The sequence below is a fragment of the Globicephala melas genome, chromosome 3, assembly GCF_963455315.2.
Source record: "Globicephala melas chromosome 3, mGloMel1.2, whole genome shotgun sequence".
Lineage (NCBI taxonomy): Eukaryota > Metazoa > Chordata > Mammalia > Artiodactyla > Delphinidae > Globicephala > Globicephala melas.
In genome coordinates, this window is record NC_083316.1 from 28,863,011 (window position 1) to 28,935,099 (window position 72,089).

Genomic DNA, 72,089 nt, shown 5'->3' on the forward strand with positions numbered 1-72,089 from the left:
CATTGTATATATGTGCCACATCTTCTTTATACATTCGTCTGTCGATAGGTATTTAGGTTGCTTCCATTACCTGGCTATTGTAAATAGTGCTGCAATGAACATTGGGGTGCATGTGTCTTTTTGAATTATGGTTTTCTCTGGGTATACGCCCAGTAGTGGGATTGCTGGATCATATGGTAATTCTATTTTTAGTTTTTTAAGGAACCCCCATACTGTTCTCCATAGTGGCTGTATCAATTTAAATTCCCACCAACAGTGCGAGAGGGTTCCCTTTTCTCCACACCCTCTACAGCACTTGTTGTTTGTAGATTTTCTTATGGTACACATTCTAACTGGTGTGAGGTGATACCTCATTGTAGTTTTGATTTGCATTTCTCTAATAATTAGTGATATTGAGGAGCTTATCATGTGCTTCTTGGCCATCTGTATGTCTTCTTTGGAGAAATGTCTGTTCAGGTCTTCTGCCCATTTTTGGATTGGGTTGTTCGTTTTTTAATATTGAGCTGCATGAGCTGTTTATATATTTTGGAGACTAATCCTTTGTCCATTGATTCATTTGCAAATATTTTCTCCCATTCTGAGGGTTGTCTTTTCATCTTGTTTATGGTTTCCTTCACTGTGCAAATGCTTTGAAGTTTCATTAGGTCCCATTTGTTTATTTTTGTTTTTATTTCCATTACTCTAGGAGGTGGAGTTTTATAGTGTCTAAAAGAGTTTTATAGTGTCTGGTCTTACATTTAGGTCTTGAATCCATTTTGAGTTTATTTTTGTGTATGGTATTAAGGAGTGTTCTAATTTCATTCTTTTACATGTAGCTGTCCAGTTTTCCCAGCACCACTTATTGAAGAGACTGTCTTTTCTCCATTGTATATCCTTGCCTCCTTTGCCATAGATTTGTTGACCATAAGTGCGTGGGTTTAAGTCTGGGCTTTCTATCTTGTTCCATTGATCTATGTTTCTGTTTTTGTGCCAGTACCATATTGCCTCGATTACTATAGCTTTGTAGTATAGTCTGAAGTCAGGGAGTCTGCTTCCTCCAGCTCTGTTTTTTTCCCTCAATACTGCTTTGGCTATTCAGGGTCTTTTATGTCTCCATACAAATTTTAAGATTTTTTTGTTCTAGTTCTGTAAAAAATGCCATTGGTAATTTGATAGGGATTGCATTGAATCTGGAGATTGCTTTGGGTAGTATAGTCATTTTCACAGTATTGATTCTTCTAATCCAAGAACATGGTATATCTCTCCATCTATTGGTTTCATCTTTAATTTATTTCATCAGTGTCTTATAGTTTTCTACATACAGGTCTTTTGTCTCCCTAGGTAGGTTTATTCCTAGGTATTTTATTCTTTTTGTTGCAATGGTAAATGGGAGTGTTTCCTTAATTTCTCTTTCAGATTTTTCATCATTAATGTATAGGAATGCAAGAGATTTCTGTGCATTAATTTTGTATCCTGCAACTTTACCAGATGCATTGATTAGCTTTAGTAGTTTTCTGGTGGCCTCTTTAGGATTCTCTATGTATAGTATCATATCATCTGCAAACAGTGACAGTTTTACTTCTTCTTTTCCGATGTGTATTCCTTTTATTTATTTTTCTTCTCTGATTGCTGTGGCTAGGACTTCCAAAATTATGTTGAATAATAGTGGTGGGAGTGGACATCCTTGTCTTATTCCTGATCTTAGAGGAAATGGTTTCAGTTTTTCACCACTGAGAATGATATTTGCTGTGGGTTTTTCATATAATGCCTTTATTATGTTGAGGTAGGTTCCCTCTATGCCCACTTTCTGGAGAGTTTTTATCTTAAATCGGTGTTGAATTTTTTCAAAAGTTTTTTCAGCATCTATTGAGATTATCATATGGTTTTTATTCTTTAATTTGTTAATATGGTTTATCGCATTGTTTGATTTGCATATATTGAAGAATCCTTGCATCCCTGGGATAAATCCCACTTGATCATGGTGTATGATCCTTTTAATGTGTTGTTGGATTCTGTTTGCTAGTATTTTGTTGAGGATTTTTGCATCTATATTCATGAGTGATATTGGTTTGTAATTTTCTTTTTTTGTAGTATCTATTGTGTCATTTAAAGCTTCTGTTTACTTATTTATTTTTATTTTGGATAGTCTGTCTATTGATGTAAGTGAGGTGTTAAAGTCCCCCACTATTATTGTGTTATTGTCGATTTCCTCTTTTATAGCTGTTAGTAGTTGCCTTATGTATTGAGGTGCTCCTTTGTTGGGTGCATATATATTTATAATTGTTATATCTTCTTCTTGGATTGATCACTTGATCATTATGTACTGTCTTTCCTTGTCTCTTGTAACATTCTTTATTTTAAAGTCTATTTTATCTGATATGAGTATTGCTACTCCAGCTTTCTTTTGATTTCCATTTGCATGGAATATCTTTTTCCATTCCCTCACTTTCAGTCTGCATGTGTCCCTAGGTCTGAAGTGGGTCTCTTATAGACAGCATATATATGGGTCTTGTTTTTGTATCCATTCAGCAAACCTGTGTCTTTTGGTTGGAGCATTTAATCCATTCATGTTTAAGGTAATTATCGATATGTATGTTCCTATGACAATTTTCTTAATTGTTTTGGGTTTGTTTTTGTAGGTCCTTTTCTTCTCTTGTGTTTCCCACTTAGAGAAGTTCCTTTGGCATTTGTTGTAGAGCTGGTTTGGTGGTGCTGAATTCTCTTAGCTTTTGCTTGTCTGTAAAGCTTTTGATTTCTCCATCGAATCTGAATGAAATCTTTGCCAGGTAGAGTAATCTTTGTTGTAGGTTCTTCCTTTTCATCACTTTAAGTATATCATGCCACTCCCTTCTGGCTTGTAGAGTTTCTGCTGAGAAATCAGCTGTTAATCTCATGGGAGTTCCCTTGTATGTTATTTGTCATTTTTCCCTTGCTGCTTTCAATAATTTTTCTTTGTCTTTAATTTTTGCCAGTTTGATTACTATGTGTCTCAGCATGTTTCTCCTTAGGTTTATCCTGTATGGGACACTCTGTGCTTCCCGGATTTGGGTGGGTACTTACCTTCCCATGTTAGGGAAGTTTTCGACTATAATCTCTTCAAATATTTTCTCAGGTCCTTTCTCTCTCTCTTCTCCTTCTGAGACCCCTATAATGTGAATGTTGTTGTGTTTCATGTTGTCCCAGAAGTCTCTTAGGCTGTTTTCATTCTTTTCATTCTTTTTTCTTTATTCTGTTCTGCAGCAGTGAATTCCACTATTCTGTCTTCCAGGTCACTTATCCGTTCTTCTGCCTCAGTTATTCTGCTATTGATTCCTTCTAGTGTAGTTTTCATTTCAGGTATTGTATTGTTCATCTCTGTTTGTTTGTTCTTTAATTCTTCTAGGTCTTTGTTAAACATTTCTTGCATCTTCTGGATCTTTGCCTCCATTCTTTTTCCAAGGTCCTGGATCATCTACACTATCATTATTCTGAATTCTTTTTCTGGAAGGTTTCCTACCTCCACTTCATTTAGTTGTTTTTCTGGGATTTTATCTTTTTCCTTCATCTGGTACATAGCCCTCTGCCTTTTCATCTTATCTATCTTTCTGTGAATGTGGTTTTTGTTCCACAGGCTGCAGTATTGTCATTCCCATTTTGTCTTACTTTTAAACTCTGTGCTATTTAGATATTTCTCATAATCAGCCTATGAATTTTAGAAACATAAATGACAACTTTTGTATTTTGAAAGAAGAGTTTACTTATATACACTTATAGTTACAGTAGAAACCCTTAGTGTTACCTCTATTCTACTTCTCTTTGTTTCTCGTTTGTTTGTTTCCCTGTGTTTAGTGTGGCAATATGGATGGAAAATAACTAGTATTTCATTCCCTTGTGGTTGCCCTTAATTTTGCCTAGTATCTAGGCTGGAAATGTGTCTGAATAACACACTCCTCCAGTTCGCAACCAATAAATGTCCCAGCTCTCTTGCCCCTTGGGTTCCGTAACTCTTGGGCATTCAAGTTGCAGCATTTGTCAAAATTTCCCTGTGGGATTAAACTTCACTCTTATAGTAACTGGCTTGATGACTCACCTTGCACTGGTTACTTTCCTTTTCTCATTCCTCTACACGTTTCTCAGCATCCCAAATAAAATACTTGCTCTCAAATCCACGCCTCAGGGTTTACTTCTGGGGGCATTCCATCTAAACACAGATTTTGAATATTTATACTTAACTCTATATTTTTAATGTCTTTCAGTGTTCACTGGTAGACTATAAATAAAACAATTTTTCACATTCTTGATACCTTGATTTTGATTAATTTCTTAGCCAGCTAGAGCACATTTTAAATAGTTACCCTTGCCACCCAACCCCAAAGAATGTATGAATGGCATACTTTTTCGTTACTTGAGGGTGTTTGAATGGATTTCTCTTGCCTTGGTAGACAACAATTTAACCAGGGATAGGTACCCCCACATTTCCCCACAAATATCCATTAACCATGTTCTGGAATGATCTTCCATCTTTTAGTGTTGATGGTTATCTAAGTTCAGGATGATTTTTATTCTTTTGCAGCAGTTTTAAACAAAATTATTTTTGTATCTAGCTAAATATAGGATTTTTCTTTACTCTTAAAAACATTTCCAGTATACACTTAAATATGAATCTACTCCCATTCATGTTATATAGAACTGTGTGTGGCCATTGTTTTTCTTCTTTAATCTTAAAAATATTTTTTACAAGGATGGTTAAGTTCATGGAACCTTCTGCTCTGCGCCTCAATGCTTTCCCACCCCATCCCCCGCCCCCTGCGACGTTCTGCAGTTCTTTGGTGGGGGTGGAGGGTATCTTTACCTCTATTTTAATAAGAATTTGGGAGGAGGTCTTTCAGGACTGACTGATCTGCCACAGGGCTGGCTTCCTGGTGTGTGACCTCGAGGTCCCACTGGGCCCTGCTCTGAGAAGGGACTGACATAGGGGTCAAGGCTGGGCATGGAAATTCTTAACAATTTTATCTTTGAATTTGCGTTTGTTAAGTAAAGGCAGATGGGTCAATGGCGCATGCGCCAGAGGTCCTGCCTCTTACAGCTTTCCCAGCACATCACGTGATTTCCGGCCGACCACTTCCACGCCCCTCCCAGAGATCACTGTTGCCCCTGCCCCGGTGGAATCCTGGGCTCCAGGTTGGGGGTGGGGCAGGAGCTTTGCGTGTTGTGTCACAGTATGGGCCCTGGGCGCCCGTGGGGGTCTGTAATCAGCCCACGATAGTCCTGTGCCTGAGAAAGCCAGTTGACAGCAGATAAAAAAGCACCATACAGGTGTAGACAGAGAACTGCAGGAGAAAGGCAAATACCTCTTGTCCTGCTTTTCTGAATGAGGAGACCCATTTTCATTTTGCCTGGGTCCTGCAAATTATGCCCCCGGCTGGGTAGGGCCATCGCAGAAACTGTCCTCCTCAATACTAACTTGATTCCTACAGAGAATGGTCCCTGAATCATACCCACTAACTGCACTGTCTTGCGATGCCTCACTCTGTATCATAGTTTGCTCTACATTTGACCGGTCTGCTTCTTCTAGTACCCTCTTCCATTGTCCTTCACATGAGATTGTGTGAATTAAGTACATTTCTTCCTTTTCTGTTCTTTCTTCCATCCTCTCTCAAATGTCCATACGCAAAAAGCACTCATTAATCAAAGAGGAAAGGGAGAAATAAAGGGATGAGTGAAGGCACAAAGAAGCAGGCAGCGTCTTTGTCACTGGTATTGTTTTGGGCATGTTATTTATTGGTTTTCAGTGTTTATGGTAGCTTTTTCCAGTAAGGCCAGGAAACTTTTATTTGGTATGTCTTCAAAAAGTGTCTTGGATAAGAAATTTACTTGCTAGACAGTGGACTATTTCTGCAAAAAAGGATTCATCTATTCAGATTTTGATTAAAGCCTTTATGACAGTGTTCACAGACTTTTTGATAAACACTTTAAGGCAATTGGTTGCTAGTCACTTCTGTCGCTTTAAATTGGTGATCATCATAGTCCATAACTATGCAAAGTGTTTTGTATTCCCAAACCAGAAGTGTTTGTTCTTTTCTTGATGAAAGATTCTGTTTGTATAGTGTCTCTAGAATTTTTTAGTTTTGCTGTAAAGATATGCAGCCATATTTAATAGACACATAGCCTTACTGCATATTGATATTTGGGAAATGGTCAGGTAATTCTTCCAATGTAAACCTGGGTACACAAATTCAAGCACTGGCAGGGTAACGTTTCTAAGATTGTTTTCAATTTTATTCCCAAATCATGTGAATTCCTCCGTGGCTAAATAATCTAAAACTTATTTTTCTATTATAAAGTAAAAAGCAACTTGGTTCATTTAGCTGAGTGGATGTACTCATGATCTGTTAGCACTATGACCCAGCTTTCATTTGATGCCATTTTTATCTGCAGCTTCAAATGGGCCAGCCATTTTAAATTAAGCTACTCTCACTCCTTCCATAATTGCTGAAGCAGTATAACACACTATTATCAGAGAAGCTCTCGTACTAAGTGGATTTTAATGTATTTGTGTATTTTCTATGGAAGAGGGCAGAGAGATGACCAGGGAAGTGATCTAAGTACCTACATTTATTCGGACTGAATTTGATAGTACTTTTGTGGCTTATTTCAATCTTTTCTCCGCTGGAATTTTCCAGTGCCACAGAACTACCACATATATAGCATAGTGGCTGTCACTGGAGAGAATCTCTTTGTGGTTTGAAGGATCTCGTTAAGACAGATTTAAAATGTATTTATATTTATTAAACATTCCTTTAAGCATTACAATTTATTATATTTAAAAATAATTACCCAATCACCCAGTAATATCATCAGCAATTTGTACCTCAGTCAACACAGCAAAAGCAGTAGCTCAAAGATGGGGAAATACAAACACCAGCCAAGGAACCTGAATTAGCCTACAATTCATGGTCTTAGGCTGCAAACTATTAGTTGCAATATTATTCTTCTAGGAAAAATTCCAAGAAAGTTTTGAATGAAAACATGATTAAATGCCTTTGTATTCGGATCCATAGCTGAATGTTGTTACATTTTATTTAACTACATTTTAAAAGTCACAACCTCTTTGGGTGCTTACCTCTATGCTTTACTCATCCTTGCATCCCTAATGACTAGCAGAATGTTTGGAACTAACGTATATTTGAATAATGTAACATGATTTAAAAAGTACTTTGAGATAAATTAGCTTCATCCTCACAAAGCCATATACGTAGATTCCTGTGATATTATACAATCATCATTTTACAGATGAGGAAACTGAACATCAGAGAAGTTATTTGCCCAAGGCCACACATAGTAAGAGGGTGATGAGACTTGACCAATTCAAATCTTCTCATTTCTAGCCACCAGCTTTTCTTTTTTTTCTTTCTCTTTTAGCAGTGAGGGGAGATAAAAAGCAATTCCCAACTGAAATTAAAATCAATTTGAATCAAGTGATCAAAGACAACTTTTCTTTTACATACTATGAACAAATTTGGGACTAATGCCAAATAAAAGATTTGGTTGAAGACTACCCAGTAATTTATGATTAACACAGTAATTTTCCCTGAAATAAGCTTTAAAGTTAAAACAGACTTTACTGAGGTATAACAAATATACAAAAAATATACAAATCATATACATACAGCTCAATAAAATTTGGCAAAATATTCACATTTGTGTGACCAGCACCTGCCTCAAGAAATAAAACATTGCCAGCATCCCAGAAGGTTCTTCATGCCCTTCCAGTCATGCCCATTGGGCTTTTCTACTGCTTCTCAGTAGGAACACTTTCTACCACATGCTCCATGGAATAGTGAAGGCTCACGTCTCCAGATGGGATGGTTACTCTCTTTGGATTGGTGAACAACAGATCATGAGAACTAATTCCATGTGGTCTGACCATAATCTCAGAGCCATTTTTTTATTCCTCTTTTTCTTCACCCTCCATACTCAATCAGTTACCAAATCCAATTAACTCTCCTTTCTAAATATCTTTGACAATTATACCCTTCTTATCACGATCATTGGTCCATCCTAACTCAGCCTTTGTTATATTTCCCTGGGATGAGGTTAATAGTCTCCTTACCCATCTCTGCCTCTAGAGTCTTGCCCATTCTTGTCTTTCATTCAGTATCTACTACTTGTCAAATAGGACACTAGGTAACAGAGAATCACAGGTGAATAAGAAACATCTCTGACCCTTTATAAGGTTTTACTGTCTAGCAGAGAAGACAGTGAACACAGAAATAGATCATTTTAACCCAATGTTGTAAGTGCAATGACAGAAATACACATAATGTGCCATCAGAAGGCAGAGGGTATCTTAAAATTGCTACCAGGGTTTTCTTTCCAAATCACAGATTTGATCTTAAAATCCTTCCATGGTTACCACTTGTTTACAGCAGAGGTTGTAATCACAAATGCCGGTGGAAGTCCAGTAGGTATAAATCTTTCTGAAGTGGGCAGGTATTGTACAATAGTGAGTGGTGGAGAGTTAGGAAATTGTGGTGGGCTGGTGAGAACAGGCTAGACTATGGCAACAGAAGCTACTCAGCTCTAACCATTTATGGTCAAGTGAGGTCGAATGTAGTCAAATCATCTGTTTTGAATTTTTCATTGTTGCTATTTTTTTCCCAAGTGAAGCTGGAAGTCTAGAATTTTATGTTAGTTCTCCAAATTTTTAAAAAGTTTTAAATTTTGTAATTCAAATTATGAACAAAACACAATAAAACAACAACATAAAAACCCCTAATACACACAAAAATACTATGAGAGCCAACTAAAACACCTCAGCAGCCCTCTAGTTTGTGACCTTTGGCCTATGAGAAAGTCAAAACTTTTTAGGAAGACATCCAAGACTGTGCATAATCTGGACCCAATCTACTTTTCCATTTCAACTTGTAGGTCACCCCACACAAAACACAGTGTGGTTTCTGGAACACACCTGCCATGCTCATGTCAAATGTCTTTGGTCTCTGTCTACAATGCCCTTCTGCCTTCCCTTATCAACCTGGTGAAATTCCACTCCCCTTCCAATCTACATGTCAAGGGAGTATGTAAGGCTCCCTTGCATACTCAAGCTGTAACTCACTTCTTCCTTCTTTTCTCTTCTGTAACATTTAATTCCCACTACCAGTAGAATACTTGTATCTGGTTCAAAATTCCACCAGTTCTGAGTTTTTTCCCCTGGTTTTAAATTCTCTCTTTATTTCTTCACCCAAAGGATCTTATTTTCCTTCCCTTACAGCTTAGTTATATATATATTTAAAGGTCTGTGATATTTTATGCAGTATTCAAAGTTGAGTGGCATGAAGTTTAGCTGTGTCACCTCAAGTCCGCTCTGTGGCTAGAATCTATTTTTTCCCACGTATTGATATTCTAGAACACCCTGTTAATGGTTGTATTAGATTCCTATTGCTGCCATAACGAATTATGTCAAAATTCATGGCCTAATACGAATTTATTATTTTTCAGATTAGAAGTCTCTCATTGGTCTTAATGGACTACATAAAGGTGTCAGTAAGGCGGCATTCCCTTCTGGAGGCTCTAGGGGTGCCTGTTCACAGCTGCCAGAGGCCACCCGAATTCTGGAGTCATGGTTTGCTTTCTCTGTGTTTGGAGCCAGCAACAGTGGGTTGAGCAGTTCTCACCTGGCAAAATTCTAACTTCCTTTTTTGGCATCCCTCTTCTGCCTTAAGGACCCCTGTGATTACATTGAGCCCATACGAATAATCCAGGATAATCTCTCTATTTTAAGGTCAGTTGATTAGCACCTCTAATTCCATCTGCATCTTTAATTCCTCTTTGCCATATAACTTAATGTATTCATAGATTTTGAGGATTATGACATGGACAACTTTGAGGGGCCATTATTATGCCCACCACATCATCTTCTAATGGCAATTTATTCTAACATCATGGAAAGTATATTGAACAAAGAAAACTCCTATCTTTATAAAACTCAAATCAATAAGGTAGTGAAAAATAGTTTCTTTTCCCAACTGACCTTTGCTGGACGTTACAGACTAGGTGTATGTAGAAAAGACCATCAGTCCATGCAGGTATCTATGAGATCAAATATATGTTGGTTCAAAAGAACAACTGACATGATCATAACTAATTTTAAAACTTTATTCATTTACAACTTTTAATGGTGACTAAAGACATTTATTCTGCAAACCTATGAATAGAAAAGCTCAATCAAAAACCAAAGACATTTCTGTTGAATACATGCTTGTAGTATTAATCTACAATGAAATTTGACATATAAGCCATTTTTTTTATGTTTTAAGGAAATGTCACTAACCTTATTGATGATTAGATTTTTCACATGGTCTATCCTTATGTCAATAATGCCCTTTGCCAAAGTCTCCAGACTGTTACATACCTATGTTATAATAACTTGTTTGTGTCTGAATGGAGTTTCTATATCCTTTTCCAGCATCTCTGAGGCTATCCTCAATCATCAGTAGTGGACAGCACATACTCCTTTCCATGCTGTATATTTTATGGCTTCAGTGGACAAGGTAGTTTTAGCCATTAATGAAAAAAATTGGGGCAAAAGTTACACGAAGACTAGCCAAATCATAACACTAAGACAATAACTTTGGCTCCAGTGGCTGCCATTGTCCAAAACAAAAGGCAAAGGTTAGGTCAGCTACTTTGAGCCAATGGAGATGGAAAGCGTCATACTAAAGTTTCTATCTTGCACGTACATTTTTCTTTCTTCTTATAGAAGGAACCAAAATAAGTTACATGGGTCCTGCAGAAATCAGGTGATGTCTGGGCCATAAGGCAATCAGCTGTCGTTGGCTGCTATAATTGAAAAGAAGGATGCAGAATGTTAGGGAACAATCTTCTAACTGATGGTGCATTTTAAAGGTCCATCCTGACCTCATTGGAACATGCCATTTTGATGCCAGCCTAATGAAAACAAATAAAATGCTGCAATTCTTCTCCATGTGGGCAGCTGTAGACCTAATAAACACCTGGGTTTAGAAGAAATCAGAAAGCTTGTATCAGAAGCTTTGCTTGACCTTGGTTATTGAGGTCATGTGTGGCTTTGGCATCATCATTTAAATGTTCCAAACAAATGAGAATATGGGCAGACTCAGAAGTCTCATGCAGAGTTTAAACTGATCCTACTCACAAGATTTATGTTTTTGTTTTTTTAAGTTAAAACCCACAAACTCTTTAATAGAGCTCATCTTTTGAAAGCAACTACAGAATGTCTTATTTGACATGAGCTCCAGAGAGAGGAAAAGAAAGAAAGGAAAAAGGAATCAAAATCAAATCAAAGTATTATTAAGAAAAAACTCTCAAATTGTTGCAATAAGCAGGTGATTTCAGTACATATTAACCAAGTGTAAATATTGTGTTAAAGTCATATCAGCTCTTACTTACTGGCTGTCCAAGGCAGCCCTGAGGCCAATGTGGTAGAGGCTTCCCAAGCGTGAGTTTGCATGTTTGTGTTTGCATCTCTTTTTTGCCCATGAAGTTTATAGAGTTAGGAATAAGTGGCACTGAATAGACTGTGATATGTTCTCTTAACTTTTAAGAACACTGTTCATTTCTGTTTTGACACTTTTCTCAGCCTTTCCTAGAAAAATAAGAGCGTTCTCCCTCCCGCATCCCACATCCTTCCCCTCTCCCTACTCTCTCCCTCTCATTTGCTACACTTTCCCCTATAACTTTCCTCCTTCCACATTCCCTGTCAACATGAAAATCTAATTTCCCAATTGCTCCATTCATACCCTTTTACACATGTACTGCTTCCATGAGTTCTTTTTTTCTTAAACAAGAACACAAGTGACTTTCAAAAAATTAGAGGACTTGAAGGGTCCTTCAGAGACCATTTGGTGAAGTCTATGCTTGTGCCTGAGGCCATGCTACGCACATCCTACTGCGGTCAGATGAAGAGCTATTCTGTTTTGAACAACCTGCAGAGAAGGAAATTTTATCTTACACTTATTGATGCTAGCTGCTTATCAAATCCATGTTCCTTTGTTCTTTTTGGGCAAGAATATATTTCTCACTTTCCCTTGCAGTTAGGTATATCCCTGTGACTGACCTTTAGCCGGGGAACATGGGTAGAAATCAGTACCACTCACAGGCCTAGACCATGTAAACTTGTCATAAGGGCACCTCCATACTCCTCCTCTTCCTTCTGGTGAGAGTAGAGATGAGCCCCGGGATGATCCTGGAATCAGCCTGTTGGTGGTGACAGAGTTTCCATCATCCTGCATCTCTGAGTGATTGTGTGGAAGACTCTCAACCAACCTTTGTTCATCCCCCACTAGTAAACATGAGTAAGAAATGCATTTCTAAGTGTCCATCAACAGATGAATGGATAAAGAAGATATGGTATATATATACGGTGGACTATTACTCAGCCATAAAAAAGAACAAAATTTTGCCACTTGCAGCAACATGGATGGACTTGGAGGGCATGATACTAAGTGAAATAAGTCAGACAGAGAAAGACAAATACTGTTTGATATCACTTATATGTGGAATCTAAAAAATACAACAAACTAGTGAATAAAACAAAAAGAAACAGACTCACAGATACAGAGAAGAAGCTAGTAGTTGCCAGTGGAGGGGGGGAGGGGCAATATAGGGGTCGGGGAGTGGGAGGCACAGACTATTGAGTGTAAGATAGGCTCAGGGATGTATTGTACAACATGGGGATATAGAGCCAATATTTTGTAATAACTGTAAATGGAAAGTAACCTTTAAAACTGTAAAATAATTTTAAAGTTTTTAAAAAATACATATCTATTGTTTTCAGGCCATTATACATTTCTGGCTTTATTTGCCACAGGAACTAGCATTATCCTAAATAATACAATAGTATCTTAAAAGTAAAACTGTCATCCTGTGAAGCATGTGTATAATTTCATTCCACTGACCCAAGCTTATGAAACCAATGCTGTCTCTTTGATGTCCTGGATACTTCTGCTGATAGTTTAAAAGGCTTTGTGACCCTCTTTCTTACTGTCCTAACTTCACTTTTATGTTACGTATGTGTTTTAACGTCTGTACAGAATCCACTCTTTTCTTATTGAATTCCCTATCATTATTTCAAAGCCACCACCACTATTTCCTTTTAAGAGTTTTTCAGTGGCATTTGAATTTATTATACATAATTAAATTATCTGTTTTCTCATTTGTATGTTAGGGTTGGGTAGAAGTGTGAAGAGTAACTTTTTTTCATGTGGAATCACAAGTGTATATGCTAAGTGACTTGAGATAGAAAAAATTGCCCACTTTCTTACTTGGCCAAGATATTACAGCCAACATTTGATTATATACAATATCTTGTTTTAAAAATTACAATGTTATATATCTTTTTTCCAGTTGCAGAGTACTTCTAGGCTGCCTTCTTCCACTCTCTGTGAGCAAGGGTGCCTTAAGAATATGTCATTAGTTTTATTTTTTTATCATAAAAGTAAGATATTAAAAGGCTTGATATAAAGATTCAAACAACATAGAACTCAGTAAAGCATAAATGAAATTTTACTTTCTCTCCTGAGGCTGAGATGATGTGAAGTCCAACACCTCTTGTTCAAATAATATGAACTGCTAGAAAACGTGTAACAGAGATATTGAAATAAGACATGGTGAACAGTGATAATGCTGGACGGAAAACAAAGCGTCAACATTCTTCAAGGTCTACTTTAAAGAAAATCTGATTATTGGCCTGAGATTGGAGGTTTGCCCTCGGGTGTGAGAGACACCAAATAGCTTGGGAGGCTATTGCACAAGAGACATATAAGAGGAAAACTAGGAAGGAGAAGGGGTCTTTATCTGGGGGAAAGAGTATTTGTGAACAGACACAAGACTGGAGTATGGATGACTCTGGTATCTGCAGGAAGGGGACTTGAAACCTGGCTTCGTGGTTGCAGAGCAGTAAGGAAGCACCATGTGAAGGCCAGGAAGAACAGTGATAAAGACTGCAGGATTGCCTCCTGACCTGTGGTTGCCAAGGGGGGAGGGGGTGGGGGAGGGATGGATTGGGGGTTTGGGATTAGCAGATGTAAACTATTATATGTAGGATGGATAAAAACAAGGTCTTACTGTATAGCACAGGGAATTATATTCAATATCATGTAATAAGCCAAAATGGAAAAGGATATGAAAAAGAATATGTATATATATATGTGTGTATAACTGAATCACTTTGCTGTGCAGCAGGAATTAACACAACACTGTAAATCAACTGTACTTCAATTAAATAAAAAAAAGGACTGCCTCCTGAAGTTCCTGATTAAAGAGGAGGGAGATATATCCCACTTGAGTCTGCAGGCCCAGAATTAGGGTGCACAAGTACATAAATATGATGGCCACATGCTTATTGGGGTCTCTCCATCATGGGGCAAAGAGACGCATGTATCAGAGGAACGCGGGTGCAAGGCAATCAATCAGCTGGGGATCCACTGGAAAATGGAACCCAGTCTCAGAGTCCAGCAGTACCCTGGGGGCGGCTATTTGGGATTGTATCTTGTCACTAGGGCCTGTTGGACCTCACTCTCCTAAGATCTGGACCAAGGCCTGGGTCAGTAGTGATGATCGACAGAAATGGGACAGTATGTTCATGACCACAAGTGTGGGAGTTCCCATAAAAGACACACTGTAGCGCAGAAGAGTAAGTCAGCTTGCAGTGGGACAGCCCTCTTCCAATAGCAACAGCAGAATGTTAACCAGAGGAGAGTCGGGGTGAGCCATGATCCTTCTTCCCTCCCCCTTCCCCTGTCCTACCACACCGCCACACATACACACTACAGTGCAGTGGAGCCACACCTTCAGCCTCAAAGGGAAGGGGTAAATGTTCAACAGCTGGTTCTCTGGGAGGCGGTGGGTGGGTGGGGACTGTGATTTGGAGCGTTTGATGATTGCCATAGTGTAAATACTCTGATCATGGCCAATTTCAAGCTCCAACAGATGTCAGTGCACTCGGAGCTGGGAAGAGATGTGCACGATAGACTATTGTGAGCCAGTGAGAGCTTCGAGTGTAATGTGAGATTAAAATTCTACAGTGGAAAATATTCAGAATTAGCCCAAATGAGATTGTTTTATTAATTGAAAAGTGATGGCATCAGATCAAGGAGTTGCCAAAGTTCTTGATAGACACCCGGTGGGAAAGAGGACTCGCTAGGACACAGTTGGTGACAGTTACTGAACAAATAAAAACAGTTTCATGTTTATAACTGAAGGAGCAGGGATTTTTAATTAAGCCAGTCTTAGAATTCTTGTATACATAGCCAAGCAGTAAACGAAGAGGGAGAATTCCTCAAACAAACAGGGATCTCAAAGGAAGCATAGCTAGTGGGAGCTAAATCTAAAATAATTGACTAGTGGTTGGAACACAGCCTTAATGGCTGCTGCTAGAGTTCAGTCCCTTGTGGGTGGCATTAGAGGAAGGGTCCAGACACAAATCCTTTGCATGTGGGAGTTATCAAGTCTGAAATCAGCCATTTCTGACTCTCTGAATGGCTGCTCTGAGGGCAATAGAAAAATGCCTCTCACCCCAGCCCTGGGGAGAGGTCAAGAAATCTGCCATCAGCTGGGAGGCTTTGGAACAAAAAGAGCAACCCATGAAAAATAATTGGTAAGCTTAGGCTTTTCACATAAAGTTAATATAAAACTAGTGCGCCCCTGGAAGCTAGGTGAGGTAAAGCAAAAGCAAAAAACACAAACAAGCAAAAAAACCCCAGAGTGATTATAGAGAGAAATGTCCACCAAATGCAAGCCACCCTTGGGGTTGATCTCATAGACGTAACAAACCATTCAAGGAAATAAGTTGCTCTGAAGAATAAATAGCAAATGAAAACAATGGGAGCATTTGCACCTCAAGAACTAAAAACTTTAAACCTTCTAAAAGAGGCTTCGAATAAGAAAAATTGAAATGTTTTGATAAGATGAAAGGAGGAATAGAATAGACAAGAAGAAAATATAGGAAAGGAAAGGTTTTATAAAGAATTAAATAGAAATTCCGGAAACAAAATTATAGTCACCAAAATTTTAAAAAAAGCTCAATGAGCATGTTAAATAGTAGATTAGACACAGACCATTATGCAATTGCATAGATTTGAGAAAATTATTCAGAATGCACCATAAAAAGTAATAAATGGAAAATATGAAAAGTCCAGGAGCCAAGCAGTCTAGAAGGAGAAGATCTAATAAGCAGAAGTTCTGGAGGGCAAACATGGAAAGAGGAGAGGCTGGCTGATGAACAGAGAATGAACAAATAATTTCCAGGGGTAGGTGGAGTTGTGCCTAAATGCTTGATGCCCTCCTCTTCTCTTTTCACTTCTCTCTCTCCTTTGGTGGCTGCATTAATTCCCATGGCTAGAAATACTGTCTATACGGTGGTGGCTCAAATAGTTTTTTCCTCGATCCAGACCTCACTTTTGAATTCCAGACTCATACATCCACTAGATTACATACATTTATATATTTTCATATGCATCTAAAAACGAGCTTGATGAAACCTGAAAGTTTTGTCTTCTCTAAATCAATGTTTTCCACATCAGTAAATTACCAGCTCCATTCACCCAGATGCTATAGCGAGGTACGTAGGGATCATTTTCTAATCCTTCCTCTCTCTTTTTCCCCAGATCCAACCCTTAACCAAGTCCTGTTGGTTGAACTATCAAAAAATCTCTGATACCTTGGTCATTGCTTCTCACCTGAACATTTGCAATAGTTTCCTGATTAATCTCCCCATTTTTACTTTGGTGCCCTCCAACCGATGAACCAATATAGCAGCCAAGGACGATCTTTTAAAAACACAAATTAGATCATATCATTCTGAAGTTTAAAATTCTCCAGTTGCCTCTAGCTCTTTGAAAAATCCGAACTTCTTTACATGGTCGTGGCAGACAGAATAATGTAACCCTCCATCCCCCCGCCATTACAAAGATGTCCAAATTCCAATCCCTGGACCTGTGACTATGAGAGGCTACAAGGCAAAGGGAAATTGAAGTTGCAAATGGAATTAAGGTTGCAAATCACCTGACCTTAAAATGGGGATATTAGCCTGGATTATTCAAGTGTACCCAATCTAATCACAAGCATCCTTAAAAGTGGAAGAGGGAAGCAAGAGAGAGTGAGTCATAATGATGAGAAGTGAGAAAGTCTCAACAAGCCAACCATTGCTGGCTTTGCAGGTGGAAGGGGGTCATGAACTAAAGGATGCAGGCAGAACAGACATTCTCTAGAGACTTTAGGAAGGAACACAGCCCTGCCAATACTTTGATTTTAGCTCATTCAGTGAGGACCCATATTGGAGCTCTGACCTCCAGAACTGTGAGATAGTAACTTTGTGTAGCTTAAGCCACTAAGTGTATGGTAATTTGTACCCACAGCAATAGGAAATGATACAAGGGCTTATAGGAACCTACATGATTGGCCACTGCCTCCTTCTTCTAGGTCATCTTGGCCCCTCCCCCCTCACTGTGCTCTGGCCACTCTATCCTTCTTTCTGGCCAGCCTCAGAGCCTACCCTCCTCCCTTTCACCTGCTTGGAGAGCACTTTACCTGATGTCTTAGTTCATGTTCTTGAGAAGCAAACCCTGAGATGAGTTCTTGAGTTCCAGACACTTATTTGGGAAATTGTCCTGGGAAACACAGATAGGGGATACACAGATAGGGGATTCGGAGATAAGGCAAATAAGGACAAATTGTCAACAGGGGCACATAGATGAGCAGGCCCCTGCTGTGATGGCTGGAGCTCACTCTCACCAGGAACGCTGCAAAACACCTTAGAACGTGCATGTAAGAATAAGAGGGAAGAGATATGGGAACATATGTATATATATAACGGATTCATTTTGTTGTAAAGCATAAACTAACACACCATTGTAAAGCAATTATACTCCAATAAAGATGTTAAAAAAAAAAAAAAGAATTACCCCACCCGGAGGCAAGAAAGCTGGGGTATTTACATATCAACTCCCATCAGATATTACTTGAGTCCTATTCCTGAGGGGGAAGGTGTTCATTTCCCAGCACTTTTGCCTGCTGCACTGGGACACAGTGGACTCTGGCTACCTGTGAAAGCCTCAGGGAAAGAGATACATGTGCTGGCAGCTGGGAGTCAGTCCCCTGGCACTGGAATTATGTGTGAAGGGATAGGAACAGGGCACTAGTGCATCCGCTACATGTGGCTAAGTGTTGTTTATCCTTAAGGCTTTGATGGAGATGTACATTTCTCAGAGAAATCTTTCCTCCTGATTCTCTCTTATAAATAGGGCCTCATGTGCTCTTCTAACCTATTATTTTCTTTCATATCATTTCAGTTTTTTCTTTCATAACACAAATCAGAATTTTTAACTACATTTTTCCCCCTGGTTGAATGGGTATCTCCTCCCTCCACCATGTAAGCTCTATGAAGCTAAGGTGCAAACTTGTTTGGGATGTTCGTGTATACTCAGCACATAGTAGACACTTAATAAACATTTGTTGAAGGAATACATAGAGAGTGAATTAATGAATGGAACTGGTGTATAAATAACTTACTAAGTGCTACCTGGTACATAACAAACTCTGATAAATTTTAGCTGTTTTGTTACATTTGCAACTTTGTTAAATCTGAGGTGATCTTTTTACTCTATAAGCTACTAGCCTCAAAGTAATCACTGGAGTTTCTACTCCCCCTACCTTAAATATGTACTGCCTTGACTCCCACCAAATTTGTAATGTTCACTACAAGAGGAGTAGAAGTGGGGGAACCATTCACGATAACTTGGAGGTTATTCAGTTCACACACAGAGGTGGAGAAATGGGCATACACTCAACTAGAAGTGGGAGGTGTATGTCTGATGGAAAAATTCCCTGAATGATTTTGATTGTGCCTTCTCCTTGCTACATTGATGTGAAATGAACCAAACCGGTCTCACAATTTTGTGATTACTTTCAAGTAATTATTGACTTTATTTTTAAAATAATTACCTCTTCTAAATGGGAACCACTTGCCATTACCTTTCCACTTCTAAATTCTTTTTTTGCATCATTTAAGCATCTGGCCATGCAAAAACATTGACCTTTCTTGTCCCTTAAAGCTGCTTGTTAAAAATTGTGAACCAGCGTGTTAAAATGTCTGTTCATTACAAGTCTCTTTTACTCACAGAATCGTTCAAGTGATGGTATTTAAGTATTTGTTCTACACATACTTGGAACGGCAGAACACTAAATAACAATAATATCTAAAAACGTTACAGAAATGAAGATCCATTCTGTATTTTAATTCTATATGAAACAGGTGTGTATGTGTGTGTGTATGTGTGTGTGTGTGTTTGAAATCAGAATCCACTGAATGGATTTTTCAAACTATCCTTCACAGGGGAAGCACTGTCATGGCAAGTCTCTGCTAACTACGGGAATATATTTTGTTTCAGGCATGCGGGGGAAGGACAAAAAGCTGAGAACTACCGTATCCCATTATATCAAGATTAGTATTTTCAGCTCAGTGATGCAGCTGGCTTCTGTGATGTGATCAATAGAGAACAAAAAGCTGTGCCAACCTTGACCTTAAACATATAGTCTTAGTGAAGAAACAACAAAGCCATGAATAACACAACCCATTTAGACAGACTGCCTTGACATTTTCAAGAGACAGGGTGAATATACCTGCCAGTTTGTTTTTTGTCCCCTGTATTCCTAGTGGTGTACTTAGGGCTAATTTTTTAATAGTTAGAAACAATGACATAAGAAATAGTAAGCTACTCTTCCTCCCGGAACCTAGGGCAAACCAGAGGTCATGGATGTTTTATGTAATTAATCGTTACTGTTAAAGGGGATCCTAGATTCCTCTTAGTCCCTTTAAATATAAAAATATTATAAGCTGCAGCAAGAACTTTAGCTATTGAAGCCTCCCAATACTGTAATTATTGATCAATACTTGACTTTAATCAAGGAAAAGGAAGGTAGACCTCTGTCTTTGACAAAATGATATATGGATCTAGATTAAAACGAAGACCCTACAGGAAAACTAAGAAATATTTTGTTCTCTGAGGTGATGAAAATGGGCTGGGAAATGTTTGTGAAAGTTAGGTGATGAACTGGAGAGCGAGGGATGTAGGGTGTATGTAACCGGACACCAGTTTTTCTAAAATAGATGTGGAGACCTTTACAGAGAAATCTTTTAATGGAGTGATTCAAAATGTATTGATGCCTACTGCCCATTAAGGGGGTACTTTTTATTGGGACTGCTCATCACTCAACATTGTGGAGAAGAGCAAGTGAGATTCATGCCCATGGAGAAAGCCAAACTGAGCTGTTGGAGGAAAGGATAGGACAATCAGGTATCAGAATCCACAACAATGTTTTGAGGAATATGGTTCACACACAGGAGGGATGGAAGGAATCAAAGATTCCCAGCTCCCAAACAGATGAGAAGAAGTAAAGAGTTTTGCTGAAAACTCTTTCCATCCAGTGCACCTAGAGGCATATATTATTTCATTTAAAATGTTTTATTTTGCACATATTTATTGGGTACCTATCGTACAGCAGGTACCACCATTCTAGGAACTGTGGTTTCTGCAGAAAACAAGACAAAAATTTCTTGCCCACCTGGAGTTTTCATTTTTGAGAAGAAAATCATTCAACACATAAAGAAGTAATCAGATCATAATAAGAACAATGAACAATATAAAGCAGGGTGCAAATAGATTGACCAGGGTGGGTTAAGGGACTATTAAAGGAAGGTTGAAGAAAAGCTTCTCTAAAAATGTAATATTGGAAGTGTCCAGAATGATGAGAACCAACCAGCCTTGCAACAACCTGGAAAGGCATTCCACATAGAAGACTAGCAAACACTCCAAAGAGTGCTCCATTCATGAATCATTTATTCATTTGTGAAACAACTGTCTGAATGCCAGGTGGCGTGAATTCATTGGAGAGAAAGAAAAGCATGATCCTGACATGCATGGATCGTGATCTGGTAGAATTCTGTGAGAGTTTGCAAGATCTGATCCAAACACAGCCTAGGCACACTTGGTTAGACACAAAAGTCTAATGCTGGAAGGTACACACACCTTACCTTTATGAACAGAGAAATGCCCCTTGTTCCCAGGTAAAGAGATCTCAGGAAATAGTCTTAAATTTTTGGCGCTAGACACTCTTAGAATTTTCCTCCAGTCTGAATTGTGTTAAGAGCTACCTTCACCACCTTTTCCCTGCTTGCTAGCAATTGGAGGGGCAAATGTTAGACTCATACATATGTAAGCTCATTAATACATTCATATCTATAAATCATTTTGAGTGAACGCCTTTCTGCTGTGTAGAAACACCAACTGTGATTCAAACAAAGAAACTACTAGATTTCTCAGTGTTAGAGCCTGTAGCTTCTAGTATCCCAACCCCACCAGCTTCTGAAATCACCTTCCCTGAATGTTTCCCTGAGTTTGGACACTGTACCCTCTGATAGTGTCTAAACTCAGCAAGGAGGATGCTGACAGGCTGAAGCCACCAGAAGCTGGGGCCATCTCTGAAGACAAGTATAACATTATTACTGTAATTAATATAATTTTGGTTATCAACAATAGATCTCCTCTGCTTCAAGGCACAGAGGGACGAGAATGCTATTTCTTTTTTAGAAAACTCCCTGGAAGGAGAGTAAACCCATGTGGTCTAGGGTGGCTGATAAAATGCCTAGAGTGGGTAAAATGATAACAAAGAGTTAGAAAAGCCGAATGTATTTGAAGAAGTCCCCGAGGAGAGAAGGATACAGCAGATGAGGTTGTTGATTTTTAAAGTCTATTCCCTTTGGAATAGACTGGAGCCTTTTGGGCAGAGGTGGCAGGGAGGTATACAAGGATTGGGTATGGTGTCCCAGGTTTGAGTTGAAATGGAAAATCCTTTCTCATAGTCTCCCTTCCTGAAAGAGTTGCAGTGTTTCGGTGATGTTTCCCAGTCTTCGTAGGAATATTAGGCAGTACTTACCTTGCCTTTGGCCCCTGCTTATTTTAAGCTTAGTATGTCCCTTGAAACCATTGCCAAGGCTGGAAAGTTAATGACAGTCACTGCACCTAGGCCCTGCTTTCCACCAGCTCTGCTACCTGCTGCTCTCTGCCCTATGCCTCTTTCCACCTGTAGCTTTTAGGTTGCTACTCAGGAAAAGGAGAGAGAGACAGAGAGACAGAGACAGAGAGTGAGACAGAGAAGCACAAGGAGGAAGTGTTCTCACTTACCTCTACTTTTGCTTGCTCAGCGTTCTTTTAAATATGGTTCCCATGGATTGCCTTGAGATAGATGCAGAAGTAAATTGTTTGGGAACTAAGTCTCCCCCTTTGACTCTTATCTCTTTACTTGGAACTTCCCTCTTTGTGAGCAGTTGCAGAGTAGCTGATAGACGTGTGTTTAGGCTGAAGGGAGATGGTGATGTAGTACAAAGGGCCATGTGCAAGAAGTTTCCAGACTGGGTTTCTCCTCACAGCTCTGCCATGTGGCCCACAAGTCAGTTTTGTTCTATCAAATGGTTCAATAAGCATCTAGCACTTGTGATGCACTAGGAACCAAGCCTCAGTTTCCTCATCTGGGTAATCAAAGAGTTTCATAATATGATCTTTATGGTCTCAATCATGTTATATGTCTATGAAAAAAATAATCAGATATGAACTAGAAGAAATAAAGACTCAAACTCATCATTTCTGAGTCTAGGGAACTGTGTAAGTCATGTGTTATCTAGATGTATGTACATAAATCATGATTCAAGAAATACTAGGAAAGAATGTTTCCTTGGGTGAGATCAAGGATCACCAGGATGACAGGATAATGTTTCATACCTTAATATAAGACTGGTTGTGGCATTGGTACTCGACTAGCAAATAGGAAAGCTTAGCACCTGTTAAAGAAAGGAAATTTCTTGTTATTGATTGCCTACTCCAAACTGGAGAGACTTGTAAGTACATACACTGAGGTGTCAGTCACTAGATAAGGCTAATCTGTGCACCCAGAGATGCCTTTAGCTGATACTTTTGACATTACAGAATGTTCTTTCTTATGGGAATAATCAGCAAGAGGAACATACCTTTCTTCTTCTGTTGTTGCAATAGCAAAAGAAGCTGAAGGAAAAGGAGAGGGGAAACCCAACTCGGTGAATCAAATAAAAGAGAAACTTTTCTGCTAAGGTTGACAGGAAAGAAAGCTGTCATTTAAGATTAACCTACCAGGTATAGATTTAAATTCCCTAGGAATATGCTGTTGAGCCCTGCTCTGCTCTCTTGTTGAAAGAAAAAAATTTCTAGCAATGCTTCTGGGCTTCTTTTAGACTCAACCCTGACACCTACTATTATGTGCTATTGGGTTAACTTATCTTCAGACCTTTGTTTCCTCTTTATCTTGAAAGATAAAGGAGGTTGGTCTCAATCAGTGATTCTCAATTTGTTACTATTGCATTTTTAGCTTTGTTAAAATTAAACTTGTAAAGCAGGATGCTAATAGAATTCAACTGCTGGGATCTCATTAAAGAATAAATGAGATGACAAAGTTCTTACACTTGGCACGTAGAAATTGGTTGATGATGTCGTTAAGGTGACTAGGTTCTGCTTGCTTCTCCCCAGCGCCCTCAGCATCATCATCTCACATTTCCTCTTGCATTTAAAATGAATGTTTTGAGTGCCCATCTGAAGTTCAGTGAGAAATCCAGTTCCCATCTACAAAATATCTTTGTGAGGTGGTGGCCAGGGGAGAGGCAGAAGCAGCACTTTGACACTCTGGGCATTTCTCAACTTTTCTGATTCTGTTGGATTCTCCATCTCTGTTCTGCATCTTTGTTTCTGCCCCTGCTGCCCTCTGAGCTTGTGAAATTGCATGTAGTTGTCCAGTTTTCCCAGCATCACTTACTGAAAAGGGTGTCTTTTCTCCATTGTATACTCTTGCATTCTTTATCAAAGATAAGGTGACCATATGTGCATGGGTTTATCTCTGGGCTTTCTATCCTGTTCCAATGATCTATATTTCTGTTTTTGTGCCAGTACCATACTGTCTTGATTACTGTAGCTTTGTAGTATAGTTCTGAAGTCCAGGAGCCTGATTCCTCCAGCTCCATTTTTCTTTCTCAAAATTGCTTTAGGGCTTCCCTGGTGGTGCAGTGGTTGAGAGTCTGCCTGCCGATGCAGGGGACATGGGTTCGAGCCCTGGTCTGGGAAGATCCCACATGCCGTGGAGCAGCTAGGCCCGTGAGCCACAACTACTAAGTTTGCACGTCTGGAGCTTGTGCTCTGCAACAAAAGAGGCCACGACAGTGAGAGGCCCGCACACCGCGATGAAGAGTGGCCCCCACTTGCCACAACTGGAGAAAGCCCTCGCACAGAAACGAAGACCCAACACAGCCAAAAATAAATTAATTAATTAATTAAAAAAAATTGCTTTAGCTATTCAGGGTCTTTTGTGTTTCCATACAAATTGTGAAATTTTTTTGTTCTAGTTCTGTGAAAAATGCCATTGGTAGTTTGATAGGGATTGCATTGAATCTGTAGATTGCTTTGTGTAGTATAGTTATTTTCACAATGTTGATTTTTCCAATCCGAGAACATGGTATATCTCTCCATCTGTTTGTATCATCTTTAATTTCTTTCATCAGTGTGTTACAGTTTTCTGCATACAGATCTTTTGTCTCCTTAGGTATGTTTATTCCTAGGTATTTTATTCCTTTTGTTGCAATGGTAAATGGGAGTGTTTCCTTAATTATTCATTTCTTTTCTTTTCTTTTCTTTTCTTTTTGCCTGATTTTACTAAGGACTTTAAAATACCAGAAGTTACAATCGTTTTCTCTCATCTAGGATAACTTTCTTGTCCTCCAGACTGGGTTAGGCATTCCACTTACATGTGCTCAGAGCATTCTGCTTTAATATAGCAGAGCACTTACTGCACATCTTTGTAAACTACCCATTTCCCTGGCTTACTCACTACATTTTGAACTTTCTGAGGCAGGATGTGTTTCTCAGCCACTATTGGATCTTTAGAACCTAGAACATTTCCTGGTACACAGTAAGGCTCTATAAATGTTTGTCGAATTATTGCATAAATAAAGGAAGGAAAGGAAAAGCCTCCATTTGTTCTCCATTAAACTGCTCACTGCTAAGCTACTATTAAAAATAGGACATGTAGGAAGTTTGACTGTCATTGCATCTACTCACCTCCCAGGAGTTCCATGTTGATTTGTTAATATGAAGAACTAGAGACTTTTGAGACCAACATTTCACATAACTCACCTTTAATGTGGGTGAGTTTCTTCGCTGTGAATATATGACTGCAGCCCTGTGGCTGAGACAAAATGGATACAGCATTAATAATATAAGGCCAATGAGTCCCTCACATCGGCCCCAACTCACAGAGGCAGTTTCTTGCTGTAATTGAGACACAGAACATTTAGAGTCACACCTACAGGCTCTACCATATATTATAATAGATGCATGACCTTGGGCAAATGGCAGTCCTTTTGAGCCACAGCTTCTGCATCTGCAAAATGAGATAAAAATAGTTGCCTTATAGTGCTGTTGTAATAAGGAGTTAGTATTTATGACGAGGTTAAAACACAATCTTGCACATAATAAGTGCTCATTAATGTTAGCCAGGCATGAAAGCAGGTTTACATTTCTCTGAAAAAGTATTCACTTTGCAATCACTAAATATCAAAGGGAATGTTTTCTGGAATTTGTCCTTTATTTACATCTGTATAATTGTTAATATAACTGCAAATCTCTGTAGCCCAGCTGTAGTTTCTTGAAAGGAAATATAACTGCAAAGTTCTGTATGCTGCTAAAGGTGGCAAAGAAGGAAGAGTGTTTTTCCTAAGGGATCATAGTAACTTCAGTCAATATCTGGTGACTCCATTTGAATCAACCATATGATTCCATTGAGAAGAGAGGTGGCTTAAAACTTCCGACTTGGTGTTTTTGTTGACAGCTTGCTCTCTCCGCTGCCCCCTACAGGTCAGATAATCTAATTTCTGACGGGTCATTCTCTGACCTGTATTTCCTTCTATTTACATAATTCATTTTGGATTAAGCCAAGCAGCATGGCAAGAACTAAATAAGGAGTATTAGATTTACTGGATTCTAGTTATCTTTAGCATGACTTCCCTAAAATACTTTACTTTTTATTATCCAGTAAAAGATTGAAACTCCTCTAGATTCCCCTAGATTCTCTGAATTCATACTGTTTAAAATTATCTAACAGTCCTGAGAAATATTACATGTATCTAGACTCAAAGTCAGGCTAAAAATCATAGAGGAAAAGTTATATTTGCTAAAATATGTAATAAAAAAATTGAGAATAAACTGCCTATGTGTCCTCAACAAAGAAAAAAATTTTTTCACTGGTAAAAACTTAAGCTTTCATGTTTTCAGTTACTGTATTTTGGGAAAAATAATTGTTGGTTATTTTGTCACATTTCCTGTTGATTTCAAATGTGCTTTTATCTAATTTTTTAAGCAAAAATCTCTCAATTACCATAACTGTAGCAGCAATACTGAGGAGCCCACAATGCCGAACTGTCCTGTGGAATATTTTTCAGAGCAGAAAATTTCAATTACCACAATTCTGGTGCTAATCTTAGGGTCCTTATATTACTAACTGTCTCTCTGAAGAAATCTTTGGAAAGGAGAAATATATTCTTAAAAAACATCAACTTCTTGGGGATTCACAACAAATGTAGCTGTCACTCATTTGATGTGTGTGGGCACATGTGTTTATTTCTTATTTAAATTGGCTGAGTTTTCCCTGAAGCAGATTTTATTGATTCCTCCAACACACATACCAAGAGCTAAGTAAGGAAGTTTTTGGATGACTTGTACCCTCTAACTTTTAGTTCCTTGGACTGCTAGATGTTGGACAGTTTTCTTTTTATATGCTATAAAACCCCAGAATTTTACTTTTCTTAGTATTATGTGCTATCTTTTTCAATTACATTGAAATATTATCCTTCTCTGATCTCTGCTATGATTAATAGGATCATGGGCCCATTTGTCTGTTGTTAGTTTTTAGCTTTAGAAAATGCACTGCTGCCCCATGTTCTCTTTATACTTTTTTTCAGTGGACCATGAAACTTGTAAGATGTGGAAATGCATTGACTCATACAACAAGCCAATAATAGCATATGAAAGATTTACAGCTAGAGAGAAGCATACACATTTCTGCAAATCTGAGGTCTCGGTTATGTGTCTTGTCTCCTAAAAATTGGAAATCATTTTAGCTACTGTAACTGTGCTGCTAAACCTATGAAGAGGCAGGTTGTCATGAAGTTCAGGATTGATATTTTTCAAAAGGATTTTAATATTCAAAATTGAAATAATGGTCAAAATTATTTCTAGGACGTTAATGCCATATTGGTAATCTATCAGATACAGTACTGGGATCTGGACGTTTGTAGGGAGAACTACAAAAGCTTTATCTTTTGAATAGCGGTAGAACTATTGCAAACAATACAATTAGTTTCTAAAATAGTGATGTATTAGCTTTCTTTGTTGCTGTAACAAACTGCCACAAACTTATTGGCTTGAAACAACTTTATTCTTACCTTTCTGTAGGTTAGAAATCTGACACTGGTCTCTCTGGGCTAAAATCAAGGTGTCAACAGGGCGATTACTTTCCAGAGGCTCTAGAGGAAAATCCATTCCCTTGCCTTTTCCAGCTTCTACCCCCATTTCTTGGCTCACAGCCTACTTTCACCATCTTGAAAGCCAGAGAAATATTGGATCTCTCTGACCATCCCTCCATAGTCGCATCTCCCTCTGACCACAGCCGGGAAAGCTTCTTTGCTTTTACCAACCCATGAGATTAGATTTGGCCCACCTGGAATCTTGGATAATCCCAATGTCCATCTCACTTCCCACCTCAATGGAACCATCTCAATCTCCTTAACTTAATCATATCTACAAAGTCCTTTTTGCCATGTAAGGTAACACATTCAAAGGATCCAGGGATTAAGACATGGACATCTTCGGAGACGTTATTCTGCCTTTCACAGGTACTATTTTCAACACTAAGAAAAGTTGACACACAAGGTACACTCACTGTATCTCTAATAGTAAATACCCAATTATTTCTGTAGACTTTCCCCAAACCTGCAATGCCAAAGCTTTCTTTCCACTGAAATATAGAGGAGCAGAACTGCGTATTAAAATTACTTCTTTTCAGATTAAGGAATTTGAAATTAAAATAACTCTGATTGGGGTGTGTGTGTGTGTGTGTGTGTGTGTGTGTGTGTGTGTTTTCTGAGAGGCTTTTTTTTTTTTTTTGGTGGTATGTGGGCCTCTCACTGCTGTGGCCTCTCCCGTTGTGGAGCACAGGCTCCGGACGCACAGGCTCAGCAGCCATGGCTCACGGGCCCAGCCGCTCCGCGGCATATGGGATCTTCCCGGACCAGGGCACGAACCCGTGTCCCCTGCATCGGCAGGCGGACTCTCAACCACTGTGCCACCAGGGAAACCCTCTGAGAGGCTATTTTAACTTCTTCTTTCGAAAAATATCTTTCCCTGTGAGTGTATTCTTCATTAGACGGGTCTGATTCAAATTATCATAGGCTAAATGGTGGTATCTGATCTGTTTTTCTCCTGACTCCAAATTTCCCACCATGACTATCATCCCATTTGTCTTTAGTACAGAAAACTGCAGGTTGTGCAGATATAAATGCATTATGACGACTCTAGTAAATGACCTGGCACTTAGTGTGAGAAAACAGATTTCCATATTTAGGAATGATGGCTGATTGAATGCTTCCTATGTAACCATTAGGCTTAGTTACTTTCCAACAGGTATATAGGATTTGGTTCTCCATTCTCAGCACTCCCTCCATTTCTGTCATCCCCAAACAGAGAGAGCTGCCATGAAAATCCAAAGAAGAAAGAATACTTGCTTCTTCTTAAGATCAGCTAAGCTGACCTCCAAGAAATGTCAAATCATGCACCTCACCTTGGCTGTCATAAGTCTCACCTTTGCACAGACCTTGTTTTTAAGCAATCTTCACAACAGATTTATAAGTAGGCATTATTTCCTCATTTTACAGATGAAGTGCATGGAGTTCAGAGTGTCTGAGTGAGGTATCTAAGATCTTACAGCATTAGAACTTACTGGCATTCACGAACAAATTACAAGACATGCTAAAAGGCAAGAAAAAAGAAACACATCCTGAAGAGACAAAACAATCATCAGAATCAACCTCAGATATGACAGAGATTTTGGAATTATGAGCTAATAAACTTAAAATATCTTTGATGAAGACGTTAAGGGCTTTAGTGGAAAAAGTAGACAACATGCAAGAACAAGTGAGTAATGTAAGCAGAGAGATATACACTCTAAGAAAGAATCAAAGAAAGTGCTAGAAAGCAAAAATATAGTAACAGAAAGGAAGAATGTCTTTTATGGGCTCATCAGTATACTTGCCAATGGCCATGGGGAAAAAAAAAATCAGTGAGTTTGAAGATAGGTCAGTAGAAACCTCCCAAGTTGAAATGCAAAGGAAAAATTATATAACAAAACAGAATAAAAACATAACAAACATGTTACAAATAGAACATCCAAGAACTGTAGGACAATTTCTAAAGGTATAACATGTATATAATTGGAATAGCAGAAGGAGGAGAAAGAAGGAATGGAGGAGAGGAAATATTTGAAATCATAATGGCCCAGAACTTTTAAAAATGAATAACATACCACCAACCACAAATCCAGGAAGCTCAGATAATACTAAACAGAATAAATACAACATAAAGCAAGTAGAGAATGAGTGAAAGTTTTCAAGTGTTGAAAGCGAAAACATCCATCAAGTCTGAATTCTATATCTAGCAAAATTATCCTTCAGAAGTAAAGAAATGAAGACTTTCTGAGACAAACAAAACAGGGGATTCATCACCAGCGAAACTGTCTGACAAGAAACGTTAAAAGACATTCTTCAGGCAGAAGGAAAATGATATACGTCAGAAACTTAGATCAACCTAAGCAAAGGAAGAGCATCAGTAATAAATGAAGGTAAAATAAAATCTTAATTTTTGAATTTTTAATGAATCTAAAAGATATGTTTGTTTAAATCAATAAGAGTAACAATGCATTGGGTGACTAAAGCATATGGAGAAGTGAAATGAATGATAACAATGTCACAATGGACAGGAGAGAGGAATTAGGAATAATACACACATGTTGGAATAAAATCCAAAATGCCAACAATACCAATTGCTGGTGAAGATATGGAACAACGGGAACTTCATTCATTGTTGGTGGGAATGCAAAAGGGTAAAGCCTTTTTGGAAGACAGCTTGACAGTTTCTTACAAAGCTAAATGTAGTCTTAACATACAATCCAGCTACTACCATCTTAGGTATTTACTCAACTGACTTGAAAATTTAAGTATATTCAAAAATCTGCATGTGAATGTTTATTTATGAACTTTAAATGCATATTGATATATGAAATAAGACAGTCGTAAAAGATTACATATTCTATGATTCCATTTATATGGCAATCTGGAAAGTTAAAACTATGGAGATGATAAACTGCTCAGTGGTTGCCAGGGTTTAGGTGTGAGGAGGTTAATAGCTCAGGGGATTTTCTAAGACAGTGAAACTATTCTGTATGATACTTTGTGAGGGATACACGACGCTATGCATTTGTCAAACCCAGGGAGTAAACCTTAAATGATGCAAAGAAAAAAAAAACTTTAGGGGGTTAGAGGATCCGAGGATGGAATGTAAAATATGACTAAATAAATCTAACCATATTATGATTGTATGAAAAAAACCTCATTGAAGAAGGTGGGGGGAAAAGGTGCTGATCTATTTGACTTTAGAAATGAGTGGAGTATGTATCAATACGACAAAAGGCAAAAGAAACTATACATAAGCACTGTACTCCAGCTGATAAAGTTGTATCCCATAGGAGTATGGATTTGCAATTCTGAAACCACAGTCCATATAAATTAGAATATAGATGGCAGATTTTCAGAGGCAGGTTTCTCACTGTTGGAGTGGGAAGTTACAGATAGGGGGCAGGAAAATAGAATGACTCATGTGGCAATGGATTAGAGCTGGAGGTGTCAGTATAAACTCATGCTTAGCTTAATAAAGATACATACAACCATATAGAATTATTTATGGATATGTGTGTATACATGGGTTAGTCTACAAACAAACATTTCCTTGCTCTATCAGCTGAGAAGGCCTAGAAGCAATAATACCCTAGAAGCAATGAGCATACCTAGCACCCAGAACTTAGTTTCTAATACTATCACCAATAAAAGGAACCAGGTCTCCTTGAACAAATTGCTGATTCTAGAACTGGGGCAGGAAATATACAGGATGATCCTTGAACATCTCGTGGTGCCAGAAAGTAAGGGAGTATGAAACAAACAAAACAAACAAAAACCAAAATGACACACAATGAGCCAACTGAAAGAGCTCCCAATGACCAAAGCTGGAACAATTTGAGCAATAAAATAAAGTAATACTGAATTCTAATCCAAAGTATAAAATAAATATCCGTGAGTCCATTCTTATATAAATGATTGAATAAACAAATAAATAAATAAGGAAGAACAGACAAATCTCCCATGCAGAAGAATTCCAAATAATTTATTTATGCAGTTACTTGACCCTGAAGGAGGTAAAGCGCTGGAGCATAACTCTTCACTCCTTAAGTATGTGGTAGACAAAGGAACTTCCTTTGAAAAAAACACAGTATGGAAAAGGAACAAAAGAGTAACTCTATGGTGGAAAAATTTAACAACCACCACTTGAGCCAGGTGATCATGGTCAACATCAACAATAATGTCAAGTAGATAGTATGTAGTCTCGATATGATGTGATGAGAATGATATCTAACCTCTGTGCTCTTTCTCACCAAACTTCATAATCCCAATCTGATGATGAGAAAGTATCAGACAAATCTCAATAGAGAGCCATTCTACAAAACAGCTGGCCAGGACTCCTTAAAACTTTCAAGGTTATCGAAGTCAAAAAAAGGTTAGACAACTATCACAGCCAAGAGGAGGTATGTAGTCATGGTGACCAAGTGTAACGTGTTATCCTGGATGGGTTCCTGGAACAGACAAGGACATTAGGTAAAACTGAGGAAAATTGAATAAAATGTGAACTTTAATTAATAATAGTGTATTAATATCAGTTCATTAATTGTGACAAATATACCATATTAGTGTAAGATATTACTAATTGGGGAAATTGGGCGGGGGTATATGGGCACTCCTGGGCTTCTTTTAATAATTCTCTGTAAATATAAAACTATTCTAAAGTGAAGCAGTGTTTAAAAAATTTTAAGCCTACAATGAAATACCTACTACTAGAAATTCCTTCTAGAATGGTTAAAATTTAAAAAAATTCTGACAATAACAAAGTGCTAGTGAAGATACAGATGAACTGGAACACTCATCTAACTGCCGATGGAAATGCAGAATGTTACAGCCACTCTGGAAATCAGTCTGGCAGTTTCTTATAAAGGAAAGCACACATTTACCACAGGACCTAGCAATCTCACCCTGAACTATTTACCCTAGAGAAATTAAAACTTACTTTCCTATGAAAAACTGTGCACTACTGTTGGAGGGAATGTAAATTGCTGGAGCCACTGTGGAGAACAGTATGGAGGTTCCTTAAAAAACTAAAAATAGAACTACCATACGACCCAGCAATCCCACTACTGGACATATACCCTGAGAAAACCATAATTCAAAAAGAGTCATGTACCACAATGTTCATTGCAGCTCTATTTACAATAGCCAGGACATGGAAGCAACTTAAGTGCCCATAGACAGATGAATGGATAAAGAAGATGTGGCACATATATACAACAGAATATTACTCAGCCATAAAAAAAAACGAAACTGAGTTATTTGTAGTGAGGTGGGTGGACCTAGAGTCTGTCATACAGAGTGAAGTAAGTCAGAAAGAGAAAAACAAATACCGTATGCTAACACATATATATAGAATCTAAAAAAAAAAAAAAATGGCTCTGAAGAACCTAGGGGCAGGACAGGAATAAAGACGCAGACGTCGAGAATGGACTTGAGGACAAGGGGACGGGGAAGGGTAAACTGGGACGAAGTGAGAGAGTGGCATGGACTTATATACACTACCAAATGTAAAATAGATAGCTAGTGGGAAGCAGCTGCACAGCACAGGGAGATCAGCTCGGTGCTTTGTGACCACTTAGAGGGGTGGGATAGGGAGGGTGGGAGGGAGACGCAAGAGGGAGGGGATATGGGGATATATATATATACATATAGCTGATTTACTTTGTTATACAGCAGCAACTAACACAACATTGTAAAGCAATTATACTCCAATGAAGATGTTAAAAAACAACAACAACAACAAAAACCTGTGCACTAAAATTTATAGCAGCTCTATTTATAATAACCCCCAAACTGGAAACCCAATAACCTTCAAGAAATAAATAAATAAAGTGTGGTATAGCCATACAATGGAATGGGACTCAGCAATAAAAAATTAATAAGCTATTGATCCACCCAATAACTAAAATAAATTTCAAATGCCTCGTGTCCCTGAAAGCTGTCTCCAAAGGTGACGTGCTCTGTAATTCAATTTAGGTGACATTCTAGAAAAGACAAAACGATAGCGATGAGGAACAAAATTGTGGTTACTAGGAGGTTAAGGGTTAGTGAGGGTATGACCATAATAATAGGATATCAAGTGAGAATTTTAGGGTGATGCAACTGTTGTGTTCTGCTTGTGATGGCATTTACACAAATCCATACATTTGTGTATTAAAATACATAAAATACAGGTGTTAAGATATATCAAAATAGCCTGTTACTGTGTATTAATTTAAAAATAAAATAAAAAATGAAAGCAGCAGAGTTTAGAGTTAATCCAGGACTACTAAAAAAATAACAACACACCAGACTCTATACCACATTTCTTATACCCTTTTTGCTCACTCTAACCTCATTAAAAACTTCTTTTCCTTATTACCGCGGTTTACAATATATCTAGGTCAAGGTTGAAAAATATTAGAACTTTTATTCCTGCCCTCAGATATTTTGTGAATATTTCATTCATAATCAAGTTATAAAAATTCTCTTTAGATTTCAAAGTATTTACCAATTTTCCTTTCCCTTTTGTCATTCCCATGTTCCCAAATTGCTTTAAAATCTAACTAGGAAAATATAAATTTCTCTCTACACTTTTTAAACCAACATAGTCTATAGGGAAGAAAGTACATTAAAAGTAATAGAGGCAGGGCTATTACATTTTAAAAATTAAACAGCATGATTTAAATTCCTTGAAATGTGAATTACTACCAATTTACGCCTTCAATTTATCTTTATAAATGTGAAAGGGTAGGAAAAGTCAAAGAAAAGTACTAGCTGGTTAAGGAGGCAATGTAGCATAGTGGAGAGATCAGGGTTTCTCAACCTCAGCACTACTGGTATTTGGGGACGATAATTGTTGTGAGTGGCTGTCCTGTGCATTGCAGGACGTTGAGCAGCTTCCCTGGTGTCTACCCAACAGATTCCAGTGGCATCTCCCACACACCTGTGACAACCAAACATATCTCCAGACAATACCAAAGTCCCCTGGGGCGCAAAATCCCCCCAGGTTGAGAACCACACAGATGAAACAAGGGATTTGTAGGCCAAAGGTGAGGATTCAGTCCAACTTCCCCCATTAGTAGCTGAGCACTTCTGAAGAAATCACATAGCTTCTTTGACCTTTGGTTTCACACAGCACTGAAATAGGCTGAGCCCATTTCTATGAAATTCAAATAAGATAATATATGAAAGATGAATTGTAAATGGTATTATGATTATTAATGAGTGACACAGATATAAACCCTGGATTGGAACTGAGACGTAAAGAGATGAAGCTCTATAAAAAGTATGACTAATATAAAGCAGTATTTTTTTTTAATTGGAGTATTATTGCTTTACAATGTTGTGTTAGTTTCTGCTGTACAGTGAAGTGAATCAGCTATATGTATATGTATATCCCCTCCCTCTTGGACCTCCCTCTCACCCCACCCCCATCCCACCCATCTAGGTCATCACAGAGCACGGAGCTGAGCTCCCTGTGCTTTATATCAGGTTCCCACTAGCTATCTATTTTACTCATGGTAGTGTATAAATGTCAATCTAAATCTTCCAATTCTTCCCACCCCCCTTACCCCCCGCCGTGTTTACACATCTGTTCTCTATGTCTGGTCTCTATTCCCGCCCTGCAAATAAGTTCATCTGTACCATTTTTCTAGATTCCACATATATACATTAATATATGGTATTTGTTTTTCTCTTTCTGACTTATTTCACTCTGTATGACAGACTCTGGGTCCATCCACATCTCTACAAATGACCCAATTTCTTTTTTTTTTAACTTTTTTTAAATTGAAGAATAGTTGATTTACAATGTTGTGTTAGTTTCTGGTATACAGCAAAGTGGTTCAGTTTTATATATACGTATGTGTGTGTATATATATATTATATATATATAATATATATTCTTTTTAAGATTCTTTTCCATTACATTTTATTACAAGATATTAAATATAGTTTCCTGTGCTATACAGTCAGACCTTGTTTATCTATTTTATATATAGTAGTTTGTATTGGCTAATCCCAAACTCTCAATTTCTCCCTCTCTCCCCGCCCCTTTCCCCTTTGGTAACCATAAGTTTGTTTTCTATGTCTGAGTCTGTTTCTGTTTTGTAAATAAGTTCATTTGTACTATTTTTTAGATTCCACATGTAAGTGATATCATATGATATTTGTCTTTCTCTGTCTGACTTACTTCACTTAGTATGACAATCTCTAGGTCCACACATGTTTAAAGCAGTAATTCTTAACTGGGGGTAATTTTGCTACCCAGGGGACATTCGGCAATGTCTGAAGGCATATTTAGCTGTTAGAATTTGGGGAGGGGTGCTACTGGCATCTAGTGTGTAAAGGCCAGGGATGTGGATACTCCTACATATCCTCCAAAGCATAGGGCAGCTCCCTTGACAGCAAAGAATTATCCAGCCCCAAATATCAATACTAATGAGGTTGGGAAATCCTGATTATGAAGACTGTTTAGGACTCTGAGGGGTATTTTTCCTAGAGTGACTCTATCAGGCAGGGTTCTGGCAGGAAGCAAAAGGCTCACTCAGCTGGGATCTTAGAAGTGCATGAATAAAGAGACGACTTCCAGAGCTATGTGCAACTTGAGGAGACGGGCAAGTGATACGGAGGCTCCCAAGGTTTGTCTGTAGAAGAAAGCTGTGACTCCCCAGGCATGAAGAATCCAGGATGTAGAGATAGTATTTCTAGAGCCTCATGAGAGCTGGAGCTTTGGAAGGGAGGTGACTTGACAGAGCTGTGGTCACAGATTCTGCCAGAACTTGGTACTGAAGCCGGGAGAGAGCAAGAGGAGAACTACTCCAATCTCTCTTTCTTCCCTCAGATCTCCCACCAAAACCCAATGGGAAGCCAGGGGACAAAGATGCCCAGGAACTGCAGGCTTTGAGGTTGATGCCTCCCAGGGCACAGAGCAACACAGAGAAGCACTAAGACTCTACTTGTAGTAGATCTGCAGGGATGGGGATTGGGTGGAGGAATGGCAAACATAGAATAGCCTGAAGTCAGTCTTTCTCTTCTTTTAAATTGAAGTATGATTGATTTACAATGTTGTGTTAATTACTGCTGTACAGCAAAGTGATTCAGTTATACATATATATACATTCTTTTTTAATATTCTTTTCCATTATGGTTTATCATAGGATATTGAATATAGTTCCCTGTGCTATACAGCAGGACCTGTTGTTTATCAATTCTATATATAAAAGCTTACGTCTGCTAACCCCGACCTCCCAGTCCATCCCTCCCCCAATGCCCTCCCCTTGGCAACCACCAGTCTGTTCTCTAGTGTGGAGATTCTGTTTCTATTTCATAGATAGATTCATTTGTGTCATATTTTAGATTCCACATATAAGTGATATCATATGGTATTCGTCTTTCTCTTTCTGAGAGTCACCTTTCTTATTTTTCCTGTAGCATGCTTTTTAGATATCTATAGCTGGTGAAAGGCATAGCAAAGAAAATTAGAATCCACAGTGCCAATATCTGGGTGAGAAGGAAAATACTATTTCCCAGGGTATTCAACTCATCTTCCAAGCCCTTGTCATACTCAGCAATTTTAAGTAGAACCCAAACTGACTTTCCAAGTTCTATATTTCACAAAGAACTCATACCTCATGGTCAGCTACTGCTGATTTTGAGGCAGGAATCAGGAGTGAGGTGGATATATTTCTATTGATAAGGTTGTCAGATGAACTGAGGTGTAGGCAAGAAGTCAATGTTCCAACGCAGCTGCACTCTTCACTAGCTGTGTGCCCTGGTGAAATTCTCAGATTTTCCATTTGCAAAAAGGAGCAACTGCATAGAACTAATAGGTGAGCTGCCTGGGACAGGAGAGATCCTCCAGTACCATGTGAACAATATGAGGCCCTGAGGGGGGAAGAGAAACCATTGTTTGCTCCAACTGGAAAATTCCAGCAACTGTGGCAAGAGCAGATCAAACCAACCCCAAACCCAAAGCAAAACTGTTAGCTGCCGAGACTCTCAGGGGGTCAAAAAGATGAATCACATAACTTGCCCAATGAGATTATTAAAATTTGATTTTGTCTTTGAATAAATATTACTGAATACCAACCACAGCCAGGGGTTATGCCAGGTAGCTGAGCACTCAAAGATATCACAGACAAACTCTTTTTCTTGAGGACGGTCTCAGCCATATGAAAGAGTTATTTGTTGTCTTCATACATGCTATCAAAAGTGTTTATGTATTGACATATATACACTACCAAATGTAAAATAGGTAGCTAGTGGGAAGCAGCTGCATCGCACAGGGAGATCAGCTCGGTGCTCTGTGACCGACTAGAGGGGTGGGATAGGGAGAGTGGGAGGGAGATGCAAGAGGGAGGAGATATGGGGATGTATGTGTATGTATAGCTGATTCGCTTTGTTATATAGCAGAAACTAACCCACCATTGTAAAGCAATTATACTCCAATAAAGATGTTTAAAAGAAGTGTTTATGTTTTATTTGTATGTTTAATCAATTTAACTATTGAAAAGCTGGCATTCAACAACCATCTGTCCAGGACCCCTCCTAACCAACATTCTTACCTTAAGAGATTAACCTTTCCCTTGGGGATTATGGCACTGTGCCGCGAGGGTCTAAGCATGTGTTTCTGGGATATTCTCTTCTGTCTTCTCTGGCTACCCTCCATAAGCTCTCTTCTCAAAAGATGTTTTAAAAGTTCTCTAGATGTGCATAACGTCCCTCTGGTGTCACTTCTCTTCACGTGATCCTGATGGTACTCTGGTTCTTTCCGTGTACTCTGAAAGTCTTTCTTGCCAGTAACTGCCCCTATTATCAACTTCCCATGTTCCAAGTAATGGCTACATTCTTCTGCAAACCCTTGAATGTATTCTCCAAGTTTATGCCTCTTTCAGTAATGGACTATTCAAATCCCAAAAGAAGTGTCCTTTTGCAGTATCTTCTCTTCGATTTTTCACAGCCCATCCCCCATGCCTCTCATATGGCCAATTGTACCTGCAGCCCTGGCCTGGTCCAGCTTATGTTCCATGGATTGCAACTTTGCTACGTAGCACATGAGATAAAGGTCAAGGGATTTGAAGAGAACTGGAAATGGGTCTGCCTTCTGAATCTTGGGCTCTGACTGAACCCTTTTCCTGCTGCTCTCTTCAGCCATTTTCAGTGCAATGCTGTTAAATATTTACCACCTCACTGGTCCTTTCACCTCTGAATTATCCAATGATGTAGCTAGGAATTTAAGGCTCTCAATCAAAAATGTTTGGAACCCATTATGTTTATTTCTAGAGTTCTTCTAATTCAGGTGCCATTTAAATGGCATTCAAACCACAGAGAGTGAGGAAAGCAGAGGCACCAGCAGGATGTTTCTGGTTCCTCTAATCACTAGGACCAAGTTACTAAAGCAGAGTTGAAACAATGCTTCATTACCCCCATTTTTGTCATTGGTTACCCTTTAAGATCTAGACTCCAGCATTTTGAAAAAGGTCTGCAAGAGTCTCAGCCTGAAGCACATTTTTGATGAACTAGGTTATGGAGAACAATACATTACATATTTGTTTTCATTTTCTGTGGTTGCATAAACTATTACCCCCATACTTAGTATCTTAAAACAATAAACATGTATTATCTCACAGTTCCTGAGTTAGGAATTAGGGAGCAGCTTTGCTGAGTGGATCTGGTTTAGGGTCTCTCCTGAGTTTGTGGTCAAGATGTCAGATGGCACTGCCATACCCTGAAGGTGACTGGGACTGGAGGATCCACATCCAAGGTGGCTCACTTCCATGTCTGTCAAGTTAATGCTGGTTGTTGGCAGGAGACCTCAGTTCTTCCCTACATGGACCTCTCCAGAAGGTTGCTGTACCTGGCTTTCCCAGAGTGATCCAAGAGAGCAAGGCAGATGTTGCAATGTCTTTAATGACCTAGCTTTAGAAGTCACACACTGTCATTTCCACACTATTCGTGAATACCAGGTGGTGAAATTCATTGGAGGCCATTTTGGATGGCATCTGGGAGCTCATTTACCATGTCTAATGGCATTCAAGGTTTTCAATAAAATATACACATGATTTAATCAATACATATTTTGATAATGAAAATCATCCTGGAATACCTAAGTATGACTTCTAAAGAATTGAATTTTCATTACCAACTTCCAAGGCTTGTGAGGCTACACCAAAGTCTAACCAAACTCCACATGATCCTGCAATTTCCTTTTTCTCACGTAGGTAACAAAGTTTCTAGAAGAACTATTCCTCAGTCACATAACCTTGAAATTGTGACATGTGCCTGTGGGTCAGTCTTAAATTTACGTCTCTAACATCTTTGAAGATTAAGAACATTTTCCTCCTTCAGAGAAATCTCAACTGATACTATGAACAATTATATGTCAAAAAATTTGACAACCTAGAAGAAATGGACAACTTTCTAGAAACATAGGGCCCACCAAAGTTGAATCAAGTAGAAATAGATAATTTGAACAGACCCATCACTAGAAGTGAAATAGAATCTGTGAAAAACAAAACAAAACAAAACAAACTTCCTACAAACAAAAGTCCAGGACCAGATGGCTTCACAGGCAAATTCTACCAAACATACAAAGAAGAACTTATACTGATTCTTCTCAAACTCTTCCAAAAGACTGACGAGGAGGGAACACTTCCAAAGACATTCTATGAAGCTACCATCATCCTGATACTAAAACCAGACAAAGACACCACCAAAAAAGAAAATCACAGGCCAATATGTTTGGTGAATATAGATGCAAAAATTCTCAACAAAATATTAGCAAACCAAATCCAACAACACATAAAAAAGATCATATTCCACGACCAAGAGTGTTTCATCCCAGGTTCACAAGAAGGGTTCAACATATGCAAATCAACCAATGTAAAATACCACATTGACAAAAGAAAAGTAAAAAACCACATGATCATCTCAGTAGATTCAGAAAAAGCACTTGACAAAATTCAACATCCATTCATGATAAAAACTCTTACCAAAGTGGGAATAGAGGGAACATATCTCAACATAATAAAAGCCATTTATGACAAACCCACAGCTAATGTAATACTCAATGGTGAAAAGATGAAAATCTTCCCACTAAAATCTGTAACAAGACAAGGATGCCCACTCATACCACTTCTCTTTAACATAGCATTGGAAGTCCTAGCCACAGCAATCAGACAAGAAAAAGAAATAAAGGTATCCAAATCGGAAGGGAAGAGGTAAAATTGTCACTATATGCAGATGACATGATACTATATATAGAAAACCCTAAGGACTCTACACAAAAACTACTAGGTCTAATAAGTGAATTCAGCAAAGTAGCAGGATACAAGATTAACATTCAGAAATCAGTTGCATTCCTTTACACTAACAATGAAATATCAGAAAGGGAATGTAAAAAAACAATACCTTTTAAAATTGCACCAATAAAAGAAAAAAACCTAGAAATAAACCTGACCAATGAGGTGAAAGACTTATATGCCGAGAACTATAAAACATTAATAAAGGAAATAAAAGAGGATTCAAAGAAATGGAAAGATATCCCATGTTCTTGGATTGGAAGAATTAACATTGTCAAAATGGCAATACTACTCAAAGCAATCCACATATTTAATGCAATCCCTATCAAATTACCGATGACATTTTTCACAGAACTAGAACAAATACAAAAATTTATATGGAAACATAAAAGACCTAGAATTGCTCGAGTAATTCTGAGGGAAATAAACAAAGCAGGAGGCATAACTCTTCCAGACTTCAGACAATAATACAAAGCTACAGTAATCAAAACAGTGTGGTATTGGTACAAAAACAGGCATATGGGTCAATGGAACAGAATAGAGAGCCCAGAAATAAACCCACACACCTACGGTCAATTCATCTTCAACAAAGGAAGCTAGAATATAAAATGGGAAAAAAGACAGTCTCTTCAGTAAGTGGTGCTGGGAAAGTTGGTCAGCTGCACATAAATCAATGAAGTTAGAACACACCCTCACACGATGCACAAAAATAAACTCAAAGTAGCTTAGGACTTAAGCATAAGACATGACACCATAAAACTCCTAGAAAAGAACATAAGCAAAACATTCTCTGACATAAATCATACAAATGTTTTCTTTGGTCAGTCTCCGAAGGCAATAGAAATAAAAACAAAAATAAACAAATGGGACCTAGTCAAACTTACAAGCTTTTGCACAGCAAAGGAACCCATAAACAAAACAAAAAGACAACCTACAAAATGGGAGAAATATTTGCAAATGATGCAACAGACAAGGACTTAATCTCCAAAATATACAAACAACTCATACAACTCAACAATGACAGCAAAAAAAACCCCAAATAACTCAATCAAAAAAATGGCAGAAAACCTTAATAGACATTTCTCCAAAGAAGACATACAGATGGCCAGTAGGCACATGAAAAGATGATCAACATCAGTAATTGTTAGACAAATACAAATCAAAACTACAATGAGTTACCACCACACACTGGTCAGAATGGCCATCATTAAAAAGTCTATAAATAACAAATGCTGGAGAGGATGTGGAGAAAAGGGAACCCTTCTACACTGTTGGTGGGAATGTCAGTTGGTACAGCCACTATGGAAAACAGTATGGAGGTTCCTCAGAAAACTAAAAATATAATTACCAGCAATTCCACTCCTGGGAATATACCTGGACAAAACTATAATCCAAAAAGACACATGCACCCCTATGTTCATAGCAGCACTGTTCACAACAGCCAAAAATGGAAACAACCTAAATGTCCATCAACAGATGAATGGATAAAGAAGATGTGGAATGGAATACTACTCAGCCATAAAAAAGAACAAAATAGTGCCATTTGCAGCAACATGGATGCAACTAGAGATTATCATACTAAGTGAAGTAAGTCGGAAAGAGAAAGACAAATATCATATGATATCACTTATATGTGGAATCCAAAATATGGCACAAATGAACCTATCTACAAAACAGAAACAGACTCATAGACATAGAGGACAGACTTGTGGTTGCCAAGGGGGAGGGGGGCAGGGAGGGGGTTGGACTGGAAGTTTGGGGTTGGTAGATGCAAGCTATTACATTTAGAATGGATAAACAACAAGATCCTAATGTATAGCACAGGGAACTCTATTGAATATCCTGTGATAAACCACAATGGAAAAGAATATAAAAAAAGAATGTCTATATGTGTATAACTGAGTCACTTTGCTGTACAGCAGAGACTGGCCCAACATTGTAAATCAACTATACTTCAATTGAAAAAAAGGGTACGCTTTCCTCTTTCAAAAAGCATTATAAATATTGATACAGATTGGCTATTCTTAGGAAGCAGCTTAAACAGCAGCTGTGATTCTGTTCTTGTTTTTTTAATTTGTTGACATTAGCTTGCCTACATGATCCAGAACCCACAACCTGCATTTCCAATTGCACATCTGTACCTGTGTTATCACATTTCAATCTGTATGTGGTCTTCCCAACAATTAGATGGAGTTTATATTTTATCAAAATTCTGTATTCATTTTAGTTTTAGAATGGTATTCTAGGTAAACATGGGATTTCTAAGGCCATAACATTCCAGGTATAATTGGTTTTCAAAGGACCTTTCCCACGTTCTACTAGAGTGTCACACCCAGAGGCTTTCAGCAAATGTGGCTCAGGTGCAGCCTTTGGCAGGAATAAGCCAAATGGGAAAGACTATACTTTGTAGTTACAGATTTAGATTCTGGTTGAGATTCAGCTTCTTTAACTCAATGTCATCCTGACACCTTGTTGTCAGGTGTGAACAAGGTGGCAGGTCTGCTACTGTGTTTCCCAGATACCCTGACTCTTCCACATCACTAGAACCTAAGTTTTCAATCTTTCTATGACACACTGCTCTCACAAAGTGTTTATCTTTAAAGTAATTCAGCCGCCACAAAACATTCAGTGTCCTGAAGTTGAGCCACACTATTTTCATTTACCGCCTAAACGATCATGACACTACTTTGGCAAAACACCTCTTTGAACTCTGTCTCTAAGAGTTTTGACTCCAGAGTGTAGTGGATACAACTTCTTAGGAGACTCAATGGAAAGGTCTGATCTTGGAATCTAAATGAAGTAGCACTTATAATCTGAAGGGCTTTTTTCCCTGTTATAAACTGGCACTATGACAACACCAACAAGGCCAAATGGACATCACAATAAGAAGCCAAGCCAAAGGTTTAGAAGTACAGAGCAAGCCTCTTAACTGCCAGGATGAGGTCGTTTGTCCTGGTGCAAGTCTAAAAGGTTAGTCCAGATCTTCCAAAAAAAGAGGGTCATACTCAGAAAACCGAGAGTCACATGAAAAGGAATCCACCATAGCATCCACTTCAACACAATATAAATGAACTAAACATCATCTTCCAGAGGAAATCACCTAATGAATTCCATCTGCCTATATTTAATTGGGGTTGTTTAAGGATTCTAAAAAAAAAAAAAAAAAAAAAAAATTCTAAATACTGGTGAGTTTTCCTTTCTTTGGAGAAATATAATCAAAGTTATTACTCAGTGGAAATTATAATTATTACTACTTATTAAACAAACAGTAATTTTAACAAGAAAGCTTGAGAACAACATATTATGAGAAAAAAACATAAAGGGAAACAATAACCCAGAGCCAAGCAAATCAATTATTAGCAAATACATCAATGAGAAGTGCTTAAAATCTATGGACTTTTGATCAAATGTTGTTATATTTTAATAAGAAACAAACTAGTATGTGGTATGTCATACGTCATACATCATTTGACATGTACTGATGCATTCTTCAGGGAAGCATTGTCAGAATTTTGAAAAATTGAAGCTCTTTAGCTGTATTTCAGAAGGTTTTTTTAATAAATACGGAATTACTAAGATGATGTGCTTTTATAAACTGAATACACTAGGTAAATGCAGTGCGGCAGTTTACTAAAGTAATAGAAAACCATACAGGAAAAAAATGGATTGGCCTAATCATATTAGGGTTTTCTCTGAGGATTTTGTAATCAGATGAAATCTGTTCCACTGAAGGCTTAATCAAATGAAAACTTGGAGTGTAGCAAAAATTCACATACTGATTGAGGGCAGGAGAGTAGTGGAAGATACTTGTCTGATTTGTCAAAATGCATAGATTATGGAGTAGTTTTTAAGACAATCTGTGTGGTGATAGACAGCATATTGTCTTACAGAAAGACGATCAGGAGCAAGAAGATTTGCAATTTAGTCCTGGTTTCATCGTGTAATAGCTTGTGACCTTGGTCAAGTCACATCCTTTCGACCTGAACTTTTGTTCTGTAGAGCTGACATAAAAATCATTCTTTTATCCATCTCACAGGTCTGATGTGATGATCCATATACAGGGAAGTACTTTGTAAACTCTTAAATGCTGAATAAAAGTATTTTTATTGTATTCAAGTATATGCAGTAGCAACTTAAGCTTATAAAGAGTTGCCTGATACTGATCTTCAGGGAATTTACTTTAATGAATACTTGACTAAGATTTAAATTAATGCAACAACTTAGTGTATACAATTACTGCTTCTCGAGGTTGTTTCTCTTGAGTAAGCCATTTCCTCCATGGTTTTTAATTCATTCTAATGAATATGACCATCTCTTTTTACATTAAAAGTACAAAGAAAAATCTCAGTCCAGCAGCTTTCCCTGCAGTTGTTTCAATCCATTTAGGAAGTGGAAGCTTACTTTGTGCTAAATTCCATAGGAGTGAATCTGGTTTATCTTTCATTCAGAGAGTTTTCACCAATAGGGACATATGTGATGATTGCACATAACTAAGTATAATACAAAGCAGATGAAAAAAAAAATTTCTAAGAATGGCCCAAAGTACTGCTGATGCTCTAAGGAGAGGCTTTGTTTCTAGAGAGAGATTTAGAAAAGCTTTAGAGAGGTGAAATTTCACCTGATAGATCTGGTTAAACAGCATATTCTAGGCAATCAGACTTAGAGCAGAGAGGTGAAAAGTAGTCTAATTTGGTAAGAAGATACATTGCCTGGGGAAGTAGAGGGGAACTGTGGCTGGAAAGATTGTCTGAGGCTGCATCAGGAAGGATTTTGAAAGCAAAAAACAGGCAGAACAAAAAGCCAGTAAGAACAGAAGAGAGACCCTTCCTTTCCTCTTAGGAGATTGTGTCTTATTATTATTTTTCTTATAACAAAAAGCAGTACATGTATGTACAGGGGGAAATCTTCACAAAACAATACAAACAGGCAGAAGAAGAAAATAAACATTTAAATCTCACAATGACTCTGTTGTGTTCTAATCCACATTTTACAAACTGAGAAACTCAGCTTAGAGAGAATAAATATTGTCCAGGTTCATTGATATGGACTGAATTGTGTCCCCCTCTCCCCCAAATTCATATGTTGAAGCTCTAACCCTCAATGTGATAATGTTTGGAGGTGGGGCCTTTGGAAGGTAATTAGGTTCAGATGAGCTAATGGTGTGTATGTAGCGGGGTGGCCTGGTCTGATGAGATTAGTGTCTTTATACCAGAGTGTCTTTATACTCTGGTGTCTATACACCAGAGCTCTCTCTCTGTCTCTCTGTCTCTCTCTGGGAGCTCTTACAGAGAGGACACCATGTGAGGACATAGCAAAATGTAGCATCTACAAGCCAGGAAGGGAGGTCTCACCAGAAACCAATCATGCTGGCACCCTGATCTTGGACTTTTAGCTACCAAAACCGTGAGAAAATAAATGTCTATTATTTGAGAAACACAGTCTATTTTGATTATGGCAGCCCAAGCTGTGTAATACACTCACGTAGCTGGATTAAAACTCAGGTTAACACTCAAGATGAACACTTTTAACCTCAAGATTAAATAAAAATTATGCAATCTACCTCCAAAATTAAGGCAAATAATAATAATACCTAAACAATTTTCTAAATACTTTACATGTATTAACTCATTAAACCCTTACAATGAAGTTATGAGGTTTGTTCTATTATTATTCCTTTTTAAAAAATGAGGTACAACTGACATACAACATTGTATTAGTTTCAGGTATACAACATAATGATTCAATATTTGTATATGTTGAGAACTGATCACTACAATAAGTCTAGTTAACATCTGTAACTATATGTAGTTACAGAATTCTTTTTCTTGTGATGAGAACTTTTAAGACTTATCTTCTTGGAAACTTTCAAATATGCAATAGCTTTATTAACTATAGTCGTGCTGTACATTACATCCCCATGACTTATTTATTTTATAACTGGAAGTTTATACCTTTTAATGCCACTTACCCATTTAGCCCCCCCTCACCCCTGCCTTGGGCAACCACCAATATGTTCTCTGTATCTATTCTTTTGTTGCTGTTTTAGATTTCACATATATACGAGATCACATAATATTTGTCTTTCTCTGCCTGACTTACTTCACTTAGCCTAATGTCCTCAAGCCCCATTCATGTTGTCACAAATGATAAGATTTCATTTTTTATGGCAGAATAATATTCTGTTGTATATATATACATATATATATATATATATATACACACACACATCATCTTTAACCATTCATCTGTGGATAGACATAGGTTGCTTTCATATTTTGGCTATTGTAAATAATGCTGCAAAGAACATGGGGATGTATGTATTTTTTGAGTTAGTTTTTTGTTTTCTGTGAATAAATACCCAGAAGTGGAATTGCTGGATTATACTGTAGTTCTATTTTTAATTTTTTAAAGAATCTCCATTCTGTTTTGCATAGTGGCTGCAATCCCAACAACAGTGCATGAAGGTTCCCTTTTCTCCACATCTTCGCCAACCTGTTATTCCTTGTCTTTTTGATAATAGCCATTCTAACAGATGTGAAGTGATATTTCATTGTGGTTTTGATTTGCATTTCCCTGATGATTAGTTATGTTGAATATCTTTCCATGTGCCCTTTGGCCATCTGTATGTCTTCTTTGGAAAAATGTCTATTCAGATCCTTTACCCATTTTTTAGTTGAATTTTTTGTTTCTTGCTATTGAGTTGTATGAGTTCTTTATATATTTTGGATATTAACCTTTCAACAGATATAAGATTTGCAGTTATTTTCTCCCATTCTCTATGGCTGCCTTTTTATTTTGTTGAAGGTCTTTTGATATACAGAAGTTTTTTAGTTTGGTGTAGTCCTATTATTTTCCTTTAATACACTAATAAAATGATTTAAAAAGACATTATAACAACAAAATTCAAACCTTAAAATACATAATGGGGAATAAATAATAACTTGAGTTGAGATACCCTTTTGACAATGATAGGTTGGATTCAACTCTAAGTGAAGTTTTTTTGTTTTGTTTTTTGTTCTGTCTATAATTAATTCCTAGGCTGACAGTGTTTCTGGAACACAATTTTTGTAATCTCATGCTTCAGATACTCATGGTGATAAATTATAATGGCCTTGAAATAGAAGAATCTGGAATGTGATAAGCATATACACATGGGACACAGATATGCAGACTGAATGGCTCTGAGAAATGTTTATCTGTTTAGAGACCTAAATTTGAAGTTTTGGATGAAAATTCACAATAAGATACTCAACTGTCTGGGTATTCTGAGCACACACAGCCATCACACAGCATTAATGATCTGTCTAGAGGATAAATTATCTTAGTCAAATAAAGACCTTATCACAATAGAAAAATTGCCATAGAGGAAAGACATACACTTATTCATCAACTTGGAAGGATCATAAAAATTTACAATGGTTTTTAGATGTAACATTGGATAGTTCAAACTGAATAAATCAAAGATTTACTTAATCAAAGCCACTTCTCCTTTCAAGATTTTCTCCCACTGCCTACAAATTTTGTGAACTCTTTCATTTTTAAATGATTTCTATATTCTTTTTTATTTTATTTTATTTCACAAAAGCAGCATCTTGATTTCAGAAGAGAAAAATCTCATACCAGCCCATTTCTCCCATTCTACAAAAATTGTTTTTAAAAATTAAACAGTAAGAAGGATAATAGTTGTACAAGGTTCAAACCTGATTCATCTTTTGATAATGTGATACTAAGTGCATTAACCAAACAGTGTAAGCACCTAAGAATCAATTCTCCATTCAATGTTATCCACCAATAAGGTAGATTTCTCACATATATAAAATATATTTAACAAATGCATGTATTCTTATAGCAAGATCAGTTTAATCATAGAATAAAAGTTCTGCAATACTAAATATTCAGAGCTCTTTTATAACATTGTACATTAAAAAATAAATATTTGTATCACATAGTTACTTTGCATAAGTCGAAGATTTTAATTTCATTAAATGCCTGCTGCAGAGTCAGGAATTAATATCAGGAATTTCGAACCAGCCCTAATTCTGACTTTCACCTGCTGTATAATCTCAGGCAAGTAATTTTTAATCTTTGGCCCCATATCAATATGAAAGGGTCGCCAATAATCTCTAAGGGCTTTTCTAACATGGTATTTTAGGATGTGGTTATCCATTTCACTTTGGTAGGCCAACACAATAAACAGACTCTAAGTAAATCTGATTTCTTTAGATTATTCTTTCTGCACAAATAACTGCATCCTGCATGCTTACATAACAAGAAGGCCCAAGAGGCTGATAAAAATTATAACTGTAGAAAATGTACTGAAAGTCTTTATCCCCAGAGGCTTCCTGAATACTGTCAATTACATCCCAAATACAGTTTTGGTTCAGTAAAATCTCTACATGTATTGTATCACAACATATTTTTCCTCTTAATTTTTAAACACATATGTGACTGACAGTATTGTTAATCTATGTGTTTTTCATTTACTTGCCCTTAGCTCATATTATTATGTAATTCATTAAAAATGTCAAAGCTCTTTCAATGTGTAAAAGCTGCTTTCACCAACTTGTCTTTCAGAAACAGAAGGAAGGATTTTGCAAGAATAAAGTCAAATCTTTCTTCCAACTCCTGCACACCTGAAAAGGGATCAAGTACTATGGGAGATAAAACTTACCAAAATCTGTTTTCTCTTTTCCTTAACACAAGCGATTGTCAGAGGTCAAAAAGGCTGCTCTTTCATGTACAGTTTTACCCATGGGGTATGTCATCATGCCTGACACTAGGGGCTGTCATAACCAATGGAAGAACTTCTTTTGTATCTTAATATTGCAGTGGAACTGATAAAAAGAAAAAGCCTTATTTAAAGAAATATTTTTAAGCCATACTCATTATGAAATAAACTAAAAAACAGCCCTAGAGATAAAAATAAATCCAAAGAGAGAAGTTTATTTAAAGCGTAATTATTTTATAAAACAGAGTTCAGTATTATGAAAATTCAATATGTTATATTACTAAATTAATACAGTTGAAGGTTAGCAAAATTCTGGATGGACATGACCAAGGACATAGGGAGAGACAGTGATGAAACTTTGTACACAAAACTGCTTGCAATACTGTCAGGACAGAATGGAAAAATGTGATGTTGACAGACATTTTTAGTGAAATGTCAAGGGTATGTTGAGTAATGACGTGTGTGCCTTTTGTAAATTCACCTTCATATCTCATTGAACTAGGCCGGCTTTCCTCCTTTATGGTGTACTCTTCCCAACAAAGTGATCCTTCCTCCAGTTCATTTCAGCCAGTACTTTCTGAGCAGCCAATATAAGCTCAACTTTTGCTGAGACCTATTATTATCAATTATTACCAGGCCTTCTGTTAGTTCCAGAGATACAAAGAATACAAGAGACCCAGTTTCTGTCCTTGAGGACTTATAATCTAATGGGGGAATGTGCAGTATAGGGTCAAGTCTACTACATCCTCAAAATATCAAATATGAGCCTCCTTGGGGTCAATTTCCAGCAGCATCTCCAAGGGACATCCTGTGAAGAATGGGATCCTCAAAGCTTATATGTCAATTCAAAGCCCTTGAATTGACTATCGCTTGTTATGGACTTGTCTTCTAATAATTGATTCATTTTCTGTATCCCCTTTGTTGGGTTATACTTTTTTTAAGTTTGATACTTATTTATAAACCAATGTCTTAGGTATAGAGGTTTCCTTGTCCCAAGATTACCTTGATTTCTGAAACTTTGGCTCTCATTCAGGACTTTCCTCAGTTTAAATATCAGAATCATTAAGGTAACATCTTCTGGGGACTTCATTCATGTGTTCAAAAACCTTAGGATGCGCAAAATTAGCGGAGGATTCTGGAGATCGGCGTCTTTGGATCTATCCCAGAAAACTGCTTTCCTAGGCCTATGCCAGAGCCTCGGAAATTTTAACAAACATTTTAGGAATTTCTGATGTTCACAGTCCAAAGACCACACTTTGAGGAACCTCATATTATAGAATGCTCCCTCCCAGTATGACAAATATGTTTCAGCCTGAAAAAGTTAGACGTTTTGTTGTTGTTTCTTTATTGTCATAAAATACATTCGTAAAGTCAACTGTAGCTTTGCCAGGCAGTGTCTTAACATCTAACACTCCTTCAGAAATGTGGGAATGAACTCTGATCCAGCCCATAGTTCTTTGAAATAGAATTAAGAATTAAATTTTTAAATTAAGATTCACCTTCTGTTTACCAGGCAGCTTTTTCTTCTAACAATATTACTGAGCCTCACGTACAAAAACAAAATTCTATTAACCTCTGAGTAGAGCCATAAACAGAAATAATAATAGCTTTCTGCAGAGAAATGAAGAGAGAATGAAAAAGCACCTTTTGGGGGCTTCCCTGGTGGTGCAGTGGTTGACAGTCCACCTGCCAATGCAGGGGACACAGGTTCGTGCCCCGGTCCGGGAAGATCCCACATGCCGCGGAGCGGCTGGGCCCGTGAGCCATGGCCTCTGAGCCTGCGCGTCCGGAGCCTGTGCTCTGCAACGGGAGAGGCCACGACAGTGAGAGGCCCGAGTACCTCAAAAAAAAAAAAAAAGCTCCTTTTGGAGGCTGGAATAACAAGTGCATTAACCAATATATTTTCCTGTATGTTTAGACATTAAATCAACTGGAAAAAAGCTGGAAACCACAGGTTAAAATAGAAGAGGCTAGAAATCCACAGGGAAATGAAAGTGTCAGAAGTTTTCAACAATGTTAAGCAAACAATAATGGCACAGGAGCCTCTGTAAGAGACTGCAAAGTGGCACTGTGAATGTGGGCATGGATTTCTGTATAGCTATAGTCATAGCTATCTGTGTGGTTCTAGATTTTATGAGCCACTGCCTCAGTCCCAGCAGGGAAGCAAAACCTCCATTGCAGAGACCAGGGCTCAACACAGGTCTTTGCAGATGTGCTGGGCACATTTTATTCAAATTTGAATTTAATTTATCTTAAATATGATTTATTAAATATATTCTCTCTAAATTTAAATAAGCACTTCCAAGGGCTGGCTAAGTGTTGCACTGCTGCTACACAGTGTGCTTACACTCTTCTAAGAGCTTTGGACTGTGAACTCCTTTATAGCAGCCTTCTGAGGTAGTATAATTATTATTCCCATTTTACAGATGAGGAAACTGAGGAACAGAAAGATTAGATAAGTCACCTACAGTCATACAGTTAGCATGTGGCAGATGGTGTTTGGAGTTGTGTTTAAACACTTGGTTTAGGATCACTGAATGAGCTCATTCATCTCCTCAACTGGTGGACTAGATTCCTGGGGGAAAGAGGGTCTGATGAAAACTTTGGGTTTTGCTACTCTTCCTATCTCCCCATTCCCCTTTCTTTTTTTGCTTGGTGCCTCTAGTCTTCCTAAGACTTAACTACTTAGTTTGTACTATTCCAGTGGGCAGTGGAAGGGATATTTTGCAAACATTTGGGGTCATGTATGTGATTTGTTTGTTCATGGGCCCTGGGGAGGGTTATGGTACCCAGGACCACAGTGCTTAAGGACTCCTCAGCCTCAGCTCCTAGAACTGGCATCTTCTCAGCAGGAACCACAAAGTCAATTGCCGCAACAATTTCAGGACGTCACAGAGGCTTATATCACTGCCTGCCACTTGCAAGGAGCTTCCTAAATAAGGTTCTCCATCCAGAAAACAAGTGAGCGTCGTGACACTCCCCTGGCATGGAGGCCATTGGGCCCGGCGGAGAATCTGCATAAATCTTTGCCCCTCCCCCCTCCATTCCTACCGTCCTTGTCCATCTCCTCACGTTTCGTGTGAATGACTACGGATCTTCCCGACTGCTTCCACTTCCCCAGCTCCCAACCCACTCTTCAAACAGTAGCCAGAATGGTCTTTTTTGAAACAAATTTGTGTCACTCCATTGACTGACCTCCTTCAGTGACACCACATTGCCCTCACTACTTTTTTTTCTCCTCTCCTTTTATAGGAGGGAGAGGAATCAGCTGGAGATCGGGTTAAAGATGCAGGTCCCTGGTCCCACCCCAGACTTATGAAATCCGTCTGTGGGAGTTGGGTCTATATATCTGCATTTGAAACATGTTCACCAGGGGCTGCAAGGGCACACATTTCGGGAGAAATACTAACCCATGGGATAAAGTTCCTTTTCCTTAACATGCTATATAAGGTGACTCTATAAAAAGAATGCACATTTCTGGGCACCTCTCCAACCTCATCTCCTGTCTGCTGTTGCAGCAAGAATGACAGTTTGGGCTTCCTGAATTCCCACACTGTTTTTCGTTTCCTTTGTCTTTATTGAGGGTTGTTGCCTACAGTAGGGCAGGTTGCGCACTGCACAAATCTAAGGGTTACCATTCACATTACAATCTGAGTGATGGAGGCCCTGCCTTTGTTCATGTTTCCAGTGCCTGGAATGCCCTTTTGCTTCCTCTCTTCCTGACTTAGGTCCAGTTATCTTATAAAGAAACAGCTCTGGCATCATCACCTTTCTGGAACCCAGGAACATTTGCATAGCTCTATTATCACATTTATCACATTATATTTCCATGTTCTTTTCCTGCATCTGTATCTTCCAGCAGATATGAGTGATTTGAGGACAGGGCCTTATTTATCCATTTACCCTCACTGTCAAGTACAGTACTAGACCCAAAGTGGACACTCAACTAAGGCTTATAGAATTAATGAATAAAATTGGATGATTAGACCAGCATTCATTCATTCATTCAAAAACACTTGTGTTCCTTAGAAAGCTGACCCTATAGGTTTACATAAAAATGTAATTTTTACAATTTTTTGTAATTTTTGCATTTTTAATGCAATTTAAAAGACATGTTATATATTTTAAGTAGATTTCTGTATTTTTAGGATGCTTTAGCAGCAAGTAAGGAAACTAAAAATGGTTGGAAAAACAATGACACTTATTAAGTCTCATAGGAGTATGTCCTAAGGCAGGACCCACTTCAGGTCTAGTCCAGCAGTTTAACAAGGCCATCCTGGATTCAGCTTCCCCTCTGCCATCTGTCCATCCACAGCATCAACTGATTCCCCAGGGAGTGAGAGGATGGCTGACTTGTTCATGTCTGGTGAAGCCACAGCCTCCAGCAAACACATCTTGTAGCCAGATTGGGTCACATGTTCATTCCAACACCAATTGCTGGCAAAGGGGATGAGAAAACCTTAGGACTGAACAGGCCGCTTTAAAAACTAAGGTCAATTCCCCAATTCTCCAAATGCATTTTACTCCTCCGTGGACGAGGATGGATCGGGTATTTGGGAGACACGGCAACGTGTGCAACAAATACCCAGATGGCCCCGCTGTGCTTTGGCGATCAGGCCGCACTGCCCGCGGCAGCGTTTCCTCTAGGAGACCCCAGGAGACACCCTGAGGAGGGCCTTTCTTTCAAACCCAGGCCACATCAGGCATCTCAGCTCTTCCTCTTTTTTTTCGTCTTGTTTTCAAGTCAGGGGGAATTAGTTCGGCAAATCCACCTGACAAACAATTCCAAGAATCAGAGATTTATCAGCAAGGCCGAATCACCATCTTCTCACTTGAGGCCTCTCGACACAGGCAAGGTCCCCTGGGTGTGATGAGAGCCGGTCCATGGCTGCCGAGTGAGGGGTGTGCAGAGGAAGCGGGAAAGACGCCTTTGTGATAGCCCAGAGCCGAGTGTCATTGTGGAGGCAATCACCACCTGCTGCGAATAATTTGCTCCCCGACTAGGGGCCGTGAGACGTTCCTGGAATCAGTGTGATGTGAGGATGCCTGCAGCAGGGTGAGTAAAGCCGGCAGGAATTCAGCCGCCGAATGGAAGCACAGAGCAGCGCCAGCTCTGGATTGCAGCCCTCGGCTCTGGTTTCCCCCTTTCTCTTCGAGGAGTAAAGCAGGGAAAAGATTCATTGTTAGATGAGAACGCATTTTCCTCGCCCCAGTTTGTCTTCAAAACTCTGCCGCCTCTTATTTTCCCTCCATTTTTCTGTCCGTGTGAATTCGACTTTAGGTCAACCCAGCTGACCAAGCTGCAAATCTCCTTAGTTTATTAGATTAACCACGCCACACGTTTTGGATTTTTGTAGACTTATTTGACTCCTTCGACAGTAATCATTTCCCATAGTTCCCATTCAATTTCTTTTAACTCAGAATAGGAGAGAGTGAAAAAAGATGGAACATTGCATACCACTTCCCTATCTTGTCCCTCTTTTCTTCTTGTTATGAGTGTTCAAGAGTTTAAGTACCAAAGAGGAAAGACACCTTAATATAAATAGATAAATGGTATTTTAATGCTTTCCGTGTGCCATGTTCTGTTAGAACTGAGAACTTTTAGGAGTTGATTTTATATATTCATATATAATACATATATAAACTATAATCACATATATATTAAGTGATATGTATATATCATTTAATCCTCACAACAACCGTATGATATAAACAGAATTCTTTTTTTTTTATAATGATGATGACTCTAGTTTTGACAATTAATGTATTATTTATTTATTTATTTATTTATTTATTTATTTATTTTTGGCTGTGTTGGGTCCTCGTTTCTATGCAAGGGCTTTCTCTAGTTGCGGCAAGCGGGGGCCACTCTTCATCGCAATGCACGGGCCTCTCACTATCGCGGCCTCTCTTGTTGCGGAGCGAAGGCTCCAGACGCGCAGGCTCAGTAGTTGTGGCTCACGGGCTCTAGAGCGCAGGCTCAGTAGTTGTGGTGCATGTGCTTAGCTGCTCCGCAGCATGTGGGATCTTCCCAGACCAGGGCTCGAACCCGTTTCCCCTGCATTGGCAGGCAGATTCTCAACCACTGCACCACTAGGGAAGCCCTAAACATAATTCTTACATTTTTAATATCCCTCATTTACTGATGAGGAAACCTGGGACAGAGAGGTGACTTTTCTTGCCCATCCCAGGGTAGAAAGTGACAGAGACGGGAAGCAGCCCCATGGGGCCTGGTCTCCGAGCCCGTGCTCTCAGAACAACATGACACTGTGCCACCGTTTTGGCCTTCAGCAGCCAGCTTCTGTCACTTCTCCCAGGAGTGCTGGCTTCATGCGGTTGACCGCATCACCCCAAATGCTTCCACCCATCCTCCCTCCATCCCTGCATCCCGCCAGCTGCCCAGCAGTTCTCGCTGAGCACCTCCTCTTGCGAGACCATCTGCTAGGCACTGTGGATACAGGTAAACGAGACAGGGCTCTTATGAACGTTGTATTCCCCTGGCCAACCGAATGCCACCCTTCTTTCAACGTGCATTAAGACTCCTCTTCCCCAAGTGAAACATTCCCAGTTCCCATAACACTCTTCCATCCTTTCTAAGGGCATGCTTGGGTTAAAGTACCGTTTTCTGTACCCTGAAGGCACCCAGAGAATACTCACGGTCCATGGAAAAATTAAATCTGTGATTAGATGAATAGCAAGATCTTCATTCTGAGAATGTCTAGTAGGTATGTCTAAAAACGTTCTATGGCAAAATGCATCAGGTTGAGGAATTCCACACAATCTTTTATCATCTTGATGAGGCAGAGATTTTGCACATTCGTCACGTGAGTTTTCATTTCCTTTAAAATATATTCCTCGTGACAGAATTGAGATATACAGTACAATAAAAATGACGGTGACACATCAGTCCGCAGTCTCACAGCATTAGTTTGACCTTATGTTCATCTCTCCGTGTGTCAGATAGGATTATTTGACAGGTTATTGCAAAGCACCTGTGGATACCTGGAAATGGGACACGAGAGTCTGAGGAGTCTGATTGTAATATTGCAGAAAAAGTTCATGTCCTGAGGTCATTCCTCAAGCCTGTATTATTCTGCCCACTCTTTACCATGTTGGCCTCTTTTCCTGCCACCATCCTGCCTACTCCTTCCCTCCACTATTGTTTCATGCCTCTGTGACCTTGCTCAGCTTCTCCTTGCCTCCAGGCCCAGCCCTTCACCTGGTCAAGTTTGTTTTTTTTTTTTGCGGTACGCGAGCCGCGCAGGCTCAGCGGCCATGGCTCACGGGCCCAGCCGCTCTGCGGCATGTGGGATCTTCCCGGACCGGGGCACGAACCCGTGTCCCCTGCATCGGCAGGCGGACTCTCAACCGCTGCGCCACCAGGGAAGCCCCACCTGGCCTATTTTTAAGTTATCCTTCCACACTCAGCTCAAGTCTTCACTGACCCCAAGGCTAATCTAGATGCTTCTCTTCTATGGCCCCTTAGCACTCCACGTTCTATTTTAGTGATTCTCTTACTGTCCTGTGGAGCCGCCCCACTATTCAATGAGATTCCTGACACCAAGGACCTCGGACCTCATCCTTTTCATCTCTGCATCTTTGATTCCTGACAGATGCTCAGCAGATGCTTCTTGATTATGAAAAGGGTCCCTGAGAAGCTCTCTCCCAGAATCAGGCTCACAGCCCTAGAATAGGACAAGCCTGCAGAAATGAGAACCACGGAGATTAAAATTCTCCGTAACTGGGTTCAAGAGAAACTCTCTTCGCATCATCTAAATATCAGTAACACAACTCTTCCCTCTTAGAACCCCTAGGCAGAGATGTTGTTTCTGGCATCCATTTCTTCTTCTCCATCACCTTCTAACATGCAAACAGGCACCAGCACTCACTGTTGAAATGTCTGTACGTGGACCTTCAATGTCACACCTAGGACAGGCCCTGTCCCTAGAAATATTCTCCAGGTTTCTAGAACCTCACGACAAACCCGATCACATTACCCAAAGTATGTTTTTTTATTCCTTCTTTTTCTTACCCTTTGCACAACTATCCTATCCCTCTAGACTCTGGGTTTTCTTTTTTAATACGATTTTAAACAACCTTTTAATTTTAGAACAGTTTTAAACTTACAGAAAACTTATGAAGATAATAGAGAGTCCTCATATAGCCCCCCCACACCCCAATTCCCTTATTTTTAATCTCTTACGTTACATGGCATATTTGTCACCATTACATGGTATATTTGTCACAATTAATGGACCAATACTGATACATCATTATTAACTGAAGTCCATACTTTATTCAGATTTCCTTAGTCTTCTTTTAACATAGTGCCCTTTTCCTGTGACCCGTACAGGACCCCATGCTGCACTTAGTCATCATGCCTCCCTGTGCTCCTCTTGGTGGGACATTTTCTCACACTTATTTTTGTGTTGTTTTGTTTTCTTTTTGATGACCTTGAAAGTTTTGAGGAATACTAGTCTGGTATCTTGTAAAATTTGTTGTTTTTCATGACCGTGGGTCTGGGGGAAGAAGGCCACAGAAGTAAAACGCCATTGTCATCCCATGACATCAAGGGTACATACTATCAACATGACTTCTCACTGATGATGCTAAATTTGGTCACCTGACCGAGGCAGTGTTTGTCAGGTTTCTCTATTGTGAAACGATGCCCCCCCTCACACAATTCCATAAAGGTAGAAGAAAGTTACTATGTGCAGTGCACACTTAAGGAGTGGAAAGTTATGATCCACTTCTTTGAAGGTGGAGTATTAATATATATATATTTGGAATTCATATTTAGGTCAGTATGAACCAATGGATATTTATTTTATGCTTTGACTTATAATTCAATACTACTTAATTTTGTTTGCTCAAATTTTTCCAGATTTGGCCACTGGGAGCTCTTTCTATTGGCTGTTGTGTCCCTTTGACATATCTCCAATATGTTTGGATTTTTTGAGTACTTCCTTACATTCTGACACTAAAAAAAGATATTCTAGGTTCATCTTGCATATTTCTTGCCCTAGGCTCAGCCATTTTTCCAAGGAGCTCTGGTCTGTTTGTTTACCCCTTCTTTCCTCCCTTCCTTCCTTCCTTTCCTTCCTTCCTTCCTTCCTTCCTTCTTTCTTTTCTTCCTTCCTTCCTTCCATCCTTCCTTCCTTTCCTTCCTCCCTCCATTCCTTCCTTCCTTCCTTCCTTCCTTCCTTCCTTTCCTTCCTCCCTTCCTTCCTTCCTTCCTTCCTTCCTTCTTTCTTTTCTTCCTTCCTTCCTTCCTTCCTTCCTTCCTAATGGTATTAGGAACAAAGATGTGGGCACTGGGTACAATTCTTGTTTTTAATAGTTAAAACTCCTGCAACACATTAATTTACTTTGCAGATTAATTTGTTCTCAACTTTATAAGGGATCTTCACTTTCTCTGGCCCTAATTCTGCTCAGTTTCATGTAGAACCTAGAAAGTTCAGTGATCCCCACTTGGACAGTAGAATTCTGGCCACACGTATTTTTAGTTGGGATGCTCTTGTTGCAATTCAGACATCAATCAGATTTTGAATACATTTTCTAACATATGAGGATGTCAGGTAATGTGACCAGCTCATTAACTTTTCTATGTTCTGGATTTCTGGTCATTCTAAGTTTAGGAAGTTATGTAACCATCTTGTAATCCAAGGGGGCATTTTTGTGGGATCTTAAACTTCGTATCTTCTGAAGCACTAACATCTCTTCTTTCCTCTCTGGACCTGACCCTGGTAATACATTGCACTGTGAATACATAAGCCAGGTACACAGAGACACCAGTTGTATCAATTATACAAAAGAAATCTGTTAGCCTGAGAGGTTTGCAACAACCTGAAAAACAGACGTGAAAGGAAGGCGTAGGCACAGCCTACATTTTAAAGTCACTAACCGTTGTTTATCCCAACACACTGTTTCAGAGACACCACTGGTTTAAAGGAGGTTTGAACAATCATTTGGAACATATTTTTTTTCTGTCAGTTTACACAAACTGCAATACGTCATATAAATGCTTTTCTCAAAGTGATTGAAAGCATGATTTACATCAAACCTATAAGTTGCTTTATGATAGAGATGTTCCTGGGTTATCGGTGAGGTATTCCTGAGTTCTGAGCATGGGCTGTTTACCCAGCTTGTGCCAGCGCTGTCTCAGAGCACTGGTGAGCTCATACGTTCAGGCTAATTTAAATGGAATGAGTGGGGAGGTCATGATCTAAATCCAATCAGCAGGCTGGTGGGAGTTCAGTGACTGTTCGGACACATGGCATTTAGAGCCCAGAGAAAATATAGCAATTTCTGGTCTGGTTTCTGTTATTCTCTAGCCCTGTAAGCACTGGGTAAACACAGCATAACAAACTTGAAGCAAAACAGATCAAATAAATTGTATATGGCTATTACATTGAAAAGCAACTCTGTAGGAGGTCTGTCTAAATACTGAAGGAAGTAAATCACATTCGTGGACCGTCCTGACCTCCCCTTTTAATTCTTGGTGGTGCATTTCTTAAGTATGAAACCCAGTTTAATAGATGACTGTGTTGTTTAATAGAATATAAGCATTTTGTCAAGGCTTGAGGGTTATTTTCAAAGTAAGGAAGATTGAATTTTGAAGGCAAGTGAGTTTGTTTCTCTTTTTCTATCTGGTTTTTAGTATGCTCAGGCAGGGGCACTTTGGGATGACTTATAAAAACGGAAGAAATCCATGCCAGCCTTAAGAAGTGTACCATGATGCATCAACACAAATTGGTTTTGGAAGCTGTAAATCCTTGGGAAAAATTATCCTAAGTGAAGCTTCTATAACTATTGACTCATTTTATCCATGGAAGGATTTGCTTCCTGACAAAGGTGTAATGTCGTTAAAAGCCCAGTGGTCTCATAAGTTGATGAAAACAAAGTCATTATGGAAAGCGTCATTCATGAAAGACTCTGTAATGCTGTGGAAGCAATGTTGCCCTTAGATTCAAAAGTTTTGTGTCCCTATTCATCAATGTCTTTGCTCTGTGTCCTTGACTTGTCATTTTACCTCTTTGAACCCATCCAGCTGCTCAGTTAAGTTCAGTCTCAGAGAGTCTTCATGCTCAAGTTTGCAGTCAAGAAACCTTTTTGACGCCATAATTAGAGGCGCTGTTGGGGCCAGGTGGCTCAGCTAATACTCTCCAGACTCAATGGAGAAAATATTATAAACCACATGTCAACATATGAATTTACAAAGAGAAGAATGAATACTGAGGGCACCGGAATACATAGGTTTTCTGGCCAGTGCACTCTCTCTGTACTGACATCTCCAGTGACTCCAAATTATAGTCAGAAAACTGAGCAGTGATTATGGACCCAGAGCCAAGAGTCTTGAGATAGTCTTGAGAATACTTCCTCCTGTTCATGGTGAAACCTGGCAACTCATCTCTACTCAGAGAATGAAAGGTTTCTCTAGTGATCAGATGTTTAGTCTCTCCTAAATCCATATTCTTTCCTCTCTCTCTCTCTCACGATGCTGAGTAACACTCAAGATTTTTGTGTGTGGGTTTTTTTTTTTAGAGGACAGTAAATCTAAAAAGAGAAAGAGGAAAAAGAGACAGAGATCATAAACTACAAAGCACTGTTCATTGTGTGTCAATTACTCTAGCTAGTATCAGTTTATCTTGGGTTAATTTCATACTCCTGCATGACTCACAGGTTAACTAGAACAGTATTTGTTAAACTTGGCTGCACATTAAAATCACCAGAAAAGCTTTTAGAAATCCTGATGCACAGGTCATGCTTAAGACCAATTAAAGCCCAATATGTAGGGCGTGGGACCCAGGCATAAATCTTGGATTTCTGTAACACCTTACTGAGAGACCCGAATGAACTTTTCGGCCAACCCAATATTTATTAAAGCTCCCAGATAATTCTGTTGTGCAGCCAGCAGTGTGAATCACTGCTCTATAGGCAAAAACCTAATTCAAATATCTTTCTAGGTTAAATGGGAACCGGCTATATGTCCATAAACTTCTAATCATGCAGACCAAATTATTACAATTAATGGACTTTGTGAGGTTTAAATTAGCCTCCATCTTAGCTAGTTCCGTTTTTTCTACCTTATCGACAGTGCCTGTTTTCCTTCAGAGTTTTCTGTCTTTTCATGTTTCAAAGCAAGTTCAAATGTTTCCTTATATTCCTTGAAAGACAGTTTCCCCGAAATATATTTTTCTCTTGAATTACTTAAATGGTCCCCTTAATTACCCCTTCTTTAAAGAATCTTCTAGAAAATCTGAGAAAAATCTATACATGATAGACACTTAATTCATCTTCCTCCTTGTTTCAATACTATGGACATACACATACAGATCTTGTAAGAACTTTCCATGTTACTCATTGAAATGTTTCCCAAAGAATGAGATTGAACCCGATTTCATAGAAATCTTATAAGGTGCAGATCTTTGGATCCCACCTCAGACTCACAGAATCAGAATCTCTGGGAGCAGGGCCTAGAAATCACGACTCATAAGCATCCCAGTGGTGTTTTCTAAAGCGCACTAAAGTTGGAGAACTACTGTCTGTAGGCTTTCTTGCAATGTGCTGCCATCTTTGTCATAACCTCTCAGAATCCAGGAACAAGGTCTGTTCCTAATAACATTACTTACTAAAGGATTAGCTTTTTCTCAGCTATTTACTATTTTTTAAAGATATTAATTTATCAAGCCCCAAAGTGTATTCCATCCAGGAAGTTTTCACAGAGGGAGATAGATTCACATTGTGTGTTAGTGTATAGATGGACCAATATTGAAATGATGAATGTTAAGACAGATAAAATAAAATTGGAACACCTGGAAAATCATTCATAGTAAACCGTTAGGGGTTGACTTCATGGGCAGGGGCCAGAAGCAGAAAATAGCCAGTTAAATTTGGATGGAGGACACTGGAAGAGCCTGGGAGTAAATGCTTATTCTTATGCCATCATAAAGGAAATGAGGGCAAGCTGGAGAAATCTTCTGTGAATTGTATAATATTGCATATTCTGCAAAGCCATGTTAGAATTAACTAAAGCAGGGGAAAAAGTCCAGAAGCACATAGCTAAGGGCAAAAATGAACCTTCTAAAAAATAAAAACAAGTACACTTTGTTGACCAAGTAAAACAGCATGACTGCTATGGTTTTTAATGGCTTTTAGAATATGTTATTTGTTGTGTATGTTAATGTGTGTTTTAAAACATGCAAATACATTTTGTGGTCTGGGGTTAAAAATAAAGTAGGTAGCCAACTTTAAAATGAAGTGAAGCACATGCTAAAGAGTAAACTGGGGTTACAAAGAAGACGTAAAGCATAACCATGGAAACGGTGATAAAGAAACATGGAAATGTCACATGTGAAAGAAAAATTTGTTAGCAAATAAAATAAAGAACTTTTATGTGCCCGAGACTGAAATAAATTTTCATTGAAACTTCAGATTGTCTTTCACAGTTTTTTGAAAGTTGAGCTTAAAAAAGAAGCAGAATATGGGCAACATGGTTCCAAAAGCTGACATGTAATACAAATAAGTTCCCCAGAAGAAAAGAATAACCTAACAGATAGCCTGTATTTGGAAAGTCCTGAAGCTTGCCAGGCTCATAAGCAAGAAGAAAATTCTAATAATTACTGTGTGCATTTAGTAAGAACAAGATATTTTCACAATTCTAAGAGGTAGTAAATTCGATATTCAGGGACCCTCAGCTGAACATACTGTTACAATAAATAATGAATCATTAATGAAAACAGCACCTTTATTAAAACAGACAATGAATTATTAATAATAGCTAACTATCTCCAGAAAAAAAGGAAAGACTAACTAATGGGAAGTAGTCTGTTGCATGAAGGAAAGTGATCATTTAGAAAAGTTTATTATTCAAGTGATTTTGGAACAGTCCCAAGTCCAAATGCAACTTTGAATAGTTTGTTTTCTGGATCTGAACAAAATAGAAAAGCGGGATAAAAAGGAAGCATGTTCAGACAATAGATGTTAAAAATCAGGATTAAAAAACAAACACACTTTGTAGGTGGGTTTAAAACACAGTACAAAAAACAAAACAAACCAAAAAAAAACACAGTACAAAGTTGTCACAAGTTTACATGATTCTCTCCTCCAAATATATTAAGGAGAATTTCTTAGTGTTAATGTAGATCAAAGATGTTCAAAATCAACATCAGAAATGCTCAGAATATGCTGGAAAGACACACAAGACACCAGTAAAGTGTTTTTCTTGGAGAGAAGAACTACAGGGCTGGGGGTGAGAGGCAGGAAGAAAATCTATTCTCTGTTTCAAATGCCTTCACTGTTGCCACACTTTCTCCAAGCTGCCTGTCCACACGAGCTGAGGTCTCACTGCCCTTCATCTTTTCCTAATTCTGAGAGCAATTTTAGTCTGAAGAATACGGCATTAGTTGCCTATTGCTACATAAGAAATCACCTCCAAACTTAGAGGCTTAAAACCATAAGCGTTTGTTACCTCACAGTTTCTGAGGGCTGGGTGGAACGGGCTCAGAGAATCTCAGGAAATTGCAGTCAAGATGCTGGTTAGGCTTCAGCTTTCTGAAGGGTGTGGGAAACTTTTCCAAGTTCATTCATGTGGCTATTGGTTTTGGGCCCCAGGTCCTGGCCGGAGGCTTCAGTTTCCTCCCTGTAAGCCTCCTTATAGAAGAGGCTCCCACATGGTATCTGGCTTCTCTTCTAGGGAGTTATCTAAGAGGTAGAGAAACTGAAGCACAAACATGGCAGCTTATCTTTTATAACCTAATTTCAGACGTGATGCATTACCACCCCCTCATATCCTATTGGTTACACAGACCGGCCCTGCTACGATGTGGAGCGGGTGAATACTTGGGGGGGTGGGATCACTGGGGTCATCTTGGACATGCCTACCACGAACGCCATTTGACCCTTAGGGTCCTGGACCAACCTTCTTCACCACTTGGATTATTAGTTCCTTGAAAGCAGGTTTCAAATCATATGATCCTTTTATTTTTTGCCCCTAAATGACTTAGAAGTTCTGAGAAGCTCTCATTCATTCTCTCTTGGTTCCTTCCAGATCTATATAATCTTAATTTAGGGAGGAAAGCAAAGTCTCTGATCCCATGTGTATTAAACTAAAATAGGATACAGTGATGAGACATGAAAGGGTAATTGAAAGCATAACTCAGATTTTCAAAAATTCAAGGAATACTATAATGGGCAGTTTGACTAAGTAAGATATTTCCTTTTTTTTTTTGGATGGCTTTTCTCGTATCTTGGGAAAATCTTCCTTTCGGGCCTCCTGTATATGGATGATTTTCAAGAGGCAGTTTTAGACATCTTGAAAAATCATTATTGTTTGCTAGTGATCTATGCATAGGGTTTCTGGGGGGAATACTGTCCTAGGAACTGAAAACTTTCTCTTGCAAGAACAGCATAATCAGGTCAACTCTGGTTATAACCAAACCCTCACTGAACGCCACTGTTGGCATCGTTTGGAACTCTTTTAAAAGTGAGTCTGAGGTCGACTAATTTGTAAATGCATAACTGTCAAAATACTGATCAAATTCTTTTCAGCGAATGAACTGTCTTGGATTTTCCAGGGTCCTAGGGCGTTTGTTTTCATTGTCCGCTCCAACTCCTTCCTGTACCATTATGCAGATTTATTGCAAATGGAAGTCCAAGTTTTCTTAAACCTACAGACTGAAAGAGTAAGGAGCGATCATACTCTAGGCGACACTGAAAAACATTAAAAAAAAAATCTGTAACAACAATAAAGGTCAAAACTTCTGTTTAAAAGAAGGGGACGAAGAATACTTATTTACACGAAGTGTGTTATTTCGAATACTAAATTGACAGCAAATAAGGAATGACTGACTATACACCCCACATCTTTGGTAGCTTTAAAATCTACCAAACCAACAGTATGCTGACGGAAAGAGCACAACACGTGATCCTATTTCTCAGTCCTAAATATCTATTATTGAAAGAGCATATCTGCTCATTATCGAAATGGCCTCTCATTTAAAAAGAAGCACTTTTATCATTTTCAAAGCACTTTAAATTAATTGTCATTTCATCCACTCAAAATTCAGGAAATTAGAGCTAATTGTTTTCTTCTTCATGGGTTTCATGATCCAGAAACCTTTCAAACTACCTTTTCTCTTTAGGCCATGGGGCTGTGCTAATTAATATGACTTGAGATAATTTTCTCTCTTCCTTCCTTCCATGAACTTAAAGCCTTTTCCATTTGATTCTTATTCATGTTTCACCTCTGAATAATTTTAAGTACTCACTATAGTTTTTTAGTATAATTCTTTCTTCTCAGACCATTTTTAGAACTTGAAATGAACCAAGGCTAACCGTTTTGTGTTACTGGTGAGCAACACAGAAATGATCCCCTAGGGAAATTAAATAAATTACCTGGGGTCACAGTTACCAGGGTCCCAAATGTTTCATCTATTATATAGCTTCCAACTGTTAAAATCATGATCCACTGAGTTTATATTTACCCAATAAACCTCTTTCATTCTTTGAACCACCAGGCTCTCTGTTAATTCTAGGATGAATTACTCTGTCAAGAAATAATACTACTATCTAATATTGATTGTGTGATCATTCTGTATCACACAGTACATTACATGCATTATTCATTTAACACTTACAAAAACATGGTGAGATGAGTAATTTTATTATCTCATGCTGCAAGTGAAGAAACTGAGGGAAAGAACAACTAAGTCTCTGGACCAAGCTTACACAGCTTCTAAGAGGTGTATCTGGGATCTGAGGCTTCAACCCATGTGTCCTCCACCACTATGAGGACAAAGCATGAGCTAGCTTTCGCTTTCCACCGAAAGGAGTAAATACACCCAACGTGGATTGCTTAGGGGCATACATATAGTCTCTATTGTGACATGAGGAGTAGGAGAGGTTTTACAGTATGTCAGAGTTGTTTACCTTAGTTGGGTGATGGAGACTGTGGAGAAAAAAGTCTTTCATAGGTCAGAGGCAACATGTTTTTCTCTCATTTAAAAAAAAAAAAAAAAACCAAGGGCTTCCCTGGTGGCACAGTGGTTGAGAATCTGCCTGCTAATGCGGGGTACATGGGTTCGAGCCTTGGTCCGGGAAGATCCCACATGTCACGGAGCACCTAGGCCCGTGAGCCACAACTAACTGAGCCTGCACTTCTGGAGCCTGTGCTCTGAAGCAAGAGAGGCAGCGATAGTGAGAGGCCCGCGCAACCACGATGAAGAGTGGCCCTCGCACAGAAACGAAGACCCAACACAGCCAAAAATAAATAAATAAACAAATGTGGGCTTTAAAAAAAAAAAAGAATATTATTTAAAACAAAAAACAAGAAAGAGGGCTCAGGATGGAGAGAAGGTGGCAGTATCTGAGATGAGAAAAAATGGCCTTCCTATAGAGTTATTAATGAAAGCACATATTAGGGCTTGGCCCTGGCTCAGGGAGAGAGCATTCCCCTTACCCTCATGCTAAACATCACCTTGGATTTTTATTGAATGCCTATGAATTTTATAAGGTATGCACGTACACAATAAGAATGGGAGATTTTTTGGACAACTTATTTATATGTATAGTTTACGACATTAGTGATATACCATCACTTCTGCAGTATAAACATAAATATAAATATACCTGCACATATATATATTTTCTATTCTGTATAAATTCTTCTTTTTTTATACTCTTATGTTAACTTTAATATAAACTCTTGGGAGTAAAGACTTTAACATTAACCAGTGTATTTTGAACTCCTCAAAAAGTGTCAGGCACAAAGTAAGTACTCAATAATTGTTTTTTAAGAATTACTGAATAATTGGGTTCTACCAAGAGGTTGGTTATGATTCTGCCTGACCTGAAGAAATATTTCTTGCGTCAGCATACCTAAACCAGTGACCAGGGCAACCTCACGAAAGGAACAGCTGGCAATAGTGTTTTAGATTGATAAAGTGCTTTGCTCATTCCAGAAGACATTACCAGCCTTTTGTTTCAGTTGATTTGACAACAATCCTACAAGAATAGTATTAATAAACTCATTGGATAGTTAAAGAAACTAAGGCAAAGAGGGTTTGAGTGATGAGCTTAAATTCATAGAGATGGTAAATTTCAGAATTTGGACAAAAATCAGGGTTTCTAACCCATACTCTTTCCGCAACATGCTGTGGCATGTAATGAAATAATGGAATATTGACCTTCACTGAAACAAGCATGAACAGGAATTCATGGGTCTTTATAGTTATGTTGTCAATAGATTAGAACCAGAAGAATAAAGTACTATGATGAATTTGCTATTTAGAATTAAGCACAGAGAAAAAAGAGGAAAAAAACAAGATTAAACAAAAGAAAAAACAAGATTAAACAAAAGAATACATTTCCAATCCTGGCAATGAATGATGGGTGATAAATAAGCTAGCAAAATATGGTGAGAACTCTCGAGATGTAGCAGGTAAAAAATATAAAACTAACATGTTAGTGAAAAAGTCATGAGCAGCTAAGCTGGTTCCTTAGCAATAGATCCTTTTGTAAATAATTAAAATGTCTCAAGTGTGAAAATATCAGCCCAAGTGTGTGGGGAAGTAAGAGAGAAGGTGGAGACAAAACAAAGAGACTCTTCAGGGAAGATAAACAGGAAAAGATTGGAGTACCAGCTTCTGAATTAAGTACCTCCAAAGAATCTCTCTATTCTCCCCAAATGAAGTCCCCTCACACTCTGATTTTAAATGAATTCTTATCAATAAGTACTTTTGGAAGTGAGTTCTTCTGACTGTAACTTCCTGAGAGAGGTGGAGCGATGTTGTTAACGTGTACTCTACCAGAGATCCACTGAGACCCCAGCAATGAGAGGGGGCTGGAAGCACAAATTCCATTTTTCTTTAGCTCTCCAACCAGGATGAGAAATATTTTCAATTTATATTCATGAAAGACTGTTTCAGATGTGCCATAACATTGACACATCTTGTTCTATAACATTCGCCACATTCCATCTACTCTTGCATCCATTCATTCGTTAGCTCAACAAATACTTGTTGAGTGCCTAATATGTGGCAGGAATTTATGAACACAACAGACAAACCCATGTTTTCATTAAGTGGGTGGAGACAGACAAAATCCATATAGTATATTTTGGTAATATGCTCTAAAGGCCACCTTTTCATACGTATTTCATATGTTACCATCTTTACCATAACCATTGCCATCTGACTCCCTTTAGTGCCTCTCAAACATCAACTTGTGCTCCATCCTCCCCCCCACTATCAAATCTCCAGTTTCCTTCTTCCTCACTCCCATACATAGCCTTTGAATACACAGAGCCTTTGAATATACAACCTTCGAATTCTAGCAGGAAGCTCGTTACATATGCCACTCAGTTTAGATTCCCAAGGCTAATATTGATCTGAAATTTGTTATGATAAAAGCCAAGTTCATACACTGTGACTCTCACTTCCCTGATTACAATGGACTGATTCAGGGTTAGACACTTGACCCAGGCTGAACTAATTGGGTATGAATTCCTTACCCAACATTTGCTGAGTGAATGAATTCTTGGTCTATCCCCACTTTTGTCAGTTGGATATGAAAGGAAAAAACTGAACTCACTGGTGAGAATCTACATATGGTGATCTCTAAGAATCTCTAAATACTCCATTTATTTCAACACTGTAATAAGTATCAAAATATTTGACTTATCCAAATTTGCCTCAAAATCCTCCAGTGTTTATTCAGTTGGCCTTACCTTAATGTGTCTGAAATCTCCAAAGACAATTCTATTGTTAAGTCCATGAGGCCACTTTTGAGATCAAAGACAACTTCCTGAGATTAATTTTCCCTCCTGAAATCTTACCCTAGAAACACAGTCTGATTTTTTTACCTGCTTTAATGCTTGCCTGAGCATTAATTAATCTCTTAGGATTCTTACTCCAACTTTACCCCAGAATTGTGGGTACAGGCAAACTTTCCACAGCTCTTGATTTTCTTTCTACCTTGAAAGAAGTACAGCATTTGCAAGCATAAATAAACCTATTAAAGCAATGTTTTGAAGGACTACTGCTTTTAAGATTTTGTTCTTTTTATGAGCATAAGAAGCAAGTCAAAAAATCTATAGGAATACCTAGAGGGGTGTTTTAACTCAAGACACCTTGAAGACACCAAAAATAGAACACTGTATGGTTTTCCTTTTTATGGTAAACTTATGCTGAATAATTACATTCAGCATAGATTCAATATAGTGGTCATTTGATATTAATATCCACTTCCTTCTCATATAAAAAAATGGTAAAGACACTTAACCATTAAGAAAATAGTGTCTGATTTTTCTGGTTCAAGTTTTTTCTCCAAGTTTCATTGATCTTCTTTTGGGTCCTACACTCTTCTCCACTCCCACCAATCTGCAACAGTATGTTGGTCCTTACTTAGAGACTTTATAACGACCTGCAAAACGTTTTTAGGCTTCGTTTATGCACTTGTTCAAAATTATTCTCCTTGGTGTAAAAAGACTACAATTTGGGGTCCATCTTGAGTGTTTGGCAGATACCAGAAGGGGAGCTATTTCCAAGGAGAGCATCCTTAGTTATTCCCTTGGGGCAGAAGCTCAGGGCTGTAATAGAATTTTTCTGAAGCTACCATAGTATAGACTATACAAGTACACAAGTCTTTTGTCTTTTATGAGTTTTCTAATTAATCATTGTGGAGAAATAGCTAAAGAAAAGTGAATTCCCATAGAATAAGAAGGTATAGAACTTCATACATTTTACAAAATTTTTATAGCTGTGGTTTATTACTTGTACTTCTTGTGTGCAGGTAGCTAGAAACTGCCCTTTAACTTCTGCTGCCTAGTTTATTCCTGAGGGCAGTTCTCACCAAATATTAATCCTTTGTTCTGACTCCCATTAAGTGGAAGTACACAGCTAATTAGAGAAGGACAATGGATATAAACCAGTTCATATGCGGTTGTTTCAGAATTATTTGCACTTCTGAGGCTTTCCAGAAGGAGTAAAATCTATTTCAGTGCCCGCTTCAGACTTTTACTACACTTTCTTAACATGTCTGGGTTTTATGTGACAATGTAGAGAACAGCTTGGAACAATGCTTCTCACAGGTTTTCATCTAAATGCCTTTAAAGTCAGAGGATTATTAACTAATATAGACTCCAATAGAAGTAACACAAATGACATGCTTCACAATATACAGTATATATATTCATCAATTCAAAGAGCTCTCTTTAACATGAAGAGAAGTATGTTTTTAGATTGAGTATCTCTGCAAATGTCCCACAGACTAGCTTGTGCCCTAATCTAACATACAATACATAAAGAACCTGGACCTTATGTAAGATGATCTTGGATTTAATACAATAACACTACCTGTGTGGTCTTGGACAGGCAAAGTGAAATATTTGTGCCAGTCTCCTCATGGAGATTATAATAATATCTTATTCCATTGGGCTTTTGTGAGGATTAAATTAGCAATAATGTAGGGATTGTACTTAACATAGAGTTTGCCATATTTTAGAAACTCAATAAATATTAGGTTATTTTTCTTTCACTTTTTCTCAGAACTTTAGAAACCAGAGGTGAGAACATCACAAAAGAACAAATGACTCTGCTTACACTAATATGTGCCAAGAAGCAAAAGTATCCAAACGAACTATTTTATTCAGTAGATCCACTTACCAAAGAGAGATTCAGAATTCAATTATGGAGCAAGGATTTGTGACTACCTAATTTATTCTCTTCTTTGTTCATTGTCAAATGAAATTGATATCACCCTCCACATTGAACAATCAGGGAATTTGGTTCAGAGCTTTTAGACAAGCTTCTGTTTCCCTGAAGCCACTTTCTGAAGGAAACATCCAAAAAATAATGTTTTTACTTTCAAAAGCCAAGATATATATGAGATTCAGCATATTTCAGAGACACCCAAGGAGATACAGGCACAGTAAGTCTAGGGTTAGGTCCCAGAATCTACATTTTTAATTACCCAGGTGAGTCGTACCCAGGTGAGCCCTTGGTCCCATTTTAATAAACAACAATGTACAGCATCTGCTGACCAGGGGAGTTAAGGGCAATGTGACTGATAAAATCTTGGTCATGATTTTTGTTGGAGGATTGTTACCTGGTATGTCTCTCCACGAACCTTTGCCATGAGATAGAAAAGTAGCTTTTAAGATTAAAAACAGTCCTCAGATTGTGGTCAGCTTACTTATGTCTTCTTTCCTGGACTGAATGAAGCCAATTTCTGTCCCTAATGTGGGTGAGTTTTATTCAATCAGTTGAAGATCTGAATATAATGAAAAGGTTGAGTAGGAGGTAACTCTTCCTGCCTGACTGCTTGAGGTGGAATATTGGGCTTTTCTGGACTTTGGACTCAGGCTGAAGCATTTGTCCTTCTACAAGCTTTCTGGTTTTCAGACTGGAACTTACACCATCAGCTCACCTGACTCTCAGGCCTTCAGACTTTGACTGGAACTACACATCAGCTCTCGTGGGCCTCCAGTTTGCCAACTGCAGATCTTCTCAGC